This window comes from Neoarius graeffei, chromosome 4 (assembly GCF_027579695.1).
Source record: "Neoarius graeffei isolate fNeoGra1 chromosome 4, fNeoGra1.pri, whole genome shotgun sequence".
NCBI lineage: Eukaryota > Metazoa > Chordata > Actinopteri > Siluriformes > Ariidae > Neoarius > Neoarius graeffei.
Window position 1 is genome coordinate 99,452,421 of NC_083572.1, and position 72,089 is coordinate 99,524,509.

Sequence of the window (72,089 nt, forward strand, 5' to 3'; positions counted from 1 at the left end):
TAATGCCCCCCACCCCAACAATTTCAACAACAACAACAAAATATTCAAAATGGTCTTTATACTAAGAACTTTTACAGTAATATGAAGCAGAAACTAGAGTCAATACAAAAATAACATGTAAATGAGGAACAAAGATAATTAAACAGGACATAAAACAGAATTAAATTAAATGAACAAGGAACTAAAAAACCTCCACATCTATTTGTTTAATTGCATCAACCTCACACATGATATTTTACATTTTGTCTTGCAAAACAAAGTGGGATTTTTTTCTTTTTTTATTTTTTTAATTTATTATTATTATTATTATTATTATTATTATTATTAGCATGGTACAAAAATCCCCTACCTGCTTCTGCTGCAGGACGACCTGTCTTTGCCAGCAGTACCCATTATACCAGCGGAGACATGCATTCATGATGCTGATGATCATAAACACTCCATATCATGACATAATCCTAATTAATTTCATTTCAGTTCTAGGATGTAACACTACAGAGTGTGGAAATGTTCACGGGGTGAATACTTTTGCAAGGTATGACATAAATATACGGGGGAAAAGTGACAATTCTGAAAGTCAATGATGTTATGCAGTTACCAAAGTAATTACAATACACTGAAGAAGTGTTACCTTCACATTAAAGTACTAGCCCTCTGAGATTGTCACTATTCTTCTCAAAAGCTAGCTTGTAATGTTGTTTTATGCTTTTGTGATTCCTCTTCCTGCACCATATCTATAGAATTGATGTTCTAAAAGATACTGCAATAAACTGGACTCTGTGGTTGGTAGAAGAGAGCAACTGGACTTGCTTGACGATTCTTGAAAACGTTTCGCCTCTCCTCCGAAAGGCATCCTCAGTTCTTTCTGACTACTAGGGAGTATCCAGTATTTATTCTCTCATGGATCATCATAGAATCCGAATCAGAATGCTGATGGCTGCATTGTGGGCGGCTGATAAGATGTCATAGACACCCACCTCTGTTCAATGATGGACTCTGGATATTGTTTGATCCACAACCATGAGCCTGGCAAGACTTCGTGATGAAGTGCTAATTTTGTGATATATATATAATGTGAAATGAGATAGGGTCAGAGGTCATGATAGAATTGAGGTATCATGCCCTGAGCTAGTGTTACAGATACCTTTATCTTCTAAGATTGTTCTCTGACTCTGTTTTAGCTTGATGGTATTTTTTTCTTTCAGTATTTTATTCTGCTGTTTTTTACTGAACTTTTACTTCATTTTATTATTTTATTTCTACTACTGTTTAATTCTTATATTATTTTTATTTTTCTCTCTTCTTCCCCCTTTATTTTATGTAATTTTATTTTCTATTGTTTACTGTTTTGCCTTTACCTCTGTAAAGCACATTGAACTGCCACTGTGTATGAAATACGCTATATAAATAAACTTGCCTTGCCTTTCATCCATCCATCCATCTGTCCATTATCTAAACCTCTTATCCATCAGGGTCATGAAGGATGCTGGAGCCAATCTCAGCTGAGTTTGAGCAAGAAGCGGCCTGGGAAAGTTGCTGATCTGTCGCAGGGTTAACACAGAGATGAAAAAAGTATTTGCACTCACATTCACACCCAGGTGGAATTTAGAGTAGCCAGTTGACCTAATCCACATGCCTTTGGACTGTAGGAGGAAACCAGAGCACCCAGAGGAAACCCATGCAGGCATGGGGAGAACATGCAAACTCCACACAGAAAGGACCTGTTGGCACAAGGTTCAAACCCAGAACCTTCTTGCTGTGACGTGACAGTACTAACCACTGGAGCGAATACTGTTATTCTGCCACCGGAATAAGGAAGCCATTCAATCCTATGATGTAAATACAGTGAAGTACATTAAAAATAAGTGGAACTGATGAATATTTACAATAAGTGAATATGCTCAAACATACATGGACAAGAGTTTACTGAAATAGAGTACGTCATGGTTATTACATACATGATTTCACTCCTGAATGTCAGTATTGTCCCTGCGATGATCTGATGACTTGTCCAGGGTGTACCCTGCCTCTCACCCATAGTCAGCTGGGATAGGCTCCAGCTTGCCCGCGACCCTGCACAGGATAAGCGGTTACAGATAATGGATGGATGGATGTCTATATTGTTGACTATAAAATGATTAAATGGTCTATGATTGTGGCACGTCATTTGAAATAACTGCATCTTTGACTTCTTCTGTCTCATCCTTACCTGCAATGTCCCTCTATCCCCGTTACCTAGCCACAAATTTAATGGGCCTGTCTAAGGCATGCCTGTTATTTAAAGGTAGACTGTCTTTCAGATTTTTCAAGTTTAGGTCATGAAAAGAATTTTCCCCGACACACAGTTCTTTTTGTTTAGTGAACCAAAAGCTACTGAATTCAAATCACAGACTTCCAATTTTATTCTTTTCTTAAAAATACAACAATTAATTAATTTAGGGCCACGTGGCCCTAAATTTTCCACTTTTTTTTTCCTAATTCACCATGACACAATTCAAGATACAGTGTCATGCATTACGTGGTGGGCTTTACCCATTCACGCAAGGCATTGCAGGATGCCAATTTGAAACAGGAGAGGAACATGGAGGATGTGAATGAAATGTGAAAGATTGACTACAGTAACAGAAAGCAAGAAGAAAAGATGTTATGTTGCGAAGGAAATAAAACGCAGGACCAAATTAATAAATATTCGTGGTCAGCGAGCACCTCAATGTGATCAGCTGTTAATTTAGCAACAGAATGATGTAACTGTCAGTGCACGGTCAAGGTAAACCTGTAGATGTCAGTAATGCAACACTGGATGCCATCTGCAGTAAAACCCAAAAGAAGAAGGAAAAGAAGAAGCAGCAGATAAGCCTGCTCATGTGCACACTTCTGTCTGCTTGACTGTGCGAAGTGAGCGATTTCATGCACATTATTTGTGAGAGAATTCCCGCAAATTAAATAACTTCCCAGCCACAGAATGGCCTGGTTTTTTTTTTTTTTAGATATTACAGAAATAAACATATATCACAATGACCAAATTTCAGAGAGAACTAAATTTTACAGATTTTATTAAATCAAAAGGCCGTATAGCTTTAACCTCTTATAGTACTACACAATTTGGAAAAGTTCAAGATGGGTAAATACTTATGCAAGGCACTGTATTCAGTATTGAGCTTAAGTGTGCAAATCCATCCATCTGTAGCCACTTATCCTGTTCTACAGGGTCGCAGGCAAGCTGGAGCCTATCCCAGCTGACTATGGGCGAGAGGTGGGGTACACCCTGGACAAGTCACCAGGTTATCGCAGGGCTAACATGGAGACAAACAACCATTCACACTCATGCCTACGGTCAATTTAGAGCCACCAATTAACCTAACCTGCATGTCTTTGGACTGTGGGGGAAACCAGAGCACCCGGAGGAAACCCACACAGACAAGGGGAAAACATGCAAACTCCACACAGAAAGGCCCTCGCTGGCCACTGGGCTCAAACCCAGGACCTTCTTGCTGTGAGGCAACCACTACACCACCGTGCCGCCTTGTGCAAATACAAAAAATTCAAAAGTGTCATATGTTGTGATCAAGGTTTATTTAAGACTAACTGAAGACAAATGGACTCGGAGAATTTCCAAAATTGCGTTTCAGCATTTGAATTCTGTACAGCTTTCATTTGAGGATTGTGCTTAATTAGTTGATAATATGTTGCTATTTATATTATTGTGTGTTATGTTTCACCATACGACCTCCTCATGGATCGTCACCTTGTTGTGGTGGGGAGGCTTGGGTGTACCTGCGATCCCACAAGTGATGCTGTTGGGAGCTTCAGCTCCTGGTAGGGTCACCCTTGGCAGCAAGGTTGTGTAGGGCAGTGACAGACTAAGCACAATCCAATGAAGTCTTCAATGGCAGAGCAGGCAGAGGAGATGAACTTCATTGAAATATCCAATGGCTGTAAAGGAGGAGGAGGAAGGCTGCCACAGAACTTTATGCCCCAATTGTCTGGGATTTCCAGTGATTGGGCAAGGCTGAAGGACTGCCAAGGACAGTATGTTTGCTGCTGTGCAATGGTATCACCATGCTAAACAAACTCATGTGCAGGGGTTCTCCAGATCGGACGATGACGACGCACCATACGAGTCTTCGGTGTGCCTAATTGCTGCCCAAAATGCTGCCTACCTAAGGATGGTGTTATTTATTTATTTATTTATTTATTTTTGAATATCACTCATGTAAAGTGACTTATTTACAGCAGGTAAAGTACAGGACATGAAGAGGTAGACTGAAGTAGTGGTTTATTCTGAAAGGACCATCAGTATGTCAAATCAAGACAGATGTGAGTTGCTATTATATTTTGATGCATGCTTTCAGGACACATTATCCTGAGTGGGAAGTGTATCCTTGGGTATAATTGCTGGGGAGTCGAAAATCCTGGACTTGTGGAAGTTGAAAGCTTTTTTTTTCCTTTTTATACAGCACTTACTAGATGCCTTCTCTAGGGCAACAGGCAGAGATCTGTTAAACATCCTCATGCTAGTTGAAATAGGCCATGTTCTGAGCATACAATAAAGCTAAAGCCCTGTTAAACAGAAGTTGACAGAACAAAGAAAACAGAGTACAATTTGAGTTTGTTAAATGTGTATTGCTCAAGTGTTCAGTGAAAGGTGGGCGTTCAGTCTTCTTTTTATGAGAACCTGTGATTCAGATGTTCAGAAAACCATGAGATGTTCTTGCCATTATGTTGGTGCCAGTACAGAGAAGAGTCTTGATGCCTGTTTTTCTGGTGTCTTGAGGGATGGTGGATCAACTTAAGTCATGCTTGTATACAGCTAGAAGGGAAAGTGGTAATGTGGTGCAGAACAGGGTTTGAAATGTGTCTACAGTAAGGTGGAATCTGATTCATTTTTGCCTTTGTAGGCAAGCATTGGTGATTTAAATCTGATGTGGATAGCGAATAGAGGGAATACAGCAATGAGGTGATGGGGGAAAACTTTGTGAGATGGAAACCTCGAGGACCAGTAGTAAGGGTGGAATGCGGAGGAAGCCTTGCCAAGACCAGTTGCAGAAGTCCAATTTCAAGGTGACAAGAAACTGAACAAGCACTTGAGTGACCTCAGTGGACAGAAATGAACCACTGTCATCCTGATATTGTTATGGAGAAACCTGCAACTGAGTTAAAAATGAGCAGAAAATGATAGCTAGAGGCATAAGCTATGCAACAAGGTTTTGAGAATTGTCAGAAGGTGAGACCAAGTGAGATGACAAGATCTCGAAATGGGGATGCACTATCTGGGATGTATAGCAGGTCAGTCTTGCAGGGATTTAGTTTCAGCCAATGCACTGCCATCCATCATGAGATGTCTGCCAGACACACTGGGATCTGCACAGAAGCACTAATGTCTAAGGAGGGAAGGAGAGAATCAGTTACATGTCATCAGCATAGCAGTGATATTAAAAGACAAAAGGATATTACTTCACTGAGGGAGCAGGTATAGAGGGAAAATGAAAGCTGAGCATACACTCAGGCTTGTGGGAAACCAGTGGAGCCTTGTGGGAGACCAATGGATCCTTGGTGGGTGACCAGAGAAGATTTTGCATGGGGTAAGTAGACACTATGGTGGATTGTCAATTTACTCTGACTGAATTCCCAGATATTTTTAAAAGAAATATTCAAATTCTGCCTTAGGCTAATGATTTAATATCCACACGTTGGGGATTGGGTGTTTTGTATCTTTGCTTATTACTGTATTCCAGTTCAAGCAACATAGCTTATGCCTGTAACAGATCATATATATATGTATTTATTCTATCTACATTTACTGGATCTGAGCAATCACACACTCTGATTGGCTACTCTAATACTAGGCTATCAGCTCATGTACTGTGAGTAGAGAAAAACAAAATGGCAGCATGTGTTGCTTAACCAAGGATGAAATAAAAACTTTACTTGAAAACAAACCCCATGAAAAAATACAAAAAAGCAACAAAATATATAATGAAAGTATTTGATAGTAAGAACGTATCTTTTTTATTTTTCAAGAACTGTTATAGCAGGGTGGCATGGTGGTGTAGTGGTTGGCACTGTTGCCTCACAGCAAGAAGGTCCTTGGTTCAAGCCCAGCGGCCGACGAGGGCCTTTCTGTGTGGAGTTTGCATGTTCTCCCTGTGTCTGTGTGGGTTTCCTCTGGGTGCTCCGGTTTCCCCCACAGTCCAAAGACATGCAGGTTAGGCTAATTGGTGGCTCTCAATTGACCATAGGTGTGAATGGTTGTTTGTCTATGTGTCAGCCCTGTGATGACCTGGCAACTTGTCCAGGGTGTACCCTGCCTCTTGCCCATAGTCAGCTGGGATAGGCTCCAGTTTGCCTGTGACCCTGTAGAACAGGATAAGTGGCTACAGATAATGGATGGATATTATTATAGAATTTTTTTCATAATTTGCTACTGTCATTTTGCTGGTTTGTTTACTTTCTAAGTGGAAATGATTTTGTTGGACATTTTGTATGAATTTTTTAATTATTGACTTTGCAAAAATAAAAATAAAAATGCTCTCTTTCTTGAAATCCAGTGAATGTGGATAGAATAAAACAGCTATTCCGCTCAACCTCATCATACATGGCTTATAGCCAACTTGGTGCTACACTCCTCTTCAGCTATCAGCTTATGTATGATTCGATTTTGTGGAATAACTGTTAAATGGTGTTCAGATTTGGCATGAATAATGTCACTTAAAATAGTACAATACATTTTTAAATTAAATCTATTGATATTGGGATATAAAGAAAGTGGTGTGTAGGAAAAGTATATGTAGATATTTTGGTTTCAGGCATTGACCACTATGGCCAAGCTGATGTATAAATGCAAGAAGAAAACAAAAAGAGTTTACTAATGACTAAAACTGTCAGGCAGTTAGTTTTGTATTTACCACAAAATATATTTAATATTCCTGTATTTTCATGGTTTTAGTTTGCATATTTAATTTGAGACCTCCAGGTTACAATTATGCATTTTCACTACACTTACCATGGTGTCTCATGTCACAAAAATTGCTTAAGTTCACTCAGATTTTCTAACTTTTCCTTTGATTCTACTTAGCATTTCAACCTGATCACAATCTTTAGGTATTAATTCTTCCCATTTCTGGGAGACTTGGGCTAATTATTAGAGCCACCTGACTACTCTAGGAGGCTTAGTAACCTTACCTCCATGCCACTTGATACTATACTGCAGGTGGGAAGCAAACCACCACCTTGCAGGGTCACTAATTCCATGACTTATGAGGATGTACAGAAAAATCTTGTGACTGACCAATTCAGAAACTGCTGAGAGATCAAAAAGGATCAGGAGAATAGACAGTTTGACTCACCTAGCAGCATGAAGCTTTTAAGTAACAGCCACAAAAGCAATTTATGTAAGGTTCCCTGCTTTGAAGCTGGAATAAGGTCCTGGAGGTTATTATGTGTGAGACAGAGAGACAAGTAATTATAAAAAAAAGCACTTTCATGAAATTTGGAGAGAAATGAAAGAAGGGACACTGATCGTTTCAAAGATGTGGGGATTTTTTTTTTAAGAATAGACATGGCACTTGCTGTGTGAAATGCAGTTGGTACATGATGGGATGTTATGGCACTACTTATGATGAAAGTAATGAACAGGAGAATGCTCTTGGGAGATAGTCTGGATAATTATGGATGGGATGGGATCTAACAGACAACTGGTAAGAATCCTGGATGAGAGAAGTTGCCAAATCTTTTCTGCAGGAAGAGGAGAAAAGCTTGTAAAGGAGATGGAAGTGGAGTGAAGTGTCGTAAAATGTTAAGAGGGGAAGCTTGGCAGATCTTGTTATTTTTGTCTTCAAAGAAAGTGGCAGAGTCATATACTGGTAGAGAAAAGGGGGAAGGATGAGGAGGATGGTTGAGAAGTGACACTGACATGTTATTGGGGTTGCAGGAATCACATACTGTACTGTCCCTTGTAAAAAAAGGATGTCTTGACAGTGGTCACATCAAAGAAGAACTTTGATAGACAAGAGTGGTATGAGAAGAGTGTTAGGGTTTTGCTGGGATTTGAACCTGGTTCGTTGGTGTGATGATCCAGCAAACCCCCACTAGGCCACCAGGGGAATGACTCAAATGCAGAGGCGTGAGGCGGAAGTAGAAAAAGTAACAAAAGGTTTATTTATACTATGTACACTATATACAATCCAGGGCAAAACAAAAAAAACAAAAACAAAGAGTATAATTCAAAAAGAAAAAGGCAAAAATGCAAAAGCTCAGAAGATCCACAAAACACAGTACAAAGGAAACTGGAGATAAACATAACAGCACAAAGACTCCGTGACAAGAGGACTGAACTCAGGGGTATAAATACACAAACTAATTAAGGACACAGGTGAAGATAATTAGGACTAACAGGCAATTAACAAAAAAAAACACAAAACACAGGAACAGTGGCGGCCTCTAGAGGCCAAAACAGTCCAAGTCCTAACAGGACCCCCCCCTCTAGGAGCGTCTCCTGACGTTCCCAGGGCGATCCGGATGGGCCGAATGGAAGTCCCGACACAGTTCTTTATCCAGGACATCCCGAGCAGGAACCCAGCAGCGCTCCTCAGGACCATAGCCCTCCCAGTCCACCAGATATTGCAACCCGCCGCGGACCCGGCGGGAGTCAAGCAGGCGATGCACAGTGAACACAGTCTGCCCCTGGAAGATGCGGGGGGGTGGGGGGTTCCTAGGGGCAGGGGCATACGTAGACGTCAGTACAGGCCGCAACAGGGAAACATGGAAAGTGGGGTTGATCCTCAGAGTCCGGGGCAACTGGAGCCGGTAGGAGACAGGGTTCACCCTGCGCACCACCTTGAAGGGGCCAATGTAGCGAGGAGCAAGCTTGCGGTTCTCCACCCGCAGCGGAAGGTCCTTAGTGGACAGCCAAACCCGCTGCCCAGGGCGGAAAATGTGTGCAGGTCTTCTGTGGCGGTTGGCCTGAGTCTGGTTGGTTCTGGAGGTCTGTATGAGGGTCTTCCTGACCTTGCTCCAGGTCTTGCGACACCGTCTCACATATTGGTTGACCGAGGGCACCCCCGCGTCCTCCTCCTGGTCCGGGAACAGAGGTGGCTGGAACCCGAATTGGCACTGGAATGGCGACAGCTTGGTGGCCGATGACTGCAGGGTGTTGTGGGCGTACTCTGCCCATGGCAGCCAGGTGCTCCACGATGTCGGGTTATCCATAGCCAGGCCTCGCAGGGTGGTTTCCAGGTCCTGGTTGAGCCTCTCCGTCTGACCATTGGACTGTGGGTGAAACCCAGAGGAGAGGCTGGCAGTGGCTCCGATGACCTTGCAGAACCCGTGCCACACTTGGGAGGAGAACTGGGGCCCTCGGTCTGAGACGATGTCCTGTGGAAGACCAAAGACTCGGAAGACATGATTAAATATAAGTTTCGCTGTTTCAAGAGCAGAGGGGAGTTTGCACAGAGGTATGAAGCGGCAGGCCTTGGAGAATCTGTCAACAATGACCAAAATTACCATGTTACCTTGTGACTCAGGGAGACCCGTGATGAAGTCGACTGCCACGTGGGACCAGGGACGCCGGGGAATGGTCAGAGGATGCAGGAGACCCTGGGGACTCTGTCGTGGGTTCTTGGTTCTGGTGCAAACCTCACAGGACAGGACAAATGACCTTACTTCCTGCTCCATGTTAGGCCACCAGAAGCGTCTTTTCAGGAAGTCCAGGGTCCTCCGAGCTCCCGGGTGGGCGGTGAGAGGGGAAGAGTGACCCCACTGGAGAACCTTGGCCCGGGCTTGATGTGGGACGTACAAGAGGCCCGGTGGCCCCGTCCCAGGACCGGGGTCCTGGCGTTGGGCTCGTCGAACAGCCTCCTCAATACCCCAGTGGACAGGGGCCACAATCCGGGACACCGGGATAATAGGCCCGATTTCATTCTCCGTTAGTGGCAGAGAACAGCCTGGACAGTGCGTCAGGTTTGGTGTTCTTGGAGCCGGGACGGTACGAGAGGGTGAAGTCAAACCGACTGAAAAACAGGGCCCACCTAGCCTGTCGAGGGTTCAGTCTCAAACCAGGAATGGATGTTGCGCTCCCTCCAGCCAGTGCCTCCACTCCTCAAGGGCCAGTTTGACCGCTAGCAGTTCTCGATCCCCCACATCGTACCGGGACTCTGCAGGACTCAGGCGGTGGGAGAAGTAAGCGCAGGGGTGCAGCTTTCCTTCCGAACGTTGAGAGAGTACCGCGCCGACACCACTGTCTGAGGCGTCCACCTCCACGATGAATGGTTGGGAGGTGTCCGGGAGGACCAGAATGGGTGCCGTGCAGAAGCGGGCCTTGAGGTCTTTGAACGCCTTTTCTGCCTGAGGAGACCAGCCATAAGATCCACCTGTCCCTTTGGTGAGGTCTGACATGGGTGCTGCCACAGAACTGAAGTTCCTGATGAACTTGCGGTAGAAGTTAGCGAATCCTAAGAACCGCTGAACCTCCTTAACGGACTTGGGAGTAGGCCAGTCCCGGACGGCCAGGGTCTTGGCAGGGTCCATTTGGAGTTGGCCTGTCCGTACAATAAATCCCAGAAAGGAGACCTCGGGAACATGAAATTCGCATTTCTGGGCCTTGGCGAACAGATTGTTCTGTAGCAGTCTCTTGAGAACCTGGCGGACATGGTGGCGGTGCTCCTGCACGGTCTTGGAAAAGATAAGGATGTCGTCGAGGTAGACAAAGACGTACAGGTTAATCATGTCCCTTAAGACGTCGTTGATTAGGGCCTGAAAAACAGCTGGTGCGTTGGTGAGTCCGAAGGGCATCACCTGGTATTCGTAGTGCCCAGACGGGGTGTTAAAGGCAGTCTTCCACTCGTCTCCCTGTCGGATACGGATGAGGTGGTATGCGTTCCGTAGGTCCAACTTGGTGAAGATGGTGGTGCCTTGGAGCAGGTCGAAAGCAGTGGACATCAGCGGAAGGGGATATCGGTTGCGCACAGTAATCTTGTTCAGGCCCCTGTAGTCAATACATGGTCGAAGCCCCCCATCCTTCTTGCCGACAAAGAAGAAGCCGGCACCAGCAGGTGAGGTGGAGGGTCGAATGAACCCAGAGACCAGGGCGTCTTTGAGGTATTCCTCCATAGCCTTGCGTTCTGGCTGAGAGAGGGAAAACAGTCTGCCACGAGGAGGGGTAGTCCCAGGGAGCAAGTCGATGGCACAGTCGTAGGCCCGGTGCGGAGGAAGAACGGCGGCCCTGCTCTTGCTGAATACCTCCTTGAGATCCCAGTACTCTGTGGGAACTTGAGATAACTCGGTGAGATCAGGGGGCTCGGCAGGAGACACAGGAGAGCTAGAGAGCAGACAAGAGGCATGGCATGCAGGGCCCCATTCCACAACCTGGCTTGTTACCCAGTCTATGCGAGGGTTGTGGCGAGTAAGCCAAGGAAGGCCTAGAATAACTGGGAACTCAGGTGAAGGAATCAGGTGCAGGGATATTTCTTCCTTGTGACCTTGAGACTGGAGGAAGACTGGAGAAGTAACTTGAGTGACTCTTCCATCACCTAATGCTTGGCCATCGAGGGCAGACACAGACAGAGGGACTTCAAGAGGTGCAGTAGGTATATTGATGCTTTGGGCGAAGTGAATATCCATAAAGTTCCCAGCCGCCCCTGAGTCTGTCAAAGCTTGACAAGAGTGGACAGACTCACCCCAGGAGATGGAGACCGGGATGTAGATTCCTTGGCCAGGGAGTCCGGGAGAGAGGGTAGGCCCCGTCACAACCCTCCCTCGGCTGGACGGGGCGGTCCTTTTCCCAAGAGTTCGGGACATGATGCTCGGAAGTGACCAGGCTTGCCACAGTAGATGCAGCACTTGTCCCTCCTTCTGCGCTCCCTCTCAGATGCGGAGAGGCGAGTACGACCCACTTGCATGGGTTCTGGACAGTCACTGAAGGAGGTAGACGGTCTCCAGGTAGAAGTAGGGAGGCTGGGGGGGCTCAAGGCTTGGTGGCGTTCTCTCATCCTGTTGTCCAGACGAATAGCATGTGAGATGAGGGTTTCGAGGTCACTTGGGCATCCAATAGAGGCCAGACCGTCCTTGATGGGGTCAGACAGACCATGGTGGAAGGCTGACACCAGGGCAGTCTCGTTCCATCCACTTACTGCTGCGAGTGTTCGGAACGAGATGGCGTAATCTGCGACGCTTCCTCCTTGCCGGATGGACATGAGCTTTCGGGCTGCGTCGGTACTGATGTCTGCCTGATCGAAGACCCGAAGCATCTCTTCAGAAAACAGCTGGAAATCAAAGCACTCAGGTCCCTGTCTTTGCCAGATAGCAGTAGCCCAGGCTCGCGCCTTACCAGCTAATAAGGTGATCACAAAGGCAATCTTGCAGCGATCCGTAGTGTAGATGGTAGGCTGAAGCTCAAAGGTGAGTTGACACTGGGTAAGGAACTCTCGGCACTCACTGTGCTTGCCGTCATACCTCTGTGGTGCAGGAAGGCTGGGTTCGCGAAGTGAAGAAGGCAGCATGGCAGGAGGCACTGGAGCAGGAGTGGGAGCTGGATCAGGAGATGCAGGCAGAGATGTCAGCTGTGCCAGGGTTTTCCCAATTTGCTGAAGCAGTTCCTCGTGGCGAGCAAGGGCCTCACGTTGGCTGGTGAGCGTACGTCCATGAGCATCCATGGTCGCTCCGAAGCGTGTCAAAGCTGCCATAATTCCCTGAAGGTTGGCCGGGTAGACAGTTGAAGCAGCCTCTGCTGAGTCGGTCATGACGGAGTCTTTCTGTTAGGGTTTTGCTGGGATTCGAACCTGGTTCGTTGGTGTGATGATCCAGCAAACCCCCACTAGGCCACCAGGGGAATGACTCAAATGCAGAGGCGTGAGGCGGAAGTAGAAAAAGTAACAAAAGGTTTATTTATACTATGTACACTATATACAATCCAGGGCAAAACAAAAAAAACAAAAACAAAGAGTATAATTCAAAAAGAAAAAGGCAAAAATGCAAAAGCTCAGAAGATCCACAAAACACAGTACAAAGGAAACTGGAGATAAACATAACAGCACAAAGACTCCGTGACAAGAGGACTGAACTCAGGGGTATAAATACACAAACTAATTAAGGACACAGGTGAAGATAATTAGGACTAACAGGCAATTAACAAAAAAAAAAACACAAAACACAGGAACAGTGGCGGCCTCTAGAGACCAAAACAGTCCAAGTCCTAACAAAGAGATCACCATCAAGTTGTTATTTCCTCCATGTTTTCTTAGCTGCCCTTAATTTTGACCGATGCGCCATAGTATATCCAACAACCAAGGTCCAGGGCAAGAAGTCTTTGTTGGTCTGAAAGATCAAGAGAATAGGAGGTCCACTGGAGAAAAAAAGTGAGGAGAGGAAAACATCTGAGTCTGATTCAAGTTGTAAAGTAAAAAGGGGATTAGACGTGGTAGGGCTGTGAGGAAGTTAGAACCTAAGGCGATAGGAGAGATGGAGTGGAGGTTTCAGTGAGTGAGGTGGTATAAGGCAGTGGTGAGAGAGAAGGCAAGGGTGAAAGTGATGATCTGAGAAGTGATTATGTTAATGTCTAATGCCACACTCACAACCCGCTGTAAGTGTTTTGGACACGCACGGGTCACAGGGTTTGGTAGCTTGCAGCCATGCCACAGGGTCACGGAGAACCTGGGGGAAAGTTTGGAGGAGGTACTTGTCAAGTACAGGTTGCATGCCTGACTTCCTCGAGGCATGGGAAAAACTGTGCCATTAGCCCGTGGTAAGCGTAAGTCTGACACATGTGATCAGTGCATGTTCAGTGAGTGTGGAGTGCGTGTGACTTGCATTTTACCAGTTTCCTGCGCTAGGAGCACTTGTGAAGCATGTGTGATGCACGTGATTAGCATGTGACAATCACTTATGACTTGCGTGTGACGCAAGCCAGGAGTGGGTATAAAACCAACATGCCTGGAGCATTCTGCATCTGTCTTTCGGGTGAAGAACAATATCACTTCATGCTGCTCCTCAGCTTCTATCATCTGCCTATAAGGGTCCAACTCCCTCAGTCTTTGTGGCAGTATGGTGACAGCCATCTTCTTACCGTCTACAATGCTACAAGTTATATGATTGGTTCCTCCCCAATATATATACCCAGAGTCTTGCCCCTCGTGTCGCATGTGGGTCGCATGGGCCGCATGCACACCACACATAGGGGTAGAAAGTGAGATGTACTTCTGTCTTGGGGGCCGCACAAATAGCAAGTGTGGAGTACTTGTGTAGTGCTTCTGAGGCACGTCACTCGTACAATGACTGTGCGTCACTCGTGCATCTTACTGTCATCGCAAAGCCCTTACTAGCCGTGCTGCTGACTTGGTTCAGGCATACAAAAGTTTTACGGGTCCCGTACGTAGTACAACACTGATTCCAAAAAAGTTGGGACAAAGTACAAATTGTAAATAAAAATGGAATGCAATAATTTACAAATCTCAAAAACTGATATTGTATTCACAATAGAACATAGACAACATATCAAATGTCGAAAGTGAGACATTTTGAAATTTCATGCCAAATATTGGCTCATTTGAAATTTCATGACAGCAATACATCTCAAAAAAGTTGGGACAGGAGCAATAAGAGGCTGGAAAAGTTAAAGGTACAAAAAAGGAACAGCTGGAGGACCAAATTGCAACTCATTAGATCAATTGGTAATAGGTCATTAACATGATTGGGTATAAAAAGAGCATCTTGGAGTGGCAGCGGCTGTCAGAAGTAAAGATGGGAAGAGGATCACCAATCCCCCTAATTCTGCGCTGACAAATAGTGGAGCAATATCAGAAAGGAGTTCGACAGTGTAAAATTGCAAAGAGTTTGAACATATCATTATCTACAGTGCATAATATCATCAACAGATTCAGAGAATCTGGAAGAATCTCTGTGCGTAAGGGTCAAGGCCGGAAAACCATACTGGGTGCCCATGATCTTTGGGCCCTTAGATGGCACTGCATCCCATACAGGCATGCTTCTGTATTGGAAATCACAAAATGGGCTCAGCGATATTTCCAGAGAACATTATCTGTGAACACAATTCACCGTGCCATCCACCGTTGCCAGCTAAAACTCTATAGTTCAAAGAAGAAGCCATATCTAAACATGATCCAGAAGCGCAGACATCTTCTTTGGGCCAAGGCTCATTTCAAATGGACTGTGGCAAAGTGGAAAACTGTTCTGTGGTCAGACAAATCAAAATTTGAAGTTCTTTATGGAAATCAGAGACGCCGTGTCATTCGGACTAAAGAGGAGAAGGACGACCCAAGTTGTTATCAGCGCTCAGTTCAGAAGCCTGCATCTCTGATGGTATGGGGTTGCATTAGTGCGTGTGGCATGGGCAGCTTACACATCTGGAAAGACACCATCAATGCTGAAAGGTATATCCAGGTTCTAAAGCAACATATGCTCCCATCCAGATGATGTCTCTTTCAGGGAAGACCTTGCATTTTCCAACATGACAATGCCAAGCCACATACTGCATCAATTACAGCATCATGGCTGTGTAGAAGAAGGGTCCGGGTACTGAACTGGCCAGCCTGCAGTCCAGATCTTTCACTCATAGAAAACATTTGGCGCATCATAAAACGGAAGACATGACAAAAAAGATCTAAGACAGTTGAACAACTTGAATCCTACATTAGACAAGAATGGGTTAACATTCCTATCCCTAAACTTGAGCAACTTGTCTCCTCAGTCCCCAGACGTTTACAGACTGTTGTAAAGAGAAAAGGGGATGTCTCACAGTGGTAAACATGGCCTTGTCCCAACTTTTTTGAGATGTGTTGCTGTCATGAAATTTAAAATCACCTAATTTTTCTCTTTAAATGATACATTTTCTCAGTTTAAACATTTGATATGTCATCTATGTTCTATTCTGAATAAAATATGGAATTTTGAAATTTCCACATCATTGCATTCCATTTTTATTTACAATTTGTACTTTGTCCCAACTTTTTGGGAATCGGGGTTGTATATGCGTTCTTGATTTTTCGCAAGACCCGTAGAATTTGCATGTGCAGGACCAAAAGTCTCCATGGCCAGTCTGCGACCTTCTATGGTGCTGAACACACACAAGTGTCGCGCAAGTCTCAAGCACAGTTTTGCCAATTTTTTTTACCGTAGACCACCCGTAGTAGCATGTACGGCGGGTTGTGAGTGAACCTTAAGCTGATGATGGTCGGCTGAAGATCAGTATGAATACAACTATTAAAAATGATCCTTAAGATTCTAAGTTAAAATTGAAGTGTAGTTGTTAACTGTAAAAGTAAATCTTTAGCATCCGTTGCAACAGTGGCACTGTTGTAAATAATTCAACCACAGCTCATTTCCATAATTTGATCAATCAAAGTGCAAAAAAAAAAATTATAACTAAATTTATCTGTTACAGGTCAGAATTGGAGGTCAAATGGGAATTTTTCAACCTAGGTTAGAATTTTTCAACCTAGGTTAGAATTTTTAACCCAGTTCATAATTTGCTACTTCTATTAAAGAGACTTACTATATCTAGGGTTAGGGTTAGGATTTGGGAAGACTCTGTATTTTATAATACACCATAAAGTACCTTGGGGTTAGGTTTAGAGTGAGGATTTGGAAAGACTTTGTATTTTAAACTACTTGATGTCCTAATAAGACTGGACTCATTAATAAATTCAAAATATATATCACTCTTTCCCTTGCAGTCACCTCTGGTCTAGTGGTTAAGGTGTTGGGTTAATAATCAGAAGGTTTTGAGTCCTGAATCAGGAAAAGTGGAGCTTGCCTGAAAGAAATCTGATGTTACCTCAGAGAGTAAGTGAAATCCCATTAGAAGGGAAGTGACTCAAGAGACTTTTCAGCTCTTCTATGAAGTTTTCCATGGGGCAAGGTGGGTGATAGATAACAATAATATGAATATAACATTAACAGTTTGGAATTCAAATGATTAAATGTTAAGATGAAAGAGTGCATGAGGTGTGAAGTGCCATTTCCGAGAGGGAAACAAGCCTGTTCCCTCATCCCCAGTTCCTTGTGAAGTGTGAGGGGGGAAGCATAGATGAAGGACTGAGCAGTAGGTGCTGCTGAATTCTCTGGAGTGATCCAAGTCTCCCTGAGTGCCAGGAAGTGGAGAGTGTGAAGAGAGACTGAAGCTGAGATGAAATCATTTGTCTGAACAGCACGCTGGCACTTCCACAGCCACGGCTTGAAATTGAGACAACAATGAAGGGTGGATGAGATAGTCTGCAAAACAAACACAGCATATCCAACACAGATTGCATAATTATAACACATATTTGTGCTAGAAATCAGAACACACTGCTTGTGTTAAATACATAAGGAACAAAACACAGGGATGCAGTGTTATAGGGAAATTATTTTCCAATAACATCATGCCCCGAAGCATTTTATTCTGCTTATAGTGCATTATTTCTAGTTCAAGTTTCAAGTTTATTTATGATGTGCACAAAATGTCAGTGATAGTTGTACCTTGTTGTGGCCTCGTTGTGAGGCTCAGGTACTTTACAGCTGTGCAGTAGAAACTATATACATAAGAAAATGAGGGGGAGGGAAAAATAAGTATGAATAAAATCCATAAATAAAATAAAATACAGTTATCAGACCCCTGAGTAAAAAACCTGACCTTGACCACTGCCAGCTGTCCAATTATAGGCCAATATCAAATCTCCCCTTTATCTCCAAGATCAAGCTGTGGCACAGCAGTTACGCTCATACCTACATGGGAATAACATTAATGAAATGTATCAGTCAGGATTGAGATCTCATCATAGCACAGAGACAACACTGGTTAAAGTAGTAAATTACCTATTATACTGGCCATTGATTAGGGTTGTGTCTCCTTGCTTGTGTTGCTTGATCTTAGTACAGCTTTTGACCCCACTCTACCATTCTCCTTGATAGACTAGAAAATGTCATTGGTGTTAAGGGAATTACCCTTTCCTGGCTCAGGTCTTACTAACTGATCATTATCAGTTTGTTGATGTAAATGCTGACTTCTCTATGCACACCAATGTAAAGTTTGGTGTTCCATAAGGTTCTGTCTTAGGCCCACTGCTTTTTTCTTCATATATGTTACTGCTGGGTAGTATTATTTGTAAGCATGGTATTAGCTTCCACTGTTGTGTGGATGACACATGTTTCAGCAAAGCCAGATGAGAGACACCAGCTTAATAAAATTGAGGAATGTGTAAAGGACATTAGACACTGGATTCTTATTAACTTCCTCCTATTTGATTCTGACAGGACAGAAGTACTTGTATGATTCCAAAAAAGTTGGGACAAAGTACAAATTGTAAATAAAAATGGAATGCAATAATTTACAAATCTCAAAAACTGATATTGTATTCACAATAGAACATAGACAACATATCAAATGTCGAAAGTGAGACATTTTGAAATTTCATGCCAAATATTGGCTCATTTGAAATTTCATGACAGCAACACATCTCAAAAAAGTTGGGACAGGGGCAATAAGAGGCTGGAAAAGTTAAAGATACAAAAAAGGAACAGCTGGAGGACCAAATTGCAACTCATTAGGTCAATTGGCAATAGGTCATTAACATGACTGGGTATAAAAAGAGCATCTTGGAGTGGCAGCAGCTCTCAGAAGTAAAGATGGGAAGAGGATCACCAATCCTCCTAATTCTGTGCCAACAAATAGTGGAGCAATATCAGAAAGGAGTTCAACAGTGTAAAATTGCAAAGAGTTTGAACATATCATCATCTACAGTGCATAATATCATCAAAAGATTCAGAGACTCTGGAAGAATCTCTGTGCGTAAGGGTCAAGGCCGGAAAACCATACTGGGTGCCTGTGATCTTCAGGCCCTTAGACGGCACTGCATCACATACAGGCATGCTTCTGTATTGGAAATCACAAAATGGGCTCAGGAATATTTCCAGAGAACATTATCTGTGAACACAATTCACCGTGCCATCCGCCGTTGCCAGCTAAAACTCTATAGTTCAAAGAGGAAGCCGTATCTAAACATGATCCAGAAGCGCAGACGTCTTCTCTGGGCCAAGGCTCATTTAAAATGGACTGTGGCAAAGTGGAAAACTGTTCTGTGGTCAGACGAATCAAAATTTGAAGTTCTTTATGGAAATCAGGGACGCCATGTCATTCGGACTAAAGAAGAGAAGGACGACCCAAGTTGTTATCAGTGCTCAGTTCAGAACCCTGCATCTCTGATGGTATGGGGTTGCATTAGTGCGTGTGGCATGGGCAGCTTACACATCTGGAAAGACACCATCAATGCTGAAAGGTATATCCAGGTTCTAGAGCAACATATGCTCCCATCCAGACGATGCCTCTTTCAGGGAAGACCTTGCATTTTCCAACATGACAATGCCAAACCACATACTGCATCAATTACAACATCATGGCTGCGTAGAAGAAGGGTCCGGGTACTGAACTGGCCAGGCTGCAGTCCGGATCTTTCACCCATAGAAAACATTTGGCGCATCATAAAACGGAAGATATGACAAAAAAAAGACCTAAGACAGTTGAGCAACTAGAATCCTACATTAGACAAGAATGGGTTAACATTTTTATCCCGAAACTTGAGCAACTTTTCTCTTCAGTCCCCAGACGTTTATAGACTGTTGTAAAGAGAAAAAGGTGGTAAACATGGCCTTGTCCCAACTTTTTTGAGATGTGTTGTCGTCATGAAATTTAAAATCACCTAATTTTTCTCTTTAAATGATACATTTTCTCAGTTTAAACATTTGATATGCCATCTATGTTCTATTCTGAATAAAATATGGAATTTTGAAACTTCCACATCATTGCATTCCATTTTTATTTACAATTTGTACTTTGTCCCAACTTTTTTGGAATCAGGGTTGTACTAGGACCACATGTACAGTGGTGCTTGAAAGTTTGTGAACCCTTTAGAATTTTCTATATTTCTGCATAAATATGACCTAAAACATCATCAGATTTTAACACAAGTCCTAAAAGTAGATAAAGAGAACCCAGTTAAACAAATGAAACAAAAATATTCTACTTGGTCATTTATTTATTGAGGAAAATGATCCAATATTACATATCTGTGAGTGGCAAAAGTATGTGAACCTTTGCTTTCAGTATCTGGTGTCACCCCCTTGTGCAGCAATAACTGCAACTAAATGTTTGCGGTAACTGTTGATCAGTCCTGCACACCAGCTTGGAGGAATTTTAGCCCATTCCTCCGTAGAGAACAGCTTCAACTCTGGGATGCTGGGATGCTCACATGAACTGCTCGCTTCAGGTCCTTCCACAACATTTCCATTGGATTAAGGTCAGGACTTTGACTTGGCCATTCCAAAACATTAACTTTATTCTTCTTTAACCATTCTTTGGTAGAACGACTTGTGTGCTTAGGGTCATTTTCTTGCTGCATGACCCACCTTCTCTTGAGATTCAGTTCATGGACAGATGTCTTGGCATTTTCCTTTAGAATTCGCTGGTATAATTCAGAATTCATCGTTCCATCAATGATGACAAGCCGTCCTGGCCCAGATGCAGCAAAACAGAACCAAACCATGATACTACCACCACCATGTCTCACAGATGGGATAAGGTTCTTATGCTGTAATGCAGTGTTTTCCTTTCTCCAAACATAATGTTTCTCATTTAAACCAAAAAGTTCTATTTTGGTCTCATCCGTCCACAAAACATTTTTCCAATAGCCTTCTGGCTTGTCCACGTGATCTTTAGCAAACTGCAGATGAACAGCAATGTTCTTTTTGGAGAGCAGTGGCTTTCTCCTTCCAACCCTGCCATGCACACCATTGTTGTTCAGTGTTTTCCTGATGGTGGACTCATGAACATTAACATTAGCCAATGTGAGAGAGGCCTTCAGTTACTTAAAAGCTACCCTGGGGTCCTTTGTGACCTCGCTAACTATTATATGTCTTGCTCTTGGAGTGATCTTTGTTGGTCAACCACTCCTGGGGAGGCTAATAGTGGTCTTGAATTTCCACTGTTTCTACACTATCTGTCTGACTGTGGACTGGTGGAGTCCAAACTCTTTAGAGATGGTTTTGTAACCTTTTCCAGCCTGATGAGCATCAACAATGCTTTTTCTGAGGTCCTCAGAAATCTCCTTTGTTCATGCCATGATACATTTCCACAAACATGTGTTATGATGATCAGACTTTGATAGATCCCTGTTCTTTAAATAAAACAGGGTGCCCACTCACACCTGATTGGCATCCCATTGATTGAAAACACCTGACTCTGATTTCACCTTCAAATTAACTGCTAATCCTAGAGGTTCACATACTTTTGCCACTCACAGATATGTAATATTGGATCATTTTCCTCAATAAATAAATAGCCAATAATATTTTTGTCTCATTTGTTTGACTGGATTCTCTTTATCTACTTTTAGGACTTGTGTGAAAATCTGATGATGTTTTAGCTCATATTTATGCAGAAATGTAGAAAATTCTAAAGGGTTCCCAAACTTTCAAGCACCACTGTAGCTAGAAGAAAGTTTCTAATTACAAAATAACTCTGGATGGCCTTTCTATTCATCATGTGCAGCAGTAAAAGACCTTGGTGTGATTATTGACTCCAGTCTTTCATTTCAGTCTTTCATCTCAGAAATATTGTGAAGATAAGAAATACAATTTCACTGCATGATGCAGAAAACTATTTCATGCATTTCTTTCCTCTAGGTTGGATTATTGTAAAGCCTTACTGTCTGGATGTTTCAGTAGGTACTTAAACAAGTTCCAGTTAGTTCAAAATGCAGCAGCAAGAGTCCTTACTAGAACTAGAAGTTATGACCACATCACTCATATTGTATCCACTCTGCATTGTGGATCCCAGTTCAGTTTTTCATTGATGATAAAATACTACCATTGACCTATAAAGCACTGAATGGTCTTGTGCCACAGTACCTAAGCCATAAAGAAAGCCTTTTGTTAATAGCTTTTTATTAGGTAAAGTGGCAGATTTCGAGAGTTCTTGGGCATTGAGTATTTTTGTAAACTGGGATGTTTGGATGCTGTCACCCCACCCCCATCCATGATCACACATTCACTCAGGTTTGTTGATAATGGAGTGACTGGCCACTTTATGTCCCAGGATGCCCTCATGTCTCTGTTAACTTCTGGCGCTCCCTTTTAGTTATGCTGACATCGTTAGTCTTGTCAGAGTCCCTGCTTACACTTAGCACACAATGTACACTGTGACAATACCTAACGATCTTGTTTCTCTCTCTCTCTCTCTCTCTCTCTCTCTCTCTCTCTGTCAAGTTACACATCATTCCTGCTTTCTGGACCTGCCTGATCCATCCTGATGCCCTACTTCTGGCTGAGGTTTACATCGCATTGCTCCTGTGAAGGAGGAGCCCATCTGGACAGCCTAAAGATACACTTAGAAGACACATCTGGACACTTAATACAGACAGTTTTACTGTGATGGCTTAGGTCTATAATTGCCATGAAATTTTTTGAACTGCAATTGTCATGAACAGCTTTGCACTCAAGTCTTCATCAATGAACAGTTGATAATTTCAACAAAATAAACTGCATGTTAAGACTATAATAAATTTCCTGGTTACACAGTTGCACTTTTTGACCATATAGCACACACTTACAGAAGCGAGTTATTTATAATCATGCTATCTGTTATCGCTAAACTGAGCATGGTTTCCCTTTTGAGTCTGGTTCCTCTCAAGGTTTCTTTCTCATGTTGTCTCAGGGAGATTTTCCTTGCTATTGTTACATCAGGCTTGCTCATTAGGGATACATTATTAATTCATATGTTTAAAATCTATGCATTTCTTTAAAGCTGCTTTGTGACAATGTCTATTGTTAAAAGTGTTCTGCAAATAAATTGACTTTACTGAACTTTCCTTTCCGATGGGAGTCATTTTTGAACCATCGACACACACTTCACGTTTCTGTATGCAAATTCCCATCTCAAATCAACTAGAAAACACTAGACAGGATCCATTCAGAGATCGTATTAGTGTTTAACTAAGTGCGAAACACATACTAAGAGAAGCACAACTTTAATTGTTGTGTTTTATGGTTAAGGACTTCACTTTCTATGCAGTACAATACATCGTTAACAAAGGGCCCTTACTGAAAGCAACAATTTTATTTGTGAAACGGCGTTTGCTTTGTTGCTGAACATCTGCTGTGTTTTCATGAAGCGAGGCTCCAGCAGGAGAGCTGGAAGCAATAAAGAAAGGGAAAAACCGAAGGCAGAACAGCAGACGGTGAGTGCCTGGGCCTAACTGTTGTAGCCTGAGGCACACCCACCCACCCACACACACACAAATAAAAACATGCACCTGCACTTGTGACAGGTGGTCGGTCTGACTATAGCTTCAGTGTAAATGTAAGTCATTAATGAAAAAATAATAGATTTATTGTATAATAAGGAAACAAAGCAACTGAATTTGTGGAGATGCCACATGACCCACACAGCAGCTTCAACTCTGTGACATAAAATTAATGTCAGACACAGGAACATTTTGAAAAAAAAAAAAATATATATATATATATATATATATATATATATATATATATATATATATATATATATATATATATATATATAAAACTCTATGTGTGGGTCCATCAGCAGCTGTTTTGTTGAATATTATAAAGAAGTGATGTTATCAAGATGGCTCTACACACACACACACACACACACACACACACACAAATGAGTGTACCCTTTTGGCATTCAGCTGCAGAGATAGTAATGTGTCCTTACTGTTTGTCCATGAAAATTCAAGCAAACCTAAATATAACACTACCACAATAATCATGAGTTTGTTCATCAATAATACAACCCCAAATCAGAAAAAAGTTGGGACGGTATGTTGAAATTGAAACTAAAAACAAGTATTTGTAAATAATCTTTGGCCTGTATTGCACTCAGAACTATACAACAGCACATTATTTGATGTTTTACCTCATTAATTTTATTGTTGCCATTCCTTCTCACAACACTTAAAAGATGTTTAGGGGCTGAAGACACCAAGTGATGAAGTGTTTCAGGTGTTATTTTGTCCCATTCGTCCTGCAAACAGGTCTTAAGGTGTGCAACAGTAAGGGGTCTTCTTTGACAGCCACGCCTTTGTAATGTGTGCAGAATGTGGTTTTGCATTTTGTTGAAATCTCCCTGGAAAAGATGTCGTCTTGAAGGCAGCATATGTTCCTCCAAAATCTCAGTGTACTTTTCTGCATTAAGGCTCCATCACAGAAGTGTAAGTTACCTTTGCCAAGGGCACTGATACAACCCCATACCATGACACACCCTGACTTTTAGGCTACGTTTACATTAGACCATATCTGTCTCATTTTCTTAGCGGATGCACTGTCCGTTTACATTAAACCGTCTGGAAACGCCGGGAAACGGGAATCCGCCAGCGTCCACGTATTCAATCCAGATCGTGTCAGCTCCGGTGCTGTGTAAACTTTGAGAATACGCAGATACGCTGTGCTGAGCTCTAGCTGGCGTCTCATTGGACAACGTCACTGTGACATCCACCTTCCTGATTCGCTGGCGTTGGTCATGTGACGCGACTGCTGAAAAACGGCGCGGACTTCCGCCTTGTATCACCTTTCATTAAAGAGTATAAAAGTATGAAAATACTGCAAATACTGATGCAAATACTGCCCATTGTGTAGTTATGATTGTCTTTAGGCTTGCCATCCTTCCACTTGCAAGTGGTAAGTGATGTGCGCTGGGATCACACACACAGCGGCTCAGTCCCGAATCACAGCTTGTTCACTTCACTCGCGTCCTCTGTGAGCTGCGCAGGGCCGGAGTGCGCACCCTCCAGAGGGCACTCGCTGTTCAGGGAGGAGTGATTTGGAGCGCAGGATGCCTGCGGAGCCGAGCGTATCCATGTATTGGTATTGCTGTGTGCACGCAAATCGTGTATTGGTGTTGCTGTGTGCACGCAAATCGTGTATTGGTGTTGCTGTGTGCCCACTAATCGTTTTAAAAACGTTAATCTGATGATCCGCTGATACGGTCTAATGTAAACATGGGCTTAGACTTGTTCCTGGCAACATTCTGGATGGTCCTTTTTGTCTTTGGTCTGGAGCACAGGGTGTCCATTTCTTCCAAAAAAAGACCTGGAATACTGATTAATCTGACCACAATACACATTTCCACTGTGTGATGGTCCATCCCAGATACCTCCAAGCCCAGAGAAGTTGATGGCACTTCTGGACACAGTTAACAGAAGGCTTCCTTTTTGCACAATAAATTTTAATTGGCATTTGTGAATGTCACTTTGTATTGTAGCTTCCCAGATAGCAAATGATGTTATTTCAATGTTGATATTTGGTCAAGATGGTTGATTTACAGTTATAGTTGAACACTGATGGTGGATCAACCATTAATCAACCACTGATAAAATAAAAAGTTGAAAAAATGTGTTTGAATCAATGTAATGGTTGAAGGAAACATTTGATCAATGTTGAATATATGTTGATTTTGTTGTCATCATACACTGCACCACTGGACAGGAGCCTGGGGTGCACTCTGGGTGAGACCATTTTGTGGGAGGGGGGTTTCCTATATTTCATTTATTTAATTTAGAATTTTAATAGAGCACAAGGAACTATGAAGAATAGATTATTATTTATGGTTATGTGCAAATCTTGTGCGTGCAACATGTAAGGAAAAAACGAACAGAAAAACAAACATCTCCGTTTTCTACCATATGGAATGGTCCAAATAACCGTCTCTCAGAAGAACTTTCTCGAGCTCCGTTGACGACGAGACTTGCGACCATAGACTGTCCGCAAGCGACTGAAGAAATTTCAACAACACTGGCCAGTTCTCCTCTTTGTAGTAAGTGTGGTTAAAAATAGTGGTTAAGTGTATAGGCTTCGTAGTGGTGAAATGGTAGCTATAAAAGGACAGCCCTCTGTGACAATTAACCTGACCTGTATTATCGTGATTTTCATAAGGTGAGGCGGGAATAATATGCTAGAAATGGCTAGGACGATTCCTGACATCTTTTCAAAGGGAATAATTTATTTCTCGTATGATTAAGAAGTTGACATGGGAAATATGCCAAACAAAAGACAGTCCAATACAAGCAGCTGCCGCAAGCTTTAGCTACACCGAGTTACAGTCTCCTGCTCAGCGCCTCAGGATAAATGTTGATTAGCTATGAACAAAATTAGCTATGAACATATTTGGGCGGCAACTGTGCTAGTTGGTTCATTCACATTGAGGTTGTCTGCGGACTTTTACGAATTTATCCGTGCTCTGTCCGGAGTGCATGAAAATTGATATCCTTCCTGCGTGAATTTATATCCGCTTTCTCACTCAGTATTTTGCTATAGAGGGCTCCGAGATGATGATAGTAAAAATAGTAACCATGCGGTCGGCGCGGCCATCTTGGAAGTCTCTCGCTCCAGAGCGCGCATAGAGTACACATCATAGAGTAAACATTCACCGATTCGTTTCCGCGTTAGAGGGCTTAGAAGCTTGGATTTTTTTAAAGAATTTAGACATCTGAAGTGATGGAGCACTACTGTGAAAGTTTGGATAAGCAGGCACGGGAGCGTTATGCTGAGAAGGTACGTTTCATTGGGAATGTAGATCCATACACTGTTAGTGAGAAGGAATGGAAAGCTGACCCCAGCTTGTTGCCGCATGTGACATACATCGATCTTGTGAACTATCTAGTGTTTCACCCAAGTCCATTTTGTGAACTAAAGCATGTGTACATAAACATTACTAGGCCGAGATCTTAAATGCCATTTGATGCAACAATGCACTGCAGTAGACATAAGCTACCTAATGTGACAAATATATCCATTAATCATTGCTGAAAGTACATAGAAAAGATAATAGTTTGTATCACATTTATTTTAGTAACTATGAAATTCAAGACAATTTAACCTACCGGTCACAAAGTGATCAGAACAAATCCGGATACAGTCAAGTTGTCCTAAATTTGATGGGTTAATGGCAGCCAGCCACTGTCGTCTCCTCCGCTCGCTTTTCGCCTGTGCTGCAATTCCCTGGTTAGTCACGACTTTAGGGAGTCTGTGGAAGCTTTTGCCACCCTTTTCCCCCCGGCTACTACAGCCAACAATGACACGTATTCGGCATTGTCACCCCTTTTTGCTTCACTGAACAGCAACAACAACACAGCCTGACCCAGGCGACCTTTGACTTCCAATATGGCCGCCGCTGGGTTCGCGCTTCATCATTGGGCTATGTGCTGTGGCAAGAAACGGGTTTCCTCTGAAATGATTCTTTAAAAAACTTCAGGTTTCACACTTGCATGTTGCATGATATATGGTTATCAAATAACGCTAGCACTCTTTTTGTCTTTCAGTCAGATTTTCGCGGCATGCACAGTAGCCTACAGGTGTTTTAACTGGTGCCCACTTTCATTGCAGACAAAATCAGGCTTATTTCTAAAACAGTATAAGTGTATTACAAATAATTTAATGTCCAAAGAAAAAAACACATTAGGCAGTACAATTCTGTAAAGTGCAGTGTATTGATGTAGTATGCATTTTTGTGCCCAAAATATAGCACTTACTATAGTAATACTGTACTTTATGCAGCACTAATGCAGTAGGGGAAAAATAGTTTTGATGCTGCAGTTAAAAGCTATTTTGTTTCATATGGGACAACATGGGGCAGCACGGTGGTGTAGTGGTTAGCGCTGTCGCCTCACAGCAAGAAGGTCCGGGTTCGAGCCCCGTGGCCGGTGAGGGCCTTTCTGTGTGGAGTTTGCATGTTCTCCCTGTGTCCGCGTGGGTTTCCTCCGGGTGCTCTGGTTTCCCCCACAGTCCAAAGACATGCAGGTTAGGTTAACTGGTGACTCTAAATTGACCGTAGGTGTGAATGCGAGTGTGAATGGTTGTCTGTGTCTATGTGTCAGCCCTGTGATGACCTGGCGGCTTGTCCAGGGTGTACCCCGCCTTTCACCCGTAGTCAGCTGGGATAGGCTCCAGCTTGCCTGCGACCCTGTAGAACAGGATAAAGCGGCTACAGATAATGAGATGAGATGAGATGGGACAACATAAAAATATGTACATAATTTTACAATGAATACGAAGGGGGAAATCTACATAAGTGTAAAGTTGATTCTTTTCCTATTATAGCTTCACCAACAGATGTCGCCATTACTCTATGGACCACTGAACCATGGCAATTGTCTCACTCTAAGCTGTCTAGAGCTAATTTTCAATAAATAATATACAGCACACATTGTTTTTCTGTCTCCTTTTCAGGATCTAAGAGCAAGAATCTGCTGTTGTGCAGCCAAGTCAATAAACAGGTTTGTACACTAACCACAGTGCCAATATCCCTTGTAGCATGTCATCTTATTGGGCATCTTCTAAAGCTAAAAGACGCAGAGTCAAAAAACTAGTGAGGGATACACAGCAGGATATTCTATCTGAATATAATTTAACGGCTGCTAATTCCAATCATGAAAGCACACACCCTACCTTTGAGGGCCAGCTACGTGGTTTCTCAACAACTTCAGACTTCTCACTAAACACTCATAGAGTTTCAAGTAATCAGCAGGAGGATGCCAACTTGTGCACCACACAGGCTTCAGATTCAGACTATGAAGTAGGGGCTGATGAAATTGAACCTGACCCTGGCAGTGGTGATGATGAGCCTAATGAAGACTTTCTAAAAACAAGTTTGAAATACTGGGCAACATCCTATTCTGTGTCTCTGGTTGCACTATCCGCTTTGCTCTCCATCTTAAGGGTGTTTCACCCAACCCTTCCCAAAGATGCAAGAACATTGCTTGGAACACAAACAAGTGTGCCTACCACTAAAATAGAAGAGGGAGAGTACTACCATTTTGGCATAGTACAGGGAGTGCTTTCACGATTAAAATGTTTGAGTTTACTTGCAGTGCCAAGTACTCTTGTATTGCAGTTCAATATAGATGGCCTACCTTTATTCAAAAGTTCAAAACTGCAGTTCTGGCCTATTCTTGGGTGTCTGAAATGCGATTACACAAAGTCCCCTTTTGTTGTTGGTGTCTTTTGTGGTGTAGGCAAGCCAAAGTGTGTTTTCCAGTACCTAGAACAGTTTATTGGAGATCTTAAGAATGTACTGAGTAATGGCATTAGGTATCTTGACAAACAGTTTGAAGTTAAGGTTTCTTCCTTTATCTGTGATGCTCCGGCCAGGGCGTTCATTAAACAGACCAAGGCACATAACGGCTATTCAGGATGTGACAAGTGCTTTCAGGAGGGAGTATGGAGAAATAAAATGACTTTTCCTGAAACAAAAGTGAGACTTAGGACAGACTCTAGTTTCACAGATAGGGTTGATGAGGAACATCACATTGGGAACAGTCCTTTGTCTGGAGTAGTCAAGATGGTTTCCATGTTCCCAATTGACTATATGCATGCCTGCTGTCTTGGTGTAATGAGGAAACTGCTGAATTTGTGGTTAAAGGGGAAAGATCTGAGAACAAGGCTTCCATCTCAAACTGAACAAACTATTTCAGAGAAACTGATTAAGCTGTGTCCCTACATGCCTTGTGAATTTAATCGTAAACCGAGGGTGCTAGGAGAACTAGATCGGTGGAAAGCCACTGAGTTTAGATCCTTCATGCTGTATTGGGGTCCTGTAGTTTTGAAGGATTGCCTCCCTAGTGAAATGTATGACAACTTCATGTTGTTTTCTGTCGCAATGTATCTCTTGCTATCCATACATATTTCTGTTGAGAAACTGTCTTTTGCAGAGAGGTTGATGGTGTCATTTGTTGAGCACTTTGGGAAGGTGTATGGAAAGGATGAAATCGTATATAATGTACACATTCTTATTCATTTGGCCGAGGAATATAGGCAATTTGGCTCTTTAGATAACATCTCTGGGTTTCCGTTTGAGAACTATCTTGGTCAAATGAAACGTCTTCTGCGGAAACCACATCAGCCTCTTCAACAGGTAGTTAAACGTTTATCGGAAATTCAACATATTGAGAAACCACATCCCACAGATGTCCCAGTGTTGTACAACATCCACACTGATGGTCCTGTACCCCCCCAGTTCTCATTTCAGTACAGAGAGTATAAGAAGGTTTCAACTTATCTGTTTACTTTGTCATCAAAGATGGGAGACAATTGTATTCTAGTGGCAGATTGTTTTGCGTTAGTAGAGAATATTGTTCAGACAGATGAAGATGTATATATAATTTATAGGAGATTCAGAAACAAACAGCCATACTACATGTATCCCTGTGATTCAGCTTACATTGGTACATACAAGGTCAGTGGGCTTCATAACAATGTAGAGATAGGCAAACTGAGCTGTATCAAATGTAAATGTCTGCTTTGTCCAGATGGCGATGGCGCCATAGCAACACCACTGCTTCATTTAAGGGTGTAGAGAGGGGGGTGGGGGGGAGTGATATCTATCTAGTTCATATCACTAGTTCATATATATATATATATATATATATATATATATATATATATATATATATATATATAATAGTTCATTTTCATGAAGAATACTTTCCCCCCCAATATTGAGAGATGAGTGGTGAGGTACTGTGGTCAGTTGCACTCTTCCCAAATGGTGGGACAGCTGTAGTACTGCAGAGCTGGTTTCGTGACAAGACCTCGTTATTATGGCCCCCCAAAAAAGTAAACCTGGCCAAAGCTCTTCGCGAGAAGATGGAACCAGACCATACCTGGATTGCATACAGTGATGTCCGCCAGCTTGTTGCATGTAGTGAGTATAATCTGTGCTTCAGTTTTAGACATACCTAATTGCATTACATGTAACTGGCACTCCTAATCAGAGCACCTCACAGATAATTAGGTACAGGGTGCAGTCCCTTGTACACTGAGCTTAAAGATGGAATATTGTTGCAATTTGTGTTTTCTTTTTCCTCTGCACTCTCCAGAGACCTTTGAGGAAGCTAGGCGCAGAGAAAAGAAGTACAGCTCCACAATGTGTGCAACCACAGATTTGGAAACTGAAGATGAAGAAGCTGCGAGGGAGAAAAGAAAACCACGGTAAGGTGATCTGCAGTGGAATTTATTTCCGTCGCCTCACAACTTAACCAGTTAAAAACTGCAATCTGAAAAATTCTACAAATCAAGGGTGTGGGACTTGGTAGAATTTTTAAGGATGCTTGACTTTGGAACAGTACTTGGCGAGTCGCCATGACGTGGAATCCTTGAAAATCGACCATTAACATAGTATGAGTACCACTGAACTAGAAGAAGACTGAAAGCGTCATCGCCTTTCAGTTAGCGCCATGCTAACGCGCAGATGCGGGCACCATTTTGAAGTTTGGATTACTGGAGACAAAACTCGCTTCTGTCTATGTAGGCTGCCACGAACCTGCCGAAAAAAAGACGCCTGGAGACATACAGTGGTGCTTGAAAGTTTGTGAACCCTTTAGAATTTTCTATATTTCTGCATAAATATGACCTAAAACATCATCAGATTTTCACACAAGTCCTAAAAGTAGATAAAGAGAACCCAGTTAAACAAATGAGGCAAAAATATTATACTTGGTCATTTATTTATTGAGGAAAATGATCCAATATTACATATCTGTAAGTGGCAAAAGTATGTGAACCTCTAGGATTAGCAGTTAATTTGAAGGTGAAATTAGAGTCAGGTGTTTTCAATCAATGGGATGACAATCAGGTGTGAGTGGGCACCCTGTTTTATTTAAAGAACAGGGATCTATCAAAGTCTGATCTTCACAACACATGTTTGTGGAAGTGTATCATGGCACGAACAAAGGAGATTTCTGAGGACCTCAGAAAAAGCGTTGTTGATGCTCATTAGGCTGGAAAAGGTTACAAAACCATCTCTAAAGAGTTTGGACTCCACCAATCCACAGTCAGACAGATTGTGTACAAATGGAGGAAATTCAAAACCATTGTTACCCTCCCCAGGAGTGGTCGACCAACAAAGCTCACTCCAAGAGCAAGGCGTGTAATAGTCAGTGAGGTCACAAAGGACTCCAGGGTAACTTCTAAGCAACTGCAGGCCTCTCTCACATTGGTTAATGTTCATGAGTCCACCATCAGGAGAACACTGAACAACAATGGTGTGCATGGCAGGGTTGCAAGGAGAAAGCCACTGCTCTCCAAAAAGAACATTGCTGCTCGTCTGCAGTTTGCTAAAGATCATGTGGACAAGCCAGAAGGCTATTGGAAAAATGTTTTGTGGACGGATGAGACCAAAATAGAACTTTTTGGTTTAAATGAGAAGTGTTATGTTTGGAGAAAGGAAAACACTGCATTCCAGCATAAGAACCTTATCCCATCTGTGAAACATGGTGGTGGTAGTATCATGGTTTGGGCCTGTTTTGCTGCATCTGGGCCAGGACGGCTTGCCATCATTGATAGAGCAATGAATTCTGAATGATGCCAATGAATTCTAAAGGAAAATGTCAGGACATCTGTCCATGAACTGAATCTCAAGAGAAGGTGGGTCATGCAGCAAGACAACGACCCTAAGCACACAAGTCGTTCTACCAAAGAATGGTTAAAGAAGAATAAAGTGAATGTTTTGGAATGGCCAAGTCAAAGTCCTGACCTTAATCCAATCAAAATGTTGTGGAAGGACCTGAAGCGAGCAGTTCATGTGAGGAAACCCACCAACATCCCAGAGTTGAAGCTGTTCTGTACGGAGGAACGGGCTAAAATTCCTCCAAGCCGGTGTGCAGGACTGATCAACAGTTACCAGAAACGTTTAGTTGCAGTTATTGCTGCACAAGGGGGTCACACCAGAAACTGAAAGCAAAGGTTCACATACTTTTGCCACTCACAGATCTATAATATTGGATCATTTTCCTCAATAAATAAATGACCAAGTATAATATTTTTGCCGCATATGTTTAACTGGGTTCTTTTTATCTACTTTTAGGACTTGTGTGAAAATTTGATGTTTTAGGTCATATTAGAAATATAGAAAATTCTTAAGGGTTCACAAACTTTCAAGCACCACTGTACGGAGACTGTAAATTGCACAGGGTTTTGTGATAAATTGCACGTCATATTTCAACCATGTGATGCTTTGTTCAGTCAACTGTATGTCTCTACAGCAGGAATAATATGATTGTAAACAATTCCAATGGCTGTAGGAGTGAGTTTCCATGGTAATCGAAAACAAATGAAACCACAGCTGCAAAGATGGTGCATGTCTTAATTCACACATTAATGTTTTGAAAAAGCTGTCGAGATATCTTACTTAATTGTCAACAATATACAAGCTCCACCTGAGATGCTACAGCATGATTAAAACATATTCTATGTGTACGGTCTTCTGAACAAACCTAAATATTCCTCCACAGCGATCCACGACCTTTAATTGTTGAAGAGTGCTCTCCACATCATATTGATAATTCAAAAATAAGTAAAGTTTTGGTAAAAAATAAAATTAGGATGTTTGACAGGCTGTACTTTTAAATTGTTTTAATTTCGCTAGGCCCACAAAGCCAAACTTTAAAATGGCAGCCAGATTCACACGTCATGTGTGATTAGTCTGCGTTTCCAGTCTTCTTCTAGTTCAGTGACAAGGAAGCATGCTTCCTTGACTTTGGGAAACGGTGTATATTTTGACTTTGGCTAATAAACCTGATATGAAATGGACTTATGTTTTTTTTTTTTTTTTTGTTATTGTTTGTCCTGTTTTTTTTTTTTTTTGTTTTTTTTTTGTCAGCCCAAATCCAGTATACATGGACTCCGACTCTGATGAGCCATCTGACCTGAAGAGGAAAATGTTTTGCAGACCACCTGATGTGGGCATTCCAGGTATTGACTCAGTAGCATGGCAATACATCATGTTTTCAATAGGTGCAGCTATACAATGTTAAACAATGATGTGTAGTAGTCCTTTAAAAACTGCACCTCCACACAAAATAATTACTTGTATATTTGTCTGAATTTGTCAACACAACATACAAATAATCCTTTCTACTTGCATGTTGCAGGAGACATGTCAAAATCCTGGACATGCCAAGAGCTGCCACAATCAAGCCAGGCTGTGAGGTCCCTGGAGCATTCAAGGGAGGGTATGTTGTCAACTTGAATACTGTTTGAGTTCACCTTGCTGCAGCTTATATTCACGATTTTGCGTGGTCTTTTGTTTGTATTTTTTGGACTAAAAGGGACTTTGGACTTATTTGTAAAGTGCTGTGAAATCCGGTGCACCTCTTCGTACGAAAATGATATTGAGATTCCTTGATGTGTCTTAAAATCTGATGTGCCTTAAAGGTACAGTGTGCGATTTTGATTTCATTTTGAAGCATATTGCATGCAAAAACACCCCTACCAAAAGAGTGTGAAGAAATAATCCTGCTGGCATGTGCTGACCAAAGTGTATTCGTAGCATAGCGGAGTTTTATTTAAAAATTAGCCGGCTAAACTACTAGCTGCGGCCCGTCCCTTCTTGCTGTTCCAGTTTATGAATGAGGTGGCGATAATAGTTTTATGAAATAAAACTCAGCTATGCTACGTATACACTTTGGTTAGGATGACAATAGGATTATTTCCTCACAATCTTTTGGTATGTATAACTGTCTTTTGCATGCAATACACTTCAAAATGACATCAAAATCGCACATTGTACTTTAAGTTTGAAAACTATGGTAAATGAAGTAGTGTATGTATTGATGTAATGTATGTTTTATGTATTTATCAGGAATTCATTGGTATGATGCATAAATCAGCAGGCATTTTAATTTTAAAATGTGTACTTTTCAGTAACAACACCAAGGTCGGCTCCAGGCCATTACGGTCAGCTTAGGCCGTCACAACTGACAAGACGTGGTAAATCACATTTAATTTCTTATTTGAAGTCTTTGTGATATAATCATCCCCATTTGGAAGAAAAATGTATGCTAAAAGGATCACATTTGCACTGATATGCTATAAGAATGAATGAATTTATTTGTCTGAATTGCAGAGAAATTCAACTTCCTGTAATCCCAATTTAAATTCAATTCTGTGCAGATTCAAAACAATGATGCCAATTCATATTCAATATTAATTTCTGAATTTTGTACAAGCCTGTTTCACGCAACTTGTTTTTCCCCTTTTGTAGATCTGTTTGGTGACATATCTCCACGTGACCAATTTCTCAATGGTAAGCTACCAAATAGTTGTCGGTAGCCTCATAAGCATCTGTATTTGACACCTTTTAATAGAATTTGAGTCTTATTTGACTGACTTGTACGTTTCTTATTGTGTTTCAGAATCAGGCGCTACCTGCCACCAGCTGCAGGTCCCACAGAGAGAAAGTATGATGCCATATTTCCTTTTTGTACAGTCATGTGCACACAATTCTGCAATAACACCTTAACTATAAAGTCTGGTTTACACGAGAGAAATGCATAAAATTAACGTGCATAAATTGTTTTACAGATGTGACCATGCAAGGTAGTGGGCAGCTTTACAAAGGTAAGTCTATTAAAAGCAGTTATGGTACTGTATGTAAGAACATAAGTGATGTGCACATTTTTCTCTCATGACAATTTATTTCCATCCTTTTTTTTAAGACATCACCATCGAGAAGCTGACGGAGATGGTAGCAGAGGTGCTTGTGGTGGTGAGAGGACTCGCAAGGGATATGCAGTTCCTCAGGGGGCACATGGCAGGTGGCATCCCCGATCAAGGGATCCCCAATCAAGATCAGGTTCCGGAGTGCCCCATCAAACTGCCCCTCAGCAATGAGGCAGACTTGAACAATGCTGAAACATTGTTGAAGACTGAGGCAGTCCGTCTAAAGATGGTAATTTGTTAAACAAGCTGATCTTGACTTATACATTTCTTATTGTGTTTCAATTAATAATAATTAAAAAAACAATGTTCATCTCACTATATGGTGTGAGGTTGATCTGTCCAGTAGATCCCACTCAACAGTGAACTGATCTTTGGCCCCATGAAGCGCCCGGAAGGGGCGGAAACTTAGGCACTCTATAGGCAAACTGGCATGAGCTTTATTCCATTTTTCCTCTTATCTCACTAGATTGCCCGCTTGGCCTTGGTGGGAGGCACTTCCTCTGAGTCTATGGTTCGGAGGATGCTTGGAACAGCACTTACCAATGGCCTGGCCTGCAGCTACAGTTGGGCTGGCAAGAATAACAAAAAGGCTTTTAAAGAAACCGTGCTACAGGAGTGCATGTTTGGTGAGTTTATATAAATGTTCCTTCTTGACACGCGTGCCGTTTTGACACAGTAATGGTAAAAGTTCAATATTGTACACTTGAACTGTTTTCAGATAACCATTGCATTTCATCACAAACTAAGATTAAAATTTGGACACATGCTGTTGATCCAAGAAATATTGGTTACTGTGGTAGCATGCAGGCGCACACACCCCCCTCTACAAATGCCTTGTTTAAACTGTTTAAGTCGGGCCAAACGTTCTATCTAACATTACACTTAGCAGACTCTGACACATGCTGTTGATCCAAGAAATGTTGGTTAATGTGGTAGCACGCACGCGCGCGCACACCCCTGTACAAATGCCTTTAAACTGTAAGTCGGGTCAAACGTTCTATCTAGCATTACACTTCGCAGACTCTTTAATCTTATTTCATAGCCCTCCACACAATCACACAGTGAACGAAAGATACCATTTGTGGTTTGCCTCAAGAAATGCAATTCTTAGTAATGGAATTATATTATGTCATACAACTTTTGTATTATTCCTGTCTTTCAGCTGCTGCTCGGCAGAGTGACCGGCGGCTTACCCAGCAGGCCTTCAGTGAATTAGTGAAAAATTGGCTTCGGTACGCCCCTTGGCGTGTCGGGGGAAAGAAAAGGAACTAGATGTAAGTGAACTTGATATTCCTAAATTGCTGTTTTGTAAAAGTAAGAGGTGATTTGTAGTATTTGCTGTCTGCAAAACGTTCTATCATGAGCACTGACATAAATGTTGCCTCTGCTTCTCCCACAGCCTCCACTTCAGGATTGAAGTCTTTTTTTTTTTTCTGTTGTTACTGACACAATAAAACAACAATAACAAACAATCCCTCTTCTGTTATTTCATTCAGTAATTGACAAATATGTATGAATGAATGTATGTGGTTGTATGCAGTGTTTGATCTGTCTGTGTAGGCTGATAGACATGAAGTAACTCTGAATGAATAATAAAAGTAATTATACTCTATTAGCATATGTACCTTTTAGATAATGGTCAAACAGATATCGATTCAGTGTCATGACATGTCGATTTCCATTTAGATGATGGTTGAATCACCATTGATTCAGTATATTATTTCAACATGAAATCAACGGAAATTTAAATGTAAGTTTCTATTTAGATGATGGTTGAATCACTATTGATTCAGTGCTGACAGGGTTGAAAATTCAACGTTGATTCAACCCAAATTCAAGGGGACACTTTCAATATCATTTCAACATTGAAATAATGTTTTCTGCCAAATGCTATTTCAATGTTGATTCAACTGATTTTTGCTATCTGGGTTAACAAAGGTTTGCCAAAGTAATCCCAAATTCATGTGGTTATATAAGCTATAGATGAATGATGGTTCTTGATGCAGTACCGTCTGAGGGATCAGAGATCATGGGTGTTCAACTTAGGCTTGTGCCTTTTGCTCTTAATGCACCTAAATGCCTCCATATTCCTTGAAATGTTTAATGATATTATGCACCATAAAGAGTTAAATATCCAAATCTCTTCATATCTTTCTTTGAGGAACATTGGTTTTAAACATTTCAATAATTTTCTCACAGATTTGTTGGCAAACTAAAGATCCTCATCCCATTTTTGCTCCTCAAAGACTAGGCCTTTTTTCTGGATACTGATTTTGTAGCAAATCATGATTACAGTCACCTTTTGATAGCACCTGTTCCAAATCACATCATTATTTAATTGTTTTGCTTCATTAGTAGACCTAAATTGTCCCCCATCCCAATGTCTGAACAAGTTCGTGCCTGTGTTATTTGTGGCAGTAACACATCAACGTTGCATTTCTTGCCCAAGATAGAAGAGGTGAAGAAGAAATGGTTGGAATTTATCTTTGGAACACCACCAGCGAAGTATAATGCAATGTTATTACTGTGTTCTGATCATTTCAACCACAGTGACTTTTCAAACTTTGGTGCCTTCAGTAGTGGTTTTGCTTTGAGGTTGTTTTTAATACTTGGATCTTTACCGTCAAGATGATCGACCACCAGCTCACAAGCTGTAAGTAAAACATTAACTTTTTGTTTGAAGGTTTTTGTTACAAAATAGCATGCTCATATTCTCCATGTTAACATGCATGGCATGGTCACAAGCTAGGCAGGGATGAGAGTTTTCCACTTTTCAGCGGATTTCCGCTTTTTCTGAGTAAAAAAATGACCTTTTTATATTATGCCAAATCCGTTGAGAATTTTTTTAATTAATTTTTGGGGGTTGGGATATGTTCCTTCATGCTTTTCAAACTTTATTAACTCCAACAATGTTTACACATTATTTGTAAGTCGCCATCTTTAGTCTTGTTTAAATCTCATTGAATGTGATGTAAAATTTGTGTTATCTACATTGTTATTGGTCAAAACATCGATGTTGAGACCATAATAGCCAATCAAAACAGTTTTTACAAAGACACCCACATCCGCTTGTTCTGACCCACTGGAGGTAGCGTCACAGTGCTGTTAGCCAGTCAGAGGTGACACGTTTACTGATTGCTGTTAGCCAATCAGAGGTCACATATTTACATGTCATGAATATTAATGAGTAAGAGCTGAAATCCTGTCGTTCTCCCGCCACCCACTCCTCCACCAAACTAGAACAGCCTGAAACAGGAGAACCACAGCATTTTTTTCACCAAAACTGGCTCACAGGGCATTCTTTCATACTACAGACCACCGCACAATTAATGAAAAAATGATGCAATGAGACCTTTAATCAACTCAACAATCAAACAACCAATTATCTAACTATCTATCTTACACTATATGGCCAAAAGTATGTGGACACCTGGCCATCACATCCACTCATGGGTCTTCTCCACACTGTTGACACAAAGTTTTCTTTATCATTAACATTTCCCTTCACTGGAAGTAAGAGACCTAGGACAAAGCATTGTCCAGTTTGGCAGCAATAAATTGATTTTTTAAAAAAAGAAGAAAAATGTATGGGATGGAAAAATTATTGGTATGGAAAAGTTTTCTGTAAGATGTTGTTGATTTAATATTTAGCTTTGTAACAGTCAGAGGTAAAGTTGTACCTTATAACAAGATACATTCTAAAAATGGAGAATGTTTATTGGTAACATGATGCATTTTTTTTTATCTTATTAACTTAATAACTGAGAGAAAAAAGAGAAGCTAGTGAGTGAATGACTGATTATAGTATCTGCTACACCGTAAGTAATAACAAGAAATAACTTGTCTCATAGCCATTCCACAAATTAAATATAAACCGATAACAAAATCTCCTGAGTCATGCAACAGAAAAAAAAAATGTTTGCCCTTTTGTCTGAAGATTGAGTTTGAATCCTGGCGATGATGCAGCCATCCATGACCAGGAGTCTTCGAGAGCAAGATTGGCTGTGCGCTCTGAGTGTGAAGGATATCTCTCTCTTGCTCTCTCTCTCCTGTCGATCACAGTGACACTAGCCAATCATGAACATCTTTGAGCTCATGTCCGTGGAAGGGGGTGAATTGCAGTTTCCTCTGAGTGTGTTACGCTGCTCTGTGATGCAGCATGAACAGCAGGTCAAAAAGATGCGAAGATGCACTTAGCTGCCTTTAAATGTCTCTGAGGATGCATGTGATAGTTTTCACCCTCCTGGTTGGTAGCTTTCAAATGATACAGTGGTGCTTGAAAGTTTGTGAACCCTTTAGAATTTTCTATATTTCTGCATAAATATGACCTAAAACATCATCAGATTTTCACACAAGTCCTAAAAGTAGATAAAAAGAACCCAGTTAAACAAATGAGACAAAAATATTATACTTGGTCATTTATTTATTGAGGAAAATGATCCAATATTACATATCTGTGAGTGGCAAAAGTATGTGAACCTCTAGGATTAGCAGTTAATTTGAAGGTGAAATTAGAGTCAGGTGTTTTCAATAAATGGGATGACAATCAGGTGTGAGTGGGCACCCTGTTTTATTTAAAGAACAGGGATCTATCAAAGTCTGATCTTCACAACACATGTTTGTGGAAGTGTATCATGGCACGAACAAAGGAGATTTCTGAGGACCTCAGAAAAAGCGTTGTTGATGCTCATCAGGCTGGAAAAAGTTACAAAACCATCTCTAAAGAGTTTGGACTCCACCAATCCACAGTCAGACAGATTGTGTACAAATGGAGGAAATTCAAGACCATTGTTACCCTCCCCAGGAGTGGTCAACCAACAAAGATCACTCTAAGAGCAAGGCGTGTAATAGTTGGCGAGATCACAAAGGACCCCAGGGTAACTTCTAAGCAACTGAAGGCCTCTTTCACATTGGCTAATGTTAATGTTCATGAGTCCACCATGAGGAGAACACTGAACAACAATGGTGTGCATGGCAGGGTTGCAAAGAGAAAGCCACTGCTCTCCAAAAGGAACATTGCTGCTCGTCTGCAGTTTGCTAAAGATCACGTGGACAAGCCAGAAGGCTATTAGAAAAATGTTTTGTGGACGGATGAGACCAAAATAGAACTTTTTGGTTTAAATGAGAAGCGTTATGTTTGGAGAAAGGAAAACACTGCATTCCAGCATAAGAACCTTATCCCATCTGTGAAACATTGTGGTGGTAGCATCATGGTTTGGGCCTATTTTGCTGCATCTGGGCCAGGACGGCTTGCCATCATTGATGAAACAATGAATTCTGAATTATATCAGTGAATTATAAAGGAAACTGTCAGGACATCTGTCCATGAACTGAATCTCAAGAGAAGGTGGGTCATGCAGCAAGACAGCGACCCTAAGCACACAAGTCGTTCTACCAAAGAATGGTTAAAGAAGAATAAAGTTAATGTTTTGGAATGGCCAAGTCAAAGTCCTGACCTTAATCCAATTGAAATGTTGTGGAAGGACCTGAAGCGAGCAGTTCATGTGAGGAAACCCACCAACATCCCAGAGTTGAAGCTGTTCTGTACGGGGGAACGGGCTAAAATTCCTCCAAGCCAGTGTGCAGGACTGATCAACAGTTACCAGAAACGTTTAGTTGCAGTTACTGCTACACAAGGTGGTCACACCAGATACTGAAAGCAAAGGTTCACATACTTTTGCTACTCACAGATATGTAATATTGGATCATTTTCCTCAATAAATAAATGACCAAGTAGAATATTTTTTTTCCTCATTTGTTTAATTGGGTTCTCTTTATCTACTTTTAGGACTTGTGTGAAAATCTGATGATGTTTTAGGTCATATTTATGCAGAAATATAGAAAATTCTAAAGGGTTCACAAACTTTCAAGCACCACTGTAGGTGAGACATGACTGGTGGGTGGGAATTAGCCAAGACTAAATTATGGAGAAAATCTGTGCGTGTGTGTGTGTGTGTGTGTGTGTGTGTGTGTGTGTTTGGGGGGGTACGGCAATATTCAACTTAGAGGAAGTAACAGTAACTTCATGTCAGATTGTTATCCTATCTGCTGAAATGTTTTATTTCTTACTGATTCTTCCACATGAATGATCATATGAAATGGGAAGATTGACAGAAATAACATGAATTACAACCAAAAGAAAGGCTTTTTGCATGTGCAAGTTGTATGTAAGATTTTATGATTCACAGGGTTTCTTTTCAGCCATAACCATGCCCTCAGGCTGCCAATTTCATCTGACAGCAATCTGTAAGATTTTACTGCCACTACCTATGTAGCTGTTAATCTGACACTCCAGTAACACCTTTCTTATCATCAGCAACCCACTCTAAATCCTACAGAGAGCATCAGCTCAGAAATCACATGCACAGCACAACTAATCACACACACAGCAGCAATATGGGGTTATTCACCCACCACCACTACCAATTTCTATCACACTACGGAAAATGAGCATGGGGAAGTGTAAGAGGAAGCAAGATTACTTTGGTTCTTTAGGTTCAACACTTTAGTAAGAGCCATTGTAGAATCATGACAACAAAAAGTCCCATCAATAACAGTGATGGGGTATTCCAGCATGTGACTTCACCATGTAAAGCACGCGAGTCAAAAGGCTATGCAGTGTTATAGCATTCATTTTCACAAGAACCGCATAACACAGTATTAATTTTCCCATGCCTTTCTGCTGATGCCTTCCACTAGAATCTATTTCTCTTGGTGCTTATCTTAGTGGCACAAATTCTTCATGCAAAAAGCTATCGAAATGGGCTTCAAAGTGATGCAGCTTTCTATCACTGGGAGATCACATCGCTGGGAGTTCATGCATGTCTTGCATTTTTGTGTGTGAAAGACAGACAAGAGTGATATTAGCATTTGTTCGCTCCTCAATCTAGACTGGAGCAGTTAGCAGAGCTGTCTTTACACACTGTATTAAACACAGGCCAAGTTTACATTAGACCGTATCTGTCTCGTTTTCTTCACGGATGCACTGTCCGTTTACATTAAAACGCCTGGAAACGCCGGGAAACGGGAATCCGCCAGGGTCCACGTATTCAATCCAGATCATGTCAGGTCCGGTGCTGTGTAAACATTGAGAATACGCGGATACGCTGTGCTGAGCTCTAGCTGGCATCGTCATTGGACAACGTCACTGTGACATCCACCTTCCTGATTCGCTGGCGTTGGTCATGTGACGCAACTGCTGAAAAATGGCGCGGACTTCCGCCTTGTATCACCTTTCATTAAAGAGTATAAAAGTATGAAAATACTGCAAATACTGATGCAAATACTGCCCATTGTGTAGTTATGATTGTCTTTAGGCTTGCCATCCTTCCACTTGCAAGTGGTAAGTGACGCGCATGCCGATATGCACTGGGATCACACACACAGCGGCTCAGTCCCGAATCACTGCTCGTGCGCTTCACTCGTGTGCTCTGTGAGCTGCGCAGGGCCGGAGTGCGCACCCTCCAGAGGGCACTTGCTGTTCAGGGCGGAGTGATTTGGAGCGCAGGATGCCTGCGGAGCCGAGCGTATCCGTGTATTGGTGTTGCTGTGTGCACGCGAATCGTGTATTGGTGTTGCTGTGTGCATGCTAATCGTTTTAAAAACGTTAATCTGATGATCCGCTGATACGGTCTAATGTAAACCCCACCTCAGGTTGCCGACCCCCCACAGGGGACTTTTAGGACTGTTAGCAAACACACATCTAAAGCTCCATGAGTTTTTGTGCTAGAAACATTCAAGTAACACTACCTAGAAACCTTGAATCTTCTAGTTTTCAAATATATATCTTTAAAACAAACTTTATCTTTAGCACTTTTAAAGAGAATAAAAACAAATCTTACGAATTTCAGTACTTCAGCCAGCTGCAGCCTCTTAACGGCACACCCATCAGCTATTCACATGTTAAGCGCATGGAACATCAGTGTCGTCATTCGCTCATTGTGTAGCAAGGGGAGATGAGAACACGCCCCATTTCACTGGTATAGATAGTTTTCACTGACATCACGGCATTCCGGGGAACGCCCCCCAGCCGCCATCTTGGTGGGCAAACAAAACAGACCATTGCCACTACTGGCTACGTTATCTCGGATGAATTTATGAAGTTATATAGTCAGTTTTCTAAAATAAAGATCAATGTCGGCAAAATCAAGCAAACAGAAGTATATAAATACATTAGACAACATCTCACGACAACGGTATGCAGCCAAACTGGCCTTGATTAGGGGAATTGACCCCTACGAAGTGGACAAAGATGCATTTTCAAGTGACTATGCAGGGCTGCCAAAGCCTGAAACTGCCAAAGCCTGAAACTGACTTCATCAAACTTTAAAGGCTGTCTGATATATACAACTTTATATATTCACAGCGCGCCTTTTGGCGGATGCCGCCTGATTCGCGCAGATCCGATTTTTTTTTTTTGTGCAGTCCTGCACACCGCTCGGGCTGCACAAATGTGCGCAGCTTCCCGATTTAAACTGTTTTTTTCTCATCCTTATACTTCCTGTTTCATGGACTGTAACGGATTTGCTTATTTAGTAATTTTAATACAGAATTTACTTTGAAATTATAATCAGACACTCCATCGCCCCCCCTAAAAAAAAAATCGGATCTGCGCGATTCAGGCGGCATCCGCCAAAAGGCGCGCTGTTTGCATCCCAAACACAAATCAAATCATACAGAATAGACCTAAAATGTTTTTCAAAAATGACCCTTGCATGAGTGAAGTGACAAGTTTCAAATAGAAATGTGACAAACGAGCGATATTAAGTGTACATTACAATGTAAACGTACACTCAGCGGTTCCAGTTAGGCATCCTCCAGAGATTGTTCACATGACGTTTTGGTTTCCAAAAACAAACTTAAACACAATTGATTGTTTATTTAAACAACGTACCACTTATAAAATGATCGGAGCAGACTTTGCTGTGTTTGGAAGGCTGATAATCCTTGCGGTTGATTCTCACAAGCCATAGATTTCTCCTTTGTATGCTGAGTTTGTTTGCTCGCCTTCGTGCTCCCGTACAGTAGGAATTCCATAAAAGGTCCGCTTGACTTCATCATCTGACCTATTATGACAGCCGTGAATACAACAGGTGTGCACCATTGCTAGCTTTAAATAGTAATAATGTAACTATAAATGTAAATAATATATAAATAAATGTAACTCGCGCATTACAATGTGTGCTCAGTGACCCGTATGGTAAGCTTGCCCTCCAAGATGGCCGCCACCAGGGAATCCCTGACTCTGTGACGTCATGTGAAAACTATCTATAAACAAGTGCACTTGTTCACTTGTTTCCATACCAACTGAGAAACTTTGAGGCCCCAAAGGCTCCTCTGAAGAAAGTTGGCAAGAATCACAAGCCAGTTTGTGGGATTGAGCTGAACACAAATGGGAATAGGGCCGGTGATGGTCGCAGAGCCCATGTGTACTGCAGGTTGCAGGGAAGGGAAACAAAAACCCTGTGGAAGTGCAAAACTTGTGATGTTTTCCTTTGCCTTCAACCTGACAGGAACTGTTATGATGCTTGGCATCCAGATGAGGACTGCGATGAGGACTGACAGCAGAGAGCCACAATCCAGGGATGATCATTAGCTATTGAACATTTTATTGAGTATCTTACAGTTGAAGAGGGCATATTTATTATAAGATTTAGAAGAAGCCAGAATATTTAATCTGTGACTGTGATAGCTTTGTTTTTTAGGGCTTCTTTTCTTTGCAGTAACTTTCCAAGCAGAGATGTGTGGGGGCAGGGAGGTACAGGGGCCAGGGCCAGGGTCTTTGTCTTTGACAAATGGACTATTAACAGTGACGGGGGGGGGGGGGGGGGGGATTACAGGTGAATTACATCTACCTCATCAATATTCATTTGAAAGGGCAACTGGCTTTGGAGAAAAAATAGGTAGTCTGAAGTTTCTACAATTAGTATTGAAACTACATAACATTTCTGAATGCCGTTCTTACTTTTATGTAGCCAACACCTATGTTTACAAGGTTCAGACTTCAAAAGTCTTGTGCAGATATATTTATAGTGTGTTTTTTTTTTACAAGGTTTGAAGATTCTGAAAATAGTTTTTTTGTAAGGTTGTGTTTGCACTTAATTTAAATAAAAACAAATTTGATTACATTCACTTTACTCTCATATTATTATTGGTGAGGGTGTCCAGAATATAACCATGTATGTCACTTTTGCATGGATGTTTTTAGTTAGATGAAATACTTAAAAATGTCAAGGTTTATCAGACTGCCACAGAGTGTCTGACAGGCCCAGGACCTCAGAGTGTTAAAGCAAACAGCTCCAGGCTCTGGGGTTCAATCCTTAGCTTGGGATACTGTGCACAATAAAACTTTTTGTCGCAATATACAATACTGTACAAAAGTCTCAGGCACCCTACTTTTTTTCATACAAACTTTGTTATAGATTTCTATTTTATGACTTCTACAGTATCTAATCAGTACAAAGACATTTTAGAGTTCCAAATATTCGTTTTCCAGCACAAAATTAAATTTTACAGAAAAAAAAGTTTGTACCTGAGCAGCATATTAAATGAGACCACTTTTCAGATTAAAAAAAGAAAACATAATGAAGGCTACTGGGTTTTGGTGCAAAATTAAGAAGTGAGTGTGACAGTCAAAGTGTCCAGAAGAACTGTGGCTGGTTCTGCAAGATGCTCAGTAAAACCTACAGCTCATTTCCACATAAAACTGCACTCATTGTAAATGAGATTACTATTTTATTTTTAAAGCAAAGTGTCGTCTCACACTAAATATTGACTTTGTTTAATTTATTATGGCTTACTGCTGTTTATTATAATATATATATATATATATATATATATATATATATATATATATATATATATATATATATATAATATGACCTGGTGATTTGTCCAGGGTGTACCCCGCCTCTCGCCCATAGTCAGCTGGCATAGGCTCCAGCTTGTCCACGACCCTGTACAGGATAAGTGGCTACAGATAATGGATAAATGGATGGATGGTGACTAATCAGTCAGATAATCCTACATGTTTGATGATGAATTCGGGGAAAAGATCTGTGGTTGATCATCCCCCATGTCACTCAAGTGAAAGTAGGTGGTTCTTGGCCACATTTGAATGACATAACTTACCAGACAGTGCCGGGTTTCCCAAAAGCATCGTAACACAAAGGTCACAATTAGATGGTTGAGCGAGCAGAACAATGAGCACTTTCTCTCCTAGTTAAAGGATATGGGACATGGATTTTTACCTGGGCATAATTATGTATAAAGGACATAAGAAATGCCATCTAAATCACTGCAGGGCGTCAAAAATGTGAAAATCATCACATTATTCAAGTTTTTCTATACATCAGCGTAAAACAGGGATTCGTTAATGAGCTAGGTGGTCACGTGACCCGTGACGTCACAAAAACTTTCCAAGGAGCCAGCGCTTGGGAATCTAATGTAAACAGGTTACCGAAATGGACACCATCGACAGTGGCATTCCCGATGTTTCACAGAGATGTGAAGTTAGACCCTATCAATTCGAACCGATAGCTGGAAATTCACATGAACATGGATCTTGTCTTTACTCTGACGGGTCAGATGATTCTGAGAGTGAGAGTTCATTCAATCCCCATGAAACTGAAAGCGGTCGGCTCGATAACACTTCCTGGTAAGTTAAAAACAATTCTGCTCAAAGGCTAATGATCTGTTGAAAGAAGTATTATTTTTGTATCATACATTGAAAGTTCATCATAGATCTAGCTAAAGTCCGTTGCAAGCTAGTTTTTTTTGATGATATTTTTCGAGATTGATTGAGATACAATGCTTCCAGAGTCCGAGATGAAAACATTCAAAATGGCGAAACGAGTCAGAATTATGATAATCAATAATTGATACACCCAAAATTATAATACTAATCCTTACCTCGGCTTTCAGTCGCTTAGCGCAGAGGTCTTCAACAGGGGGGTCGCGAAATCGCACCGGATCACTCATATCAACAAAAATATTCCTGCCCTGTCCCCTGGCCTCCGTGCAGGGATGCAAACAGCGCGCCTTTCGGCGGATGCCGCCTTTTTCACGGCTGAATCGCGCAGATCCGATTAAAAAAAAAATAGCGATGTTGGTTTATGGAGCATGAGGCATGAAGTGTAAGGATGAGAGAGAGGCGGTTTGGGTCGGGAAGCTGCGCGCATTTGTGCAGCCTGGCGCAGGTGTGCGCGGCTTCCCGATTTGAACTGTTTTTTTTTCTCATCCTTATGCTTCCTGTTTCATGTTTCATGAATTAATATCGCTCAGTACCTGAGTATTAATGTTGAAAGAATCCTCAGTGAAATGGTCCGAATACAGTTTGTGGGAAACAGTAGGTGCAAAGTTTTTTTCAACAGGTGTTCTGTAAAGTTGTCCTACCAAGCCTACTGCGCATGCGCGAAGCCTACTGCGCATGCACAGGTGAGCCCACACTTTCCTCAGCTTCGGGTCCTTGGGGAATGCAAAAAAACTTACTCCAGGGCATTTCCCATTGGAATTATTGCAACCATAAGCAGCACAATACACCATGATGTCCAATGTATGATGTCCAATGTACTTTAAAGACTATAAAAACAATTTTCTTGTCATCCACTTCTCCATTCATCTACCCGCTTGTGCTGTGCCCGAAAGTTTTTGTGACGTATGATCACGTGACAGTGGCTCTTCCGGTTGCAAAAAATGCATATCGGAAGTTGAGCAGAAATGCCATATAATCATCATGAATATAACGATTTTGCTGAATTTAATAGATGATTTTGTATTTGTTGATGCAATTAATTCATATTTTTAATGGAAAGAAACTGATATAGTGTGCTTTTATGTTTCATGTCCCATATCCTTTAAGATGCTCTTAGTGTTAAGAGGCTTTTGGGAAACCTACCCCTGTCCAGTGACTGCTGAGAGTCTGGTTTTGAACTGTCTGAAGGAAATCAAAGTGTTCTTTGAGTGCTATTTAATAATGAACACTGTATCCACATTTTTTTTTCCATTTACTTTACTCCTTTAATAACTTTTTAATTTATCTTAATTGTTAGACACATTGGACTTATTTGTTCAGAAGCAAATGTCAGACAGCAACATATTTTGACTGATAGAGCAAACTTTCAAGACATTATGGACTGTTCATTTTTGGTGGCTTTTCATTTGAATGGAAACAAATCCACAGTGAGCAAGGAAATGCTGAATTAAGATTGTTTCATGATCTGATATGGGCTTCAGTTTTCCTCCCAAGTCGGTAGAGACGAGACGCATGAATATTCAGCTCTCTGTTTTCATCCATATGCAACATATTACGCTGTTGGTGGTTCCATCCAAGCCTATTTACATATTGATTTAAAATAAGAGTAAAGGGAAACTCACATTTGCACATTAAGAGGTGGATTTGCATGGCCCAGTTCACCATACAGCATGTGATATACTGAGTGTGTGTCTATGTGTGTCTAAAGTTATGCAATAGTGTTAGCAACATAATATTAGTACAATGGCCCTTATTCATCATCATCAAATCTGATCATGAATTGAGAGCACATAAATTCCATGATCAGTTTCATATTTATCCTCTCTGTATGATCAAACTCATTTCTTATGTTTAAATTTGAGTGGATTATTTTAACAACCTAAAAGCAACATTGAATTGTGATTTAAAATCTACATTAATCACAGTATCACTAATAATCACAGTACAATAAGGATCATAGTGCCATTACCCCAAACTCTGGAATCCTCTTCTTCAGTCTCTCCATGACTGCTCTTCTTTCTCAACTTTCAAATCTCAATTGAATACGTATCTCTTCCATGAACATTTCTCTTCCTCTCTTACTGCTTAGTCTTTTTTCCCCCCTGTAAAGCGACCACCTTGGAATGTTGAAAGGTGCTATAGAAATTATTATTATTATTATTATTATTATTATTATTATTATAGTAAGTACAATAGTAGTTCAGTCATAAAGTAGTATGCCTAAAAGTAATAATGAGTGAATAATAAGTGAATATTAGGCAGCAAGTGCACAGTCTGCTCTGACAGTTGATATGCTGGAAGCAGGAAAAATGGGCAAGCATAAGGAGCTGAGTGACCAAATTGGGCCAAATTGTGATGACTGTATCAGAGCATCTCCAAAACAACAGGTCTTGTAGGGTGTTCCCAGTATGCAGTGGTTAATACCTACCAAAAGTGGTCCAATGAAGGACAACCAGTGAACTGCCAACAGGGTCATGGACATTCAAGACTCAATGATGCACGTGGGAAGTGAAGGCTATCCCATCTGGTCTGATCCCACAGAAGAGCTATTGTAGCAGAAAGTGCTGAAAAGGTTAATGCTGGCTATGCTCAAAAGGTGTCAGAACACATAATGCATCACAAGCTTGCTGAATATGGGACTGTGTAGCCACAGACCAGTCTGAGTGCCTAAGATGACTCCTGTTAATTGCAGAAAGCACCTACAATGGGCATATGAGAATCAGAACTGAACCATAGAGCAATGGAAGAAGGTGGCCTGGTCGGATGAATCATGATTTCTTTTTCATTATGTGGATGACCTGGGGAGGAGATGGCACCAAGATGCACTATGGAAAGAAGGCAAGCTAGCAGAGGCAGTTAAACAAATCAAACAAGTCAATGGGCAACTCAAAGAGCTACCACTCTATCTTGCTCCTTTGCATTCCTTTTAAGCTCCTTAAAAGACTCCTTCTTGCCTGGTTGGAACCAATCATCAACCCCCAACTACCAGACAAGCAAGCAGACTTCCGCTGTGGACAAAACATCATCTATCAAATCGTTAAAGCTGATGGATGATGTCGAGGTTAGCTTTGAAAAAGGCCACATGGTGGCCTACAACACTGTGTGGCATCAGGGTCTCACCCTGAAGCTTTTGCAGACCATCCCTGATTGACACCATCCTCTCCAACCACAGCTTTGTTTTTACCAGTGATGGACAGTCTTGCCAGCCACATTGTCTCAGAAACAGTGCCCCTCAATGCTCAGTATTAGCTCCCATGCCATTCAATATATACATTAGTGATTTCCTTGTAGTCCTATACTCTGACAGAAGCTGGTCAAAGGTAGAGGATATCCTTATAGCAGACATGGCACTACTCACAGCATGGCACTACTCACACTCATGGCACTACTCACATGGCACTACTCACACTCCTCAAAACATGGAGACTTCAGCTCAGTGTGGCAAAAAACCACCTCCACAGCTTTCCACCTTAACACCTAGGAGGCAAAACAACAGCTTACAGTCAACTGCAATGGGTCCCCCCGCCATACAACCTAAATCCAACATACCTTAGGGTGAAGCTCAACAGGCATCTTACTTACAAGCAACATCTTGAAGCCTTGCACACAAGAGTGTCATCATGGAACAACCCCCTGCATTGCCTGGCTGGGAGTGTCCACTTCCACTCTTCGTACTGACATCCTGGCCCTAGTCTCCAGTGCTGCAGAATATGCTGTACCAGCATGGTGCCGGTGCGCTCACACACAAAAGCTGCATATTACATTCAATGATGCTATGAGAACTATCACTGGCATACCTGTCAACCCATTTCGTAGTTCAGCTTTATAAGCCATCACACACCCTTATTGAAGACAAAAAACATTTACAAACTAAAAATGAGACAACTATGTGTTGTTTTTGCTGCATAATATTGAAAAACAAAAAAGAAAAAACCTCGGTTGCACTTTTTCCACATCGAAATTTGCTATATGAAGTTCATGATCATGTCCATCCCATAATTAATAATTCAAAATAATATTTCTTTCTGAATTATGGTCAATATGAATGTATCAGTGTGTGTATATTTTACACTTGACTTCTTTGAAAATAATCGACAAATGAACCGTAAAGATGAACAGTAAAATATTTTAACTATTTAGTAAAACAGCAGAAACAAGCTGCCCTTTCAATAGGTCAAACCATTCAGGAAGAAACCTCCTGCTGTACCTCATTCTTTTCACTTGGGTTCCCATTGCTTCTGTCTGTGTGTTGAATCCTCTTTCAAAACTACTCTATGGGAAAAACAGAATGGCTCCAGGACCTTTTGTTCAACTCATGATGTCACCGAATGTCAACTGGTTTCATGTAAATGCTTGACTTTCAAATATGATATCAAAGTTTTTGTGTTCAAGCGTTTAGCAAATCTGGTTGCAGAACAATAATAGCCGAGATGTTGCGAACAAGACCCTCTGCCTGCAGAACACAATGGTTTCTGGTTTGATTGTCTATTGTTTGTTTTATGCGTAATGTGCACTGTGATAACACAGAAGAAGTACTTGCATTACAAATATGTTTTGGTGAAAAACTAGGAATTTGTAAGACTATTAGAATATGCCCATAAGCCTGACAAAAATTGAAAAAAGCTGTAAGATTTAAGACTATTCCTTTTGGGCTGACAGGTATGCACTGGCTGGCTGTGCTCCACTGCAAACAAATTCCTGCCTGTGTGCTTGGGCATTGCATCCCCAGCCCTCCGTAGGGAACAACACACATACAAGCTGGTGAGTAAGGCTACACAGGATGACAAACATCCTCTACACAAGCTCACCCAGGATGCCCAACATCTCTGCCACCAATGCCTGCACTCCTGTTGCCCCTTCAACTGCCATGCAGCATCCCTGAGTGGCTCCAGCTTCAGCACTCTTGACCAAGGAGGGACTGACTGGCAGCAGACCGCCTAACCCATCCAACTCAGCAACACCCTGGATGTAAAACCACTATCAGAAGTGGATCTGCCCCACAGAGAGTGGGTCACATTTAATTGCCTGCACATAGAGGTTAGCCGGTTCAGTACAAACATGCACCACTGAGGCCTGCATTCATCTGCAGCATGTACATGTGGCACCCTGAAGCAGACTGCTGAGAACATTATGCACGAGTGTCCCATCCTCTGCTCCCCCTAAGAACGCACATATCGACCTGACAAACCCCAATCAGGAGACAATAATTTGGCTGCAGTGACTTGCTGGCATTGCATCATGTCTCACATTCTGCTATTTTGGTTTTCTCTACTCATTGTATATGAGCTGATATCCTTGTAGTAGAGTAGCCAATCAGAGCAGGCAATTGCTCATATCCAGTGAATGTGGACAGAAACAAAAGTTTGGACACACCTTCTAATTCAATGGTTGCTTTCTGAGCAGATTGTTGAGTTGAATGGAAATATCAATAAGCAAATCTGGAGAGGCTTGATCATCCTGACAGTCCAGTTCAGTGAGACTTTCAGGATTGAGACCTTGGCGAAATGCCAAGGAAAGATTTTCAATAGTTTTATTGACCAACTTAATTGTATTTTGTAAATATAAATGAAGTTAGAATTTGATGCCTGCAACACACACACAAAAAAAAAGCTGGGACAGAGGCATTATTTCCGTTAAATTTCTGGATGCAGCAGCAGACTGTGTTAAGTGAGAATGGTTCTCTGAAGTACTCCCAAGCCCAAGTTGCTATATTTGTCACATTAGCATGACAGTTTCTCAGGCCCTGTCCACACGGCAACGGATTCAGGTGAATCCGATACAGTTGTTTATCGTTTCGGCCTGGCGTCCACACGGCACCGGCGTTTTGGGTGCCCCAAAACGCAATCTTTTGAGAACGGGTTCCAGAGTGGAATGATCTGGCAACGTTGCTGTTACGAAGTCGTCTGGATGAGTAGAATGGATTTGTTTACGATGACGTCACAACCACATGACTGTGAGTGCTTCACGCTGGGTAGAAGTGTAACGAACTCGATGCGAGTTGTCAACAAATCCTATAACTTGGTTCATGAAACGCACTTACAAAATATTTTCACTGTGAATATTTATTGTGTAATGGTGCAAAGTGAGAGAGAGAGAGAGAGAGAGAGAGAGAGAGAGAGAGAGAGAGTAGCCCTTAGGGCAGAGTCAATCCCGCCAGCAAAAATAGGGAAAAAAAGGAGCGATCTCACCTCTTCAGATGTTGGTTTAAGTCCTACAATACATTCCTCAAAAAGGGCGTAGAAGAACAAATTAATCCATCAACGTGTAGCATTCAATTTATTCCGGACCATTAAAGACGCCGCCTTCCGCGTAGAATCATATGTCATCCTCGCCGCCATATTGGATGGGTCAAAGCGGAGAATAAAGATGCCTCATTCATGTGCTGCATTTAACTGTACCAACAGGTTTACCATCCAAACGAGATCACATGGGATTACCTTTCACAGGTGAGACTGGAAAAATACTTTTCATTGTATTTGGTCATTATAATGTAATTTTACGAACAGATTTTTCTGACTTTGTGGCTAATATGAAGTCTCACGCATAATAGTTTATGCGCATGCGTCCTTACTTCTTCTATTGTTCTGGTGTCTCCGAAGGGACCGTCTAACAGCGCCCCTAGAGGTGTGGCATGTGTATTGCATCGTTTTCAGCAAGCGTTGCGTTGCCATATGGACCTGATATTTTACTGATCGTTGCCCATGTGGACGCGATATTTTTTTAAATAACATCTCATTGCCGTTGTCGTGTGGATGTAGCCTCAGGCAGTGCCGCCTGAGAACTTCAAGGTCATGCACATTCAGCAGTCATTTCTGACCTTACCTTTCAGGCACTCAGATGTCTCTGAATTCCCTGAATCTTTTCATAATCTTATGTATGATAGATTTTGAAAAACCTAAAATCTTGCATTGAGAAATGTTCTTTTTGATTTAACTAGCAATTCTCTCACAAATTTTGACACAAAGGAGTAAACCATGACCCATCCTTGCTTGCAAAGACTGGGCCTTTGGTGCATGCTCCTTTTATGCCCAATCATGTTACCAGTTAACCTGCTTACTGTGGAATCTTCCAGAATAGTATTACTTGAATATCCTATAAACTTTTCAGTCTTATTTTGACTCTGTCCCAATTTTTTTTTTTTTTAGTGTGTTGCAGGCATCAAATTATTTGTTTATATTTACAAAATGTGATTAATTTGGTCAGTAAAATGACTGAAATCTTTTCTTTGTACTTTTATCAGTTAAATAAAGGATCACATGAATTAACAAATCACAGATTTTTTTTTTTTTTTTGCATTTTGGAAAATATCCCAACTTTTCTGGAAATGGGGTTAGTACATGACGTCTATCAAATATGTTTTGGCTCAAAAAGAAGTGAAGAAGAAGTGTGAAAAAAACAGTATTCTACTCACCATGCCCACACAGTAATAACAGATTTGTACTTAGTAAATACAAAAGAGTGGACCAGTGATTGATTAGTTAATAAATAAATAAATAGTTCTCAGAAGTTGGAATTTTGAACTTGAGCTTCCTTTGTTACTCCTACCCCACCTGCTCACTCTCACTCTCATGCTCTGTGAGTGATTGAGATTGGCCACTCAGCATGTCGTTGTGAACTTGCATCAGCTGACACAAGCAGACGAGAAAAGACAGCCAGACATCCTCAAAGCTTTTTCACACACATAGCGAGAGACAGAAGGAACAGACATCGGCTTTCATCGTCAAAAACGACACATACATCCATTTCCATCCTTGACATAAAACCTTAACAAATCTTCTGTCAGTACTCACAGATCAGCAGGCAAGATCTAAGCATGATGAATAAAACTCTTCCTCTCACACCATCAGAGATGCGAAGAATCTGCTTGGTGAGGTCATAACCTCAGACTGACTATACAGTCACTCTCTTTACATCCCCCCCCCAAATATGCTAAATCATGAAAAAAAAAAAAAACAAGAGGAAAGCAAGATGCATGTGAAAGTTTAAATTTGAAACTGTCATTTCATCTACCATCAACATGGTTTCATGTCCAAGTGCAAAAGTTACAAAAGTTAGGATTGGGGCAGGGTCAGTGTTTGGGTTCTTTCATACAAATTTGATCATGTTTTGTCAAACAAAATCCAACTACATTATCTGCACTCATTTGACATTTTTTTTCATCACCTCATGTTCTTACCATTTGCCAGTGTGTAATTAGACAACTAGTGAGTTACCTAGTCAAACATGGATGATAGTATTCCAGCATCACACAATACTGCACCTCATTATGTATAAACCAGAACGATAGCTTTACATAATCTTGGATCTAAAGTTTCTGTCTAACATCCTAAAGCTTACTTTGCATTGTTCTTTTAGGGAAACCCTTAAAGGTTTGGCATAAAACTGTACAACAAAGGGGTAGTGAATCAGAAACGTATCCATTCCCATGATAAAAAGGAGTTAACTATACAAAGAACCCTTGCAGAACCATCTTTTCTAATGGTATTGTATTGTATTGTTGTATTACTTTGAATTAATTTCATAATTTAAATCCTCTGTGTTCTTGCCTCTTTGCAAATCTTTTTTGTATATTTCCCTTCATTACTGAGCCACTATTTTACCCTGGCGTGGTCAGCTCTCTATAGTTCCTGTCCTCAGTATCATCTAGTTTGGGCCTGTACATCGTTTCACAGTTTTTGAGTATGGATTTGTTTAAGGTTAATTCTGCCTGCCTGTAGCTTGACCCAAGCTTTCAATATTGACTATAAGTGCATTCCAATCTGGAAGAAGCAGCAGCCCTAGTAGCCTTCTCCATCCAAAAAAGAACCTTGGCAGGCATTGCTTTTTGGACGCCCTTCATACTTCATCACTTTTAGCACATTAGAAACTCAACCATACTACTGTCCAAAGATTAACCGCCGCAAGAGGTTAGCCACTTCCAGTTTAATTCACAACTCAATTTTACTTGGATAGCACTTTTAACAATGGACATTGTGACAATGCAGTTTTCCAGGAATCTAGATGTAAATTTAGATTGCCAATGGATAAGCAGAGGTGACAGTGGTAAGAAAAACTTTTAAAATGACAAAAGGAAGAAAATGTGAGTGAAACCAGGTACAAAATGGAACTCATCCTCTTCTGGGTGACACTGAATAGAGACATTATGAATTATTACTTTTCTGCAACTGTGTATGTTAAAGGCACTGCTCCAGGGTTTGATGCACAGTTCCAGGGTTCAGTCCTGAGTTTGGGTTAGGATTGTGTGCAATGGTGTGGGTTGGTGTTGGTGGGTTTGCACCAGGTTCTTCAGTTTCTTCACACTTCATACACAGATAGTGTCTAAATAAATATCTCATCTCATCTCATTATCTCTAGCCGCTTTATCCTTCTACAGGGTCGCAGGCAAGCTGGAGCCTATCCCAGCTGACTATGGGCGAAAGGCGGGGTACACCCTGGACAAGTCGCCAGGTCATCACAGGGCTGACACATAGACACAGACAACCATTCACACCTACGGTCAATTTAGAGTCACCAGTTAACCTAACCTGCATGTCTTTGGACTGTGGGGGAAACCGGAGCACCCGGAGGAAACCCACGCGGACACGGGGAGAACATGCAAACTCCACACAGAAAGGCCCTCGCCAGCCACAGGGCTCGAACCCGGACCTTCTTGCTGTGAGGCGACAGCACTAACCACTACACCACCGTGCCACCCTAAATAAATATATTGACCTTATTCATTTATGCTGAGCACACTAGTGATGCTTTGGGTGGCATGGTGGTGTAGTGGTTAGCACTGTCACCTTACAGCAAGAAGGTTCCAGGTTCAAACCTCACAGCCGATGGGGGGCCTTTCTGTGTGGAGTTTGCATGTTCTGTCTGTGTGGGTTTCTTCCGGGTGCTCTGGTTTTCCCCACAGTTCAAAGACATGCAGAGGAAGTAAAAATACCAAGCCATTGGGGTTGCACAAGTCAGTGCATACTTAGTGCTGGTCCCAAGCCTGGATAGATCTGGTGTAAAACCTATGCCAAATCAAATATGTAGAACAGATCTGCTGTGGAGACCCCTAATGGGAGTAGCCAAAAGAAGAAGACAACATTAGTGATGCTTTTATTTTTTTTATTAACCTTGATTAGCTCATCTGGCTTACAGGCGATGAGCTTATGCCATCATGTGTTGTCTGTCATCCATTGTCTGTTGTCCGGCACGCGCTATGTCTTCTCTGCTCGAGCAGATCCAGAAGCGCGCGATTGTGCTGATCCTGTTTAGTTTTGTTTGGAGTGGAATACTATTGCATTGTAACATCAATTCACAGGTGGAGCCTCTTCATAACCTGACAGTCAGTCACCATTTATCAGAGCGAGAGATTTTCCCCAATTTTCAGGGAAGGGCTCGAAGTAAGAAAGAACTACCTCGTAAGGACATTTCGCCATCTCACTACATAAGAGCAAGTCTGGTCCTGTCTCATTACGCTTTAATATCCTTGATGTTGGTACACCTCTGAAATGATATACAGCTTAATCCAGGTCCTAGTTATAACAGCCTTGAATCAAGTGTCTATGTTGCAGACAACTCTGAGGAACCTCCTTGCTTGGCTCTCTCACCCACTGGTCTTAGAATATGGCATTGGAACGTCAGAAGCCTCAACGATGACAAATTCAAGCAGATACGATGTCTCATCTCATCTCATTATCTCTAGCCGCTTTATCCTTCTACAGGGTCGCAGGCAAGCTGGAGCCTATCCCAGCTGACTACGGGCGAAAGGCGGGGTACACCCTGGACAAGTCGCCAGGTCATCACAGGGCTGACACATAGACACAGACAACCATTCACACTCACATTCACACCTACGGTCAATTTAGAGTCACCAGTTAACCTAACCTGCATGTCTTTGGACTGTGGGGGAAACCGGAGCACCCGGAGGAAACCCACGCGGACACGGGGAGAACATGCAAACTCCGCACAGAAAGGCCCTCGCCGGCCCCGGGGCTCGAACCCAGGACCTTCTTGCTGTGAGGCGACAGCGCTAACCACTACACCACCGTGCCGCCCATACATCTGACTTATTAATGAATGAATGACATGGAAAGAGATAATGCGGAATTATTGTGTATCCGTATAACCCCTTTCAAATACTAGTGCCCAATTTTTGTCGTGGGAATCTACCACCTGCCTGACATGTCGTCTGATGGAGACAAACAGCTAGGCACAGCCTTGGAATGGCTTTACGTGACAAACAAAGAGATACTGGTGCTTGGTGATTTCAACGTGAATGCGCTAGATTCAAATTTCAAAGACCATCACTTTATCAAGTATATTATACAACTAGGTCTGCATCAGCTTGTTCAACAAGTTACTCAACCAGAGAGTAATTCCTGCATTGATCATGTTACTCCAGCCACCCTCGTCACATCAGCCAAATCAAAGTTCCCAGCATAGGACTTTCCAATCACCTTCCTGTTGGCATTGTAAGAAAGTACAGTAAACTCCAAAGGCATAGTACCCACGAAACCATATCTTATCGTCGATTTAAGAACTTTGATGTTGAAGCGTTTCAAGATCAACTAGAACAATGCCCGTGGAATGTACTGGACATGTATGATGATTCGAATGATGTGGCTGAGTTTTTCAACAAGACGTTTCTTGATGTTGCTGACACTTTTGCTCCAGTATTGACCAAACGGGTAAGAAGGTCACAACAGACCCCCTGGATGTCGCCAATGGTCTATGCTTCCATAAACCATCGAGATGGTCTACTGAAAAAAGCTCGTGCATCGGATGACCAAGCAGACTGGAGTGTGTACAAACAACAACGAAACGCAACATTTCAAACAATACAAAATTTGTATTGTCGCATGTCCCAGACCCGGTGAAATGTAACTGAATTGTCTTGGCCAGCCCTAAGGGTCCCATCTGCATCTCATCATTGCTGAGGAGTGTGCTCCCATCACCCAATCAAGCATCCAGCCAGAGCAGTCATGATATTTTTTAACCATATTAACATGCCGTTGTTGTGTATTATGCCTGATGTCAAGAGACTCTCGTCTCTGCGAGCCTACCACACAGATTTAATACTTGTGTCATTTTTAGGGCATATCTAACAACCTGTGTTTTCTCCCCCCCCCCAATCTGTCCTTCTGAGTTACATGCTGGTCCTGGGATTGAGATGCTGGCCTCTTCTGCCCCTCGGACCTGCTTGATCCATCCTGGTGCCCTGTGTCTGGTCGGAGTTTTATCGCATCGCTCCTGTGAAGGACGGCCCCATGAGGACAGTTGAGGGTTACACCTGGAGGATGCTCTGGACTCTTACAGTAATGCTTTTATGGCTGAGGACTACAGTTGACTTGCTAACTTTAGGACTGCAGTTGTCATGAACAGTTTTGCACTCAAGTTTCCATCAATGAAGAGTTACAACATCAACGAAGCTGTCTTCATGTTAAAACTGTTAATGTTATAGTCATGCTGTCTGTTGTTGCCCAAATGAGGATGGGTTCCCTTTTGAGTCTGGTTCCTCTCGAGGTTTCTTCCTCATGTCATCTGAGGGAGTTTTTCCTTGCCACCGTCGCCACAGGCTTGCTCATTGGGGATAGATTAGGGACAAAATTAGCTCATGTTTTAAGTCGTTCAAATTCTGTAAAGCTGCTTTGTGACAATGTTTATTGTTAAAAGCGCTATACAAATAAACTTGACTACAAAAAGGGAAGGGAAATTTCTTTAAAGAAGCTCTAGAGAAATGTAAAAATGCAAAAGAGTATTGGAAAATTTTGAAAAATGCTATTGGTTTCCTGAAGGTCAGCTCGATATTAAAGATAAAAATAGGAGAGACTATTTCACAAAACCCAAGTGAAGTGGCGGATACATTTAACAAGTTTTTTTGCAGTGTTGCATCTAAATATAAGACCACATCGCCTGCGCCTTAAACATCCACCTGCTTTGAGCATTTTAAAAGAATTTGTCAGTCAAAGACTCAAGCCGGAAGAGAGCTTTACCATCCCCAAAGTTACGCCTGATTTAGTGAGTCTTTATCTTGCTTGCATTCAGACAACTAAAGCAATGGGACTTGACGGAATCAGTGCCAGGCTTCTCAAATATGCAGGATCAACTATCGCTGTACCGCTTTCTAAAATAATCAATCAATCTCAGTATCTCACAGTCCATCTTTCCTACTCTGTGGAAACAAGCATGAGTTACTCCAGTTTTTAAGGCAGGAGATTACTTGGACGTCAACAACTACCGACCAATAAGTATATTGCCAGTACTATCAAAGATCCTGGAGTGCCATGTTCATGTGACATTGTATGCTTTTCTTAACAACAACCACCTCATCATTCATCGACAGTCTGGTTTCCGGCCATATCATTCATGCGAGACAGCGATGATAGAACTGATTGATACTCTTCTAATGAACATGGATAATGGACTAATTAATGGGTTAACTTTAATTGATTATCGTAAGGCATTTGATTTGGTAGACCACGATATGCTGCTTAAGAAACTGTGCATATATGGTCTATCAAATTCTGCAGCTAACTGGTTTGAATCCTATCTGAAGGGATGCAATCAACAAGTGTCCATCAGAGGTCACTTCTCTGACTCTCTCCCCGCCACATCTGGTGTTCCCCAAGGGTCTATCCTTGGGCCACTACTTTTTATCATCTTCGTGAATGACCTGCCCATGCAAACACAAAGCAGCTCCACCATGATGTATACGGACAACACAACTCAGTTAGCCTGCGGGAAAACACTTGCTGAAGTTGGAACCACGCTCCAAAATGAACTCATGTCTATAGACATATGGGCAAAAGAAAACAAGATGACCCTAAACAGTGAGAAGACTAAGGTGATGGTGGTCTGTAGTGCCCCAAAGTTGCGTGACATTCACAACTCTGACGCCTCTCTTGAAGTTAATTTTGGTAGACAGATGCTGGAAACAGTTTCTTCTTCCAAGTTACTTGGAATTCAAATTGACAACACTCTATCATGGAATAATCATGTGGAGTATATCTCTAAAAAGATACAAAAACGAATTGGACTACTCCGGAGAATAAAACATTTTTTAACATTCAAGGCGAGGAAAATGTTTTATAACTCTCTAATTCAACCAATCATGGACTATTGTGGGACAGTTTGGGGAGATAATTTTCAAAAACACGACAACGCAATGTTAATGCTACAAAAACGTGCAGCTCGCATTATATGTGATGCAAGATGGGACCATCCCTCCAGCGAACTGTTTCAAGCCCTAAACATAGAATCTTTTACTGTACGAGTCAGACGTTTGAAATGTCATCTCATGTTTAAATCTTTAAATGGATTTGCACCGGATTATCTAAAAGCAAAATTTAAAAACTTTGGGGCAATTCACTCTAAAAATACAAGATCTTCACAAAGCAACCTGCAGTTGCCAAAAATACAACACTCTTTTGGTGAAAGAACATTCAGTTTCAGTGGTGCAAAGCTCTGGAATGCTTTCCCAAGAGACATTAAAGAGTGTAAATTGCTAGCCTCTTTTGGTGCGGCCCTCAAGAAATCTAAGTTGTAATTTGTAATATTTTTTTCTTAGCTAAAAGTTTTCATGTATTCCAAATTGTAAATTGTAGTTTTTCTTTTTTAGAGTTTTTTTATTTATTTTTTGTATGTAATTTTAGTTATTTAGAGGGCCACGTGTAAATTATCTATAATGATATTTAGTGTCACCCTTAAATAAAGTTCTTCTTCTTCATCTGGCTTTGTCAACATTTCACGAAAATCGCTTCTTCTCTCTCAATTCTTCACCGATTTGTATTCTTTTTGGCAGGAAGGTAGGTCTGTCTGGGGTGCATACAGCTTCTACACAAATTTGCATAATTTCAATTAATAATGAAGATATGGAGTAATTAATTCCTAATGACCACTTTCCACACAAATTGCTTCTACTTCCTCAATTCTTCACTGATTTTGATTCTTTCTGGCATGAAGGTAGGGGTACCTAGGGTGCAAATAACTTCTACCTAGATTTGCTTAATTACAATTATTAATGAAGTTATGGACTACTTAAGCCTTAATGAGGAGTTCAAGAAAAATAGCCTCTTCTCAGTCAATTCCTCACCGTTTGGGATTCTTTAGGGCAAATAGGTCGGTATTCCTATGGTATATATGGCTTCTACCCAGATTTGCATAATTGCAGTTAATAATGAAGCTTTGGCATAATTAAGCCCGAATGAGCAGTTTGCACACAAACCTCTTCTTCTCCCTCAATTCTTCACCCATTTTGATTCTTTCTGGGGCTGGACTGAGCTACGCCATCATTGACGGTCTCATTTTATTTTTATTTTTTAGGTTTTGACTGCTAAATTGATCAATTTTGTCCATATATTTTGAGCTGAAGCTTTCAAAAATAATATGTAGAAAAAATAACAAAGGTATAATCTCATGAAAATGGCTTATGAGATATTTTTGATGGTGCTTAAGGATACCTGCATTTATTTAACCATTTTATTGAATAAAATAATTTGCTCCCTAATGAGCAACAGCTAGCATGACTTTTCCAACATGCAGTGTATATTTCAACTAATTTTGCTTGAATTTTTGTCCCCATAATGGCTTTGATCCCAATGACGTTGCAATGACCAGGGAGCTGTCCCAATTAACTTACACCACCTGCCAATGTCGCAAGTCAACTAATCAGCTACCTAAGCTGATATCTTATCATTGTATTCCTGGCATCACAGGGTGCTGCACCTCATTATGTATAAACCAGAACTACAGGTGACATCTAATTACTTAGTGGAATGAGCTTTCCCTTCAAATCTGAATGGCCTCATGTCATTATTCCCTAAAAGAATGATCTAAAGGCTTACAAGTTCTCAGAATATCTAGTATACTTTTCTTTTTATTAGAGTGTAGGGGTGAATTATTTAAATAATTTGAAATAAATAAGATGTTATAATGTTGGTCATAATCTAACCCTTCCAGCTTCACACTGAGTCATCCATGTAAACAGTGCAATGTGTTCTTTGTTTAGCTTATGCACTGATTGACACTCCTTCCAACAATGGTTCCATCAAGCATCCTAAAGCTCCTGTTGGTTTTCCCTTTGGAGGAACCCTTAACCGCTTATGTAAAATACTAAAACAGAAGGATGGCCTGTCAGGGAATACTCTAAGTATATTCCTTTTAGAAGCCTAGCACCATAAATCAATCAAATAACCCTCAAGGAACCATAGCACTTCCACCCTCAACTCATTGTCAATTAATTGCTTTCATCTACGGTATCTCTTTATTACTTCTGATTAGTTCCTTATTTTAAACACTCTGTGCTACAATTTATTGTATATCTACATTAAGTTTTATTGTATACAGTATTTTTCCCCATGAGTCACAGCTAACACATCAAGTAAATTATTTGTATCACACTTTTAACAACAGACATTGTCACAAAGCAGCTTTACAGAAAAATAAAGACTTTAAATATATGAACAAATTTTATCCCAAATAAATTTATTTATCCCTGATAAGCAAGCCTATGGTGATGGTGCTGAAGAAAAACTCCTTCAGATGACACGAGGAAGAAACCTTGCAAGGAACCAGACTCAAAAGGGAACCCATCCTCATCTGGGTGATAACAGATATCATGATTATAAATAACGTGCTTCTATAACTGTGTCCTATATAGTCACAAAGTATAACTGTGAAACCAGGAAATTCATTCTAGTTTTAGAATGAAGTCTATTTTGTTAAAGTTATCAACTGTTAATTGATGGAGACTTGAGTGCAAAACTGTTCATGACATCTGCAGTCCTAAAGTTATCATGGTGATTGTAGTCTTCAGCCATCATAGCAAAACTGTAAGTGTCCAGAGCCATCTTCCAAGTGTGACTTTTGACTGTCCATATGGGGACGTCCTCCACAGGAGAAATGCAATGGAACTCCGGCTAAAAGAAGGGCATCAGGATGGATCAAGCTGGTCCGAAGAGCATGAGAGGTCAGCATTACTGGTATCTCAAGATTGACATGTAACTTGACAGAGAGAGAGAGAGAGAGACAGAGAGAGAACATAGGTTGTTAGGTATGCCTAGTGTCACCTAATGGTTAAGAGTAATAGTATACATTTTGGGCTGAGTGCAAGCAGGGACTCCGGCAAGACTAACTATGAGAGCATAACTTAAAGGTAGAGCCTGAAGGTAGCACAGACATGAGGGAGCCTGGGATATAAAGTAACCAGCCACCCCACCGTCAACAAATATGTTTCTTCCAACCTTGAGTATCTTACAAATAATTTTCCAAGTTTGAACCAGGACAATTGTCCTCATAATGTCTGTTCATTATGTTGCATTATGAACAAGAAGCTGTCACAATTAATGTACAATTGAATGTAAAACTTCCTGCTTCAAATGCAACCAATAACATGACCCATTGCTTATTTGACATTTTTGTAACTGTTAACTGCTGTCACCCCTCCCCACCCCCCTTCAATGGACTGGTTTGGTTCTGGTCTCGCCCAGCCTTTTCTTGACCTTGACTTGGTTTCAGTAGTCTTTGTCTTGGTCATGACTTGTTCTCGATTGGCAGTGTTTTGCAAAAGTATTAATCCCCCTTGGTGTTGGTACCATTTCATTGCATCATGTGACACTTTGATTGCACACAGGTGGATCTTAATCGACTAATTATGTGACTTCTGAAATGAATTGTTTGGACCAGCTCTTATTTAGGGGTTTCATATGAAAGGGGGTGAATGCCTATGCAAACTCCAAATTTCTGTTTATTTTTCATCTTAATTATTGTTTGTGTCACAATAAAACAACTATTTTCACCTTTAAAGTTGTAGGCAAATTGTGTAAATCAAATAGTGCTAACCCTCCAAAAATCCATTCTAATTCTAGAAGAAGAAAAAGAAGCCTTTATTTGTCACATGGTCTGTGTCTATGTGTCAGCCCTGTGATGACCTGGCGATTTGTCCAGGGTGTACCCTGCCTTTCGCCCGTAGTCAGCTGGGATAGGCTCCAGCTTGCCTGCGACCCTGTAGAAGGATAAAGCGGCTAGAGATAATGAGATGAGATGAGATGAGATGAGACTGTGTAAAAAAAATCATGTGAAAATAATACACAAGCATTATTGTGCATTTAACCCATCTGAAGCAGTGAACACACACAAGTGAGCAATGAGCACACACACACACATACATACCCAAAGCAGTGGGCAGCTATGCTCCAGCACCTGGGGAGCAGTTGGGGGTTAGGTGCCTTGCTCAAGAGCACTTCAGCCCAAGACCACCCCATGTGAACCTAACTGTATGTCTTTGAACTGTGGAGGAAACTGGAGCACCCAGAGGAAACCCATGCAGACAGCTTCCAAACTCACTTAGAAAGGTCCCCATCAGCCACTGGGCTTGAATCCAGAACCTTCTTGCTGTGAGGTGACAGCACTAACCACTAGTTAGTGGCGGCACGGTGATGTAGTGGTTAGCACGGTCGCCTCACAGCAAGAAGGTTCTGGGTTCGAACCCAGCGGCCAGCGTGGGCCTTTCTGTGTGGAGTTTGCATGTTCTCCCCGTGTCTGCGTGGGTTTCCTCTGGGTGCTCCGTTTTCCCCCACAATCCAAAGACATGCAGTTAGGTTGACGTGGGGCAGCCTTGGGCTGAGGTGCCCTTGAGCAAGGTACCAAACCCCTGACTGCTCCCCGGGTGCTCTGGGCTGCCCACTGCTCTGGGTGTGTGTTCACTGCTTCAGATGGGTTAAATGCAGAGGATGAATTTCACTGTGCTTGAAGTGTGCATGTGACGAATAAAGGTTTCTTCTTCTTCTTCTTCTACACCACTGTGCTGCCCTTGCAATGTGACAAAACAGGACAAACACCAAGGGGGATGAATATTGTACTTTTGCAAAACACTGTAGGTAGTCTTGACTACAACACAAGTTAGAATATTTACAAGGTACGCCAAAACTCTGGGTCTCCAGGTTGATCCTGGGCACAGGTTACTCTCTGTGCAGAGTTTCACATGTTCTCCTCATGCCCATGTGAATTTCCATCTTTCAGGTTCAATGGTTACCTCCGCCTCCTAAACATTTGCCTGTAAATACATGACTGGCAACTTTAAATTGTCCCTAGGTGTGTGTGTGTGTGTGTGTGTGTGTGTGTGTGTGTGTGTGTGTGTAATAGACTGGCATTCCACCCCAGCTGTATTCCTGATTCATGTTGTCAGCATAGGCTCCGGATCCACCGTGACCCTGAACAGACAAAACTCTTACTGAAATGATGAATAAATAAATGAGCAGATAGCCGAGCATGTAAAGCAGGTCCCCATCTGTGCAAACTTAATGAATGGTGAACTGTAGCTACCCTGGAATGAAGAGGTTAATTGATTCCACCAATGAGTCTGTCTAAATGTTAATGCTAACTAGCTAGCACATGGGAAATATTGAACAAATTCTTTTTAACAATACTGTATGCTATCTGTAGTCATATGAGCATGATGGGTGTAAACCTGGACCAAAACCATGTGTCTTAAATACTCCTTTAACAGAAGAAGCACATTTTAACAATTATATCACGTTCACTCTTTACAGTTCGTATAAATTCTGCATTTACATGACAATGACTTCACTACACTTTGACCTCTCTTCCTCTTACCGTAGCACCTGTATGTTTTTTTTTTTCATCTTGACCTTGGATGAGAGAACGGCTCTGTATAAATAAAATATATAATTATTGTTATGATTATTAAAAAACCATCTGAGTGATTGCAGCACTCTTCAGGTCAGCACTGAAGCTCGTTTTCGATCGGCTCGGCCCGTTCCGTCTGTAGCGCCGGGGCTTGTGGTTTCTGCGGGACCTATTAGCGCTGACACACACACTCATATGCACTCATACACACACGCTGGAAATGAGCCGTGTCAAAGTCAGTTTTCATTTCTCTCTTTCTGTTCTCTCCTTCTCTCCATACCAAACAGCTCTCTCTCTCTCTCTCTCTCTCTCTCTCTCATTGTCCCTCTCCCTCACACTCTTATGTTGGTCCCTCACCACTTGTTTTTTGGCAACAACCGATTTTCAGCTTGTGGAGTTTTAAACCCCTTTTCCCTTTTCCATCCTCTCCATCCTACTTTTTTTTCCCCTGATTTGTCAGGGAGCTGCTATCATCCGCTCCATGAGGGCTTTTTCTGTTTTTCTTCAGTTTTTTTAGAGACATTTTCTTTTGCTGCATTGCTTTGCCTTATCAGGAGACTAGAGACCTCTTCTCTTTTCTTCTCTTCTCCTCTTGTTTTTCTTCTGGTTTTCTCGTCTTTGAATTGTGTTCTTTTCCAAGGTCAGGTTTGGACTATGCAGTTCAGTGATGACTCGCTTCCACATCACCCATCCATTGCTTACAGCTCTCTGCTGTGTGTGTGTGTGTGTGTTGATGTGTGTCATCTCTTTTATTTTACACACTCATATTTCCCTGTTTCTTTCCACTCAATCATAAAAGATAATTTTTCCTTTGTTTTCCTTTCCCTTTTTCTCCAGACAAGTCCGTTTTATACACAAGTGAGCACTCGACTCCCAGGTTAAGATACAGTAGGTTTTTGAAATTGTGAAACATACACTCACTGTACACTTTATTACCCATCCACCTGCTGTTTGATGCAGTTAAGTAGCCGATCCCTCGACAGCAGCACAATGCATCAAATCATGCAGGTAAAAATCAAGAGCTTCACGTAATTAATGTTCACTTCAAACATCAGAATGTGATTTCAAAGTATGACTTTCTTTCACTGTGGCATGGGTGTTGGTTAGAGCCAAATGGTTTGAGTTGGTTTGAGTATTTCAGAAACTGTTGATCTCCTGGGGTTTTCAAACACAACAGTCTCTAGAGTTTACACAGATAGAATGGTGCGAAAAACAAACAAAAAATAAACAAACATTGAGTGAGTGAGTAACAGTTCTGTGGGTGGAAACAAATGCCTTACTGATGAGAGAAGTCAGAGGAAAATGGACAGATTGGTTCGAGCTGCCAGGTACTGTAGGAAATAACAACTCTTATAATCACTCTTTACAACCGTGGTGAGCAGAAAAGCATCTCAGCATGCAACCGCAGAAGACCAGATTGGGTTCCACTGCTGCAGCCAAGAACAGGGATCTTAGAATCAAGAACAAGTTCCTATTAAAGTGGCCGGTGAGTGTAGAGTATCTACCATACAAGGCTGTAGAAATGTTTCTGATCATTTATCAGAACGAGTGTATTAATGTTGACCTTGCAGCCAGTAGTATTGTCAGAGCTGCTGTTAAAGAGAATTATTCAACACCTTCTGACCAGTAAGAATCAAGAATTCAGTTGCACTGTGGTGTATATATATATATATATATATATATATATATATATATATATATATATATATATATATTTAACTGAAGCATTTTTTTTTTCTTTCCCTTTAACTTTAAGCTACAGTACTTCCACTGCCCCATCTCCTCTTCTCCCTGTTCAGCACTCACATGATGCCTTCTTGCCCTGCTACCCCCCTCTTGGTCTTCCAAAGGAACTAACTAACCCTTACTGCAGGACATTTCTCTTTGTTACTCTCTCTCTCTCTTTTCAGCATGCAACAGCAGACAACACTGGGTTCCACTCCTGCCAGCCAAGAACAGGAATCATAGAATCAAGAACAAGCTCCTATTAAAGTGGCCGGTGAGTGTATGCATATTCAGCATAATACTGAACATTTTATTCTTTATCTCATCTCATCTCATCTCATTATCTGTAGCCGCTTTATCCTGTTCTACAGGGTCGCAGGCAAGCTGGAGCCTATCCCAGCTGACTACGGGTGAAAGGCGGGGTACACCCTGGACAAGTCGCCAGGTCATCACAGGGCATTTTATTCTTTATATATTTATTTATTATCTCATTGGATTTAACAGGAGGGTGTGACAATTCAGTGTTCAACAACAGCAGGCCTACTGCAGATTCTGAACAAAGCTGGTCATCATAACATCGCAGGTTCATTGGGATGGAATATTGAATCACTGTGTTGTGAACCAAAATCATGGCAAATTCAGTGATATCACTTAGTGATTGGTCTATGAATGACCGATACAAGAAATTGCACAGTGGTGTAATCACACTGTCACCTCGCAGCAAGAAGGGTCTGGGTTCGAGCCCAGCGACCAACGGGGGCCTTTCTGTGTGGAGTTTGCATGTTCTCCCTGTGCCTGTGTAGGTTTCCTCTGGGTGCTCCGGTTTCCCCCACAGTTCAAAGACATGCGGTTAGGTTAACATGGGGAGACCTTGGGCTGAAGTGCCTTTGAGCAAGGCACCTAACCCCCAACTGGTTGCCGGGCACTGGGGCATAGCTGCCCACTGATTTGGGTATGTGTCCGTGTTCATTGCTTCAGATGGGTTAAATGCAGAGAGGAATTTCACTGTGCTTGAGTGCACGTGTGATAAATAAAGTTGCTGTTGTTGTTCTTCTTCTTCCACTTCTTCTTCTTCTTCCCTGCCCCAAGCCTTCATCCTGTACAATAACTTACCTCTATCTGACAGAGATAATGCTGACCTCTCTGCTGGATAGTCCTGTTTACAACCCTGGTCCTCGGTAACTTTTACATCATCAGAGTTTCTTTTTTTGTTTAATGTCATTTGTCACTTTTGCACCATTAGAGTTTATTTGGTTTTATTTATTCATTTATCTTCCATTCAACACTGCCACTCTTGCACAATTTTTATCTTCATTTATCACAATTCTTGTTTTTAGCACTATTCATTATTGCACATTCACATGTACAAAGCAGAGACATATCGTTACATTTTTATCTGGATATTATATAGTTGGCTTGTTCTTGGGATCTTTTTTTTTAATTCTATGTTATGTTGGACAGTGTGTCTTTTTCTTTTCACATGTCTGATAACTTGCTGCTACAACAAAACAATTTCCCAGCTTGGGATCAATAAAGTAAATAAATAAATAAATCTATCTACACTGAATCATATCAAGGCAGATTCAGTGGTACTGTCAAATATCAACTCATTCCCTTATGGATTGTAATGGTACAGGCTTGTAGTACTCGAGTCCAGGGCTCAGACTCGAGTCTGACTCGTGCCCTAATTTTAAGGACTTTTGACTTAACTTGGACTTGAGAACTGATGACTTGGACTCGTGCATTAACTGCATTCGGACTCGTAAACTGGAAACGAGGACTCAGATTTTTTCTTTATTTTTTGTAACATACCATAATAATTTGGCAAAAGATATTTATATCGATATTCATTTTTATACTAATTCCGTGCAAGAGAATGCACATTCACCTTTCATACGGTACATCATGTTCAGGAACAAACTAACATTAATGGCATTAAAATGCCTGGCAAGAACACCCCTAGGATTGTCTGCTTTGCTTATACAGAATTCTTGTGCAGTGGGGAAAAAATGCACTCCCTATGTAGAAGAACTATCGAGGAGACGACGGGGACGACCTCGAAATTCAATCGTCATTTGGCAAGACTCCACCCAGAATAGTAAGCGACACCCCATGTTCATTGCTCTCTTGATAGTGGGTGGGGCTTGCTTGCTGAGTGATGAACTAGCTAGTGTTAACCCTCTCTCTTGTTATTTGCCCTGTTGATAGTGGGCGGGGCTTGCTGAGCAATGAACAAGCTTTTTATCTGCAACCTGTTAACTAAAATGGGGCAGTCAAGCAGTAACTTTAGTCCAACACAGTACAGTAGCAGAGCTGGTTTCACATAAAGGCAGCAACAGCCACCATCAAATAGCGCAGTTGGAGTCTTGTTCTTGGACTCAACTCGGATCAATAGTGGACTCGACTTGAAATTTTCTTTAATGACTTGGACTTGACTCAGACTTGAACACTGGGGACTCGAGACTGGACTCGGACTTGAGGTTTAGTGACTCGACTCCAACACTGTCATGGTATAATTTCATATCATTGAAGACTCAATGGTCTCTTCAAATAATGACTCATAATCAGCTCTATGAATCAGAATCGTATTATATTAGATTCAGTGGCATTGTCAAATGCCGAATCATTGCCTGATGAATCAAAATAATACTGTATTGTGTGGAAGCCTGAGGTTTACTCCCTGATCGAACAGTATACAAAGTAAGTTTTTTTTTCCAAAACAACATTGAACAAACTGTTTTATTTTTTACTTTTTTTTTTACTTTGTAACATTGTTGCATTGTTACACGAAGCAGAAATTAAAATGTGGATTTAACAATGTAGATTTTTCTTTCCTTTTCATATCCCATATGTTCAGTTTATATAAACGAGATTGATGCTGTGCTTAGTGAATTTGAATAAATTAATTATATATTTATAGATTTTAAGCAATTCTCACTTAAACATTTGCATAATAGCAATTAGAGGTGAGAATAATTTCTAGAGTTTTCCCTACCCAATTGTATAATTGATAAGTTTTCCCTTTCTGCTTCATTGTAAACATCTTTGGGTTAATGAAAAGCAGTATGTGAAAAAAAATATATATATATGCTGATTATTATTATTAAATGGACGATTTCAACCTCATGTTGGACTGAAGGGAATGGTCTATGGAGACAAGAGCTAAATCAATATTTTCAACTGCATTACGCTTTGGGGTGAACGATCCCCAAGCTAGCTGTTTACAGTGTAAACACAGCCATCTGCTTGTTCTTTGTAAAATGGATCTGCTTTGAGCTTCAGGGTCTGTAATCTATGCATGAGAATGGTTTTATTTTGGGGAGGATCTGTCTTTTTGGACACTACAACAACAGCTTGTCAAATATGAAGGTCAAGGGCAGCGCTGATGTATACAAGACAATCATGTAACCAGATAAAAATATGGATATGTTTCTTAGACATGATGCTGAGTATCTCTTCTGCACATAGTGGCACTATTGTCCTCAACTGCAAATGA

At 41.4% G+C, this 72,089-nt stretch overlaps 1 protein-coding gene across 2 annotated transcripts; it reads left to right on the plus strand.

Moving 5' to 3' along the window:
• Nucleotides 1–28,207: 28,207 nt before the first annotated feature.
• Nucleotides 28,208–36,968, plus strand: LOC132885396 (uncharacterized). Of its 2 annotated transcripts, none has more exons than XM_060920046.1 (12): nt 28,208–28,274; nt 30,876–30,987; nt 33,656–33,747; nt 33,927–34,007; nt 34,699–34,764; nt 35,039–35,080; nt 35,190–35,234; nt 35,359–35,394; nt 35,493–35,725; nt 35,963–36,122; nt 36,659–36,770; nt 36,896–36,968. In XM_060920046.1, exons 2-11 carry the CDS (start codon nt 30,923–30,925, stop codon nt 36,766–36,768), a joined length of 930 nt encoding a protein of 309 aa, XP_060776029.1. In that variant the 5' UTR covers nt 28,208–28,274; nt 30,876–30,922; the 3' UTR covers nt 36,769–36,770; nt 36,896–36,968. The 2 variants fall into 2 exon arrangements, with proteins under 2 accessions (XP_060776029.1, XP_060776028.1); XM_060920045.1 differs by lacking the exon at nt 28,208–28,274 and adding an exon at nt 30,456–30,700.
• Nucleotides 36,969–72,089: the final 35,121 nt, after the last annotated feature.

What these genes read in the sequence shown, in the direction of transcription:
- LOC132885396 (XM_060920045.1), top strand. Translation starts at nt 30,502, where the DNA reads ATGAGTGGTGAGGTACTGTGGTCAGTTGCACTCTTCCCAAATGGTGGG. An exon ending in GTCACAACTGACAAGACGTG is followed by an intron (nt 34,765 to 35,038) that starts GTAAATCACATT and finishes CCCCTTTTGTAG; the next exon opens with ATCTGTTTGGTGACATATCT. An exon ending in GCAGGTCCCACAGAGAGAAA is followed by an intron (nt 35,235 to 35,358) that starts GTATGATGCCAT and finishes ATTGTTTTACAG; the next exon opens with ATGTGACCATGCAAGGTAGT.